This window comes from Dendropsophus ebraccatus, chromosome 7, assembly GCF_027789765.1.
Source record: "Dendropsophus ebraccatus isolate aDenEbr1 chromosome 7, aDenEbr1.pat, whole genome shotgun sequence".
Classification (NCBI taxonomy): domain Eukaryota; kingdom Metazoa; phylum Chordata; class Amphibia; order Anura; family Hylidae; genus Dendropsophus; species Dendropsophus ebraccatus.
In genome coordinates, this window is record NC_091460.1 from 111,681,257 (window position 1) to 111,753,345 (window position 72,089).

General features: G+C 41.7%; 1 protein-coding gene and 1 long non-coding RNA gene across 3 annotated transcripts in view; one reads left to right on the forward strand and one right to left on the reverse strand.

Annotated features, from left to right (window-relative positions):
* Positions 1-288: 288 nt before the first annotated feature.
* On the reverse strand, positions 289-43,460 carry LOC138797689 (uncharacterized). Of its 2 annotated transcripts, XR_011363978.1 has the most exons (4): positions 43,378-43,460; positions 36,722-36,848; positions 35,211-36,036; positions 289-426 (listed from the first exon to the last, which is right to left on the reverse strand). It is a non-coding gene; the product is annotated as an uncharacterized lncRNA (long non-coding RNA). The 2 variants fall into 2 exon arrangements; XR_011363977.1 differs by lacking the exon at positions 289-426 and having other exon boundaries at positions 35,145-36,036.
* A 16,806-nt stretch (positions 43,461-60,266) lies between these two features.
* The window catches only part of CCDC158 (coiled-coil domain containing 158), a 46,064-nt gene continuing 34,241 nt past the window's right edge, over positions 60,267-72,089 (forward strand). Inside the window, exons 1-9 of the mRNA XM_069976201.1 lie at positions 60,267-60,372; positions 61,558-61,600; positions 62,239-62,387; positions 62,508-62,713; positions 63,835-63,944; positions 65,719-66,028; positions 70,665-70,738; positions 71,062-71,172; positions 71,969-72,071. Coding sequence (XP_069832302.1) covers positions 60,267-60,372; positions 61,558-61,600; positions 62,239-62,387; positions 62,508-62,713; positions 63,835-63,944; positions 65,719-66,028; positions 70,665-70,738; positions 71,062-71,172; positions 71,969-72,071 — 1,212 coding nt within the window. The remainder of the gene's footprint in view (positions 60,373-61,557; positions 61,601-62,238; positions 62,388-62,507; positions 62,714-63,834; positions 63,945-65,718; positions 66,029-70,664; positions 70,739-71,061; positions 71,173-71,968; positions 72,072-72,089) is intronic.

Genomic DNA, 72,089 nt, shown 5'->3' on the forward strand with positions numbered 1-72,089 from the left:
AACAGTACCAATCACATTGTGCCGCAAAACAGTAACATCAGCTACAGAATGGCACCCAAACAATAATTCCAATATACAGGTGCTCCAGGCATAAAATACTGTCCATTAGGCACAAATTTTTAATTTTACTCCTTACAAATAAGAAATGTATTGGTACGTACTTTAGGTAACTTCATTATAATGTTAATGAATGAAGCAAATTAATTGACTTAGTCATAAATTTACCTTCAAATCAGAATAAAATTTAAGTGAAGCTGTATGGGCTTTTTACCTTTTTACAACCAGCTGGAGGTTTTTGTAGGATCCTTTAACAAGTGAGATCGCTTCTCTTCTTGAACTAGTCAGCTCTACACCATTGATCATCACCACTTCATCCCCTGCTTGAAGATGGGACTCCAACATCTCGACTTTCCCACCCTCCTCAACCTGCAGAAGTACAAAGGTTATCAGTGTATGTGCACTATGCATTTTATTATTTCTGCTGATTTAGAGAAGTTTTTGGAAACAGAAAAATATGGAGCTCATAAAAAAAGAGAGTCCCTATTTTACACTTTCTAGAGATTTAAAGGGTACCTGCCATTTAAAATAACTTTTAACATGTCATCAGGCAAGCTTACCAAAGACCAGCATTTCTTTGTATTTGGATATGGAATAAAGCCTTCATACTTTGATCTATCTTGGATGCTGTTTGACTTTCCTAATTTTGCGTACCACTGACAGTTAGTGGGAACAACCTGCAACACAGCATGCATCCTAGTCAGCCACACTAAGGTACCTTTGGTGCTACTGGACTCCCTACTTTTGTTATGTCCTCAGGTATGTCAAAAGTTATTGATCACAACGGGTGTCAGTGCAGAGACCTGCTGTGATCAGGAGATATAGCGATGGAGAGAGCACGGCAGCAACGCGATCCACTCTCTGTAATGGCTTATTCTGGCATTGTAAGTCTATGAGGCTATTTAGTTCCTATAAAGTGAACACTATATTCTCTATATCATATATAGTATTGAGGCTATTTAGTATTCGTATTTATATAGTATTTGAGGCCATAGTAAACACTATAGTCTTCATATAATATATAGTATATACACTGAAATGTTATATTAACTAAGTCCACACAGCATTCACTGCACCACTGTGGTCACTATGAGAAACAGAGACATAAATGTACATGTACATGAACATATACTTCAGCTAGGTTTCTATGGTACATAGAAGCTTGTTCATATTGCAGATTATTACGATTTACAGGTAGGTATAAGCACCACTTGTAGTTCTTCAAATAAAATCATAGCTTTTTTTAAGTTATGATTTTGGTGCCACCTCTTTGTGAACCATTTCTTATTGTTGTTTGTTTCTTCAGCTTCGGCTAGGTTCACAGAGCGTTTTTGCAATCCGTTTTTCTTTCATCCATTTTTTGCAGAAAACGGTTGGAAAAAAAAACGGATGCATTTGTGTGCATCTGTTTTGATCCGTTTTTCCATTGACTTCCATTTTAAAAAAACGGATCAAAACGTATCCGTTTTTTTTAACATACACAAAAACGCTGACCCTACTTTTGTGTCCGTTAAAAAAAAGGATCCGTTTTGTTTTTTTTTTACAATGGAAGTCAATAGAAAAACGGATCAAAACGGATGCACACAAATGCATCCATTTTTTTCATCCGTTTATTGCAAAAAACGGATGGAAAAAATGGATTGCAAAAACGTAGTTTGAACCTAGCCTTCTTTATATGTTACAAAGTTCATACCTATACTGTATGATACAATACTCTCCCATGTATGTCCTGTTTACATCTATTAACTACTGAGCTGTCTAGATGAGAGTTTATATCCAAGACACTAATGTACTTATGCCCTTATTATTCATTATAAGATTTATAACATACATTACTATTGCATATTACCATTATGTATCTGTATACCTATTGCGTAAATCTAATGATGTTTGGTTACATGTACCTATCCTATACAATGGAACATCTTGTATTCATGTTGGCACCCATGCAGTTGTATCTGTCTTTTTTGCCAATTTTAACATAGGAACCTTAAGTAAGAAAAATATATTTAGAATAGTAATTCAGTATATGTATTCTATGAAATTAGGAGAATGTGGATAACAGAATGATGTGTACAATGCATGGAATGAATGGCATAGTTATTCTTTAATCTTTTCTTGACAAGCAAGGAATAAAACAAGAATACAGTATAAGGCCACATTCGCACAATATATGTTATCATTAAACAACGTCTGCTTTTGCAGGTTTGCAATAACAGCCATAGTTTAACCCCTTAACGACCAGGGGCGTACATTTACGCTCCCGCAGGCTGGGCCTTAACGCAAAAGGCGTAAATGTGCGCCTTGCCGGGGGTGGGTGGGGTGGGGGGGGGACGGGTTGCGGCACCGCTATGAAGCGCGCTCAGGAGCTGAGCTTGCTTCTTGGCAGGCGGGGATCAGCTTCAATCAGCAGCGGGACTCCCACCGTTAATGACGGCCACCAAGATTGCGCAGCCACCTGCCATTAACTATGCAAAACAAGAGTCCGTGGAGTCTCGGTTGCGAGTCTTAAAATACGGGATAGCCAGATATCTCTAGCCTGTTGCCACGGGGTGCCTCCATGATGGGGGGAGCACCACACCACCCTGATAAATAGCCCCTTAAGTCCCACTCGGTTGCGACAGGGAAATACTAGGGTGGCCTCTTTTTGTCAATGTCTAACTCAAGGTACGAGTATTGCGATCATGACAAGGGCTTGCCAAGGCAGGCCTCCATCCACAGACAGCCGTTTCGGGGTATTTGCCCCTCGTCAGTGTGGAGTACTCTTGATTGAGTACTTCATTGGAGTTTTTTTCACTGTTCTCCTTGAGTTCAGTGATTACTGTGTTTTGTTGGTCCACCTGCCATTAACCCCTTAAATGCAACTGCGGCGTTTAAGTGTAAGTGACAGGAGCATCTCCTGCCACTTACCGATCAGGACCCCCTCAGGGTGTCTGTGGGGGTCCAGATCGTATGACCTGACTGACGGAGGTATACTCCTTACCTCTGTAAAGTTTAATCTTCTGAGAGAGTCCACCACAGGCAGGCTCTATCAGAAGATTGCAGATAACACTGATCACTGCTATGCTATGGCATAGCAGTGACCAGTGTATGAAATCTAATGTAATAATGTAATGTAATGTCCCTAGGGGGACTTAAAAAGTAAAAAAAAAAAAAAAAAGTTTAAAAAAATGCCTCATTGCCCCTCCCATAATAAATTGGAAAATAACCCCCCCCCCTTTCCCATTTTATATATAAAACACATAAAAATAATAAGGTTAATTAACCCTTTCATGACCTGGGGTCATTGATGCCCCAATGCCCAGGTCGTGTTTGGACATCAGCCTATGGGATCATAATGATCCCATAAGCTGATGTCTGTATGTCTGCCAACTCTTCTCTGTTCCCTGTCGCTGTCACAATCTTGTAACAGCGGCAGGGGAGAGAGGGGGCAGAGCTCACGGTTGCATTCCCCATGCACCCCGCCTTCACTCTCTCCCCCCGCCAGCCTCCGTACTTAGGAAACCGGAAACCTGAGGCTTACGGTTTCCATGGCTACCATTGGGGCTCTGCGATCACTTTGCAGAGCCCCGATGGACACCGGCAGAGAATTCTCCCTCTGTACTACTGACTACTGAGAAGATATTGTAGAAAAGCAAAGACCAAAAGATTAGGAAAGAAGAAAGGAGAAACATATAGTGATTGAAAGAGAAATATAGAGAGGGCGAAAGATAGATAGATTAGGCATAGGAGAGCAAAGGGTGCACGGAACAAAAACATGCTGTACAGATAGACAAGTCCTATAGTTGGATCCTTGTGATAGTGTCTATCACGTACGTGTTATCCTGAGAGACAAATATACCTGGTGCATGTGTGTAGCATAAAACTCTAAAACAAAGTGCTATACAGATAGACAATTCCTATAGTTGGACCCTTGTGATAGTGTCTATCACATATGTGTTCTCCTCAGAGACAAATATACCTGGTGCATGTGTGCAGCATAAAACCTTTTTTTCTGCATAGACCCTGTAATGGTGAATATTGAAGTCTAAAAAAAAAAAAAAAAAAAGACTTTGAGATATTGAAAAGAAAACAATGTTACTGACATGAAGAGCCCTAAATTCAACCAAATACACTACCCCCGTATCATATAGGTGCTTCAAACTATGAAATCCGAAGAAATCCGAAATTCGGTCGAACCAAACTTTTCAAAAAAATCCGGAAGTCTTTTGAAGAACTTTTAAATAGTTTGCTCATCTCCAGGGCCAAAACCAAAAAAAAGGAAAGAAGAGGGGGAAACAAACCCACCCCACTAACCAACCATGCAGGACCAAAAATCACAAAGTTTGTATAATCATATATCTTTATTTGTATGTATGAAAAGTATGTTACAAAGCAAAATTTAAAATATTTTTTACATAATAAAGGAACTGACACATGAACAGATCCCCAGAACAATGGTGGTGGTAAATAATATAGAGCAATATATGTACAAAATACAGAGATGATAAATTAATTTACACAGACGGAGCACTGGGAATTGGGCATGTAATAAACTACATTTAAAGCATAGTGCTTGATAAAGTGCATACAAAATACTACCCATATGTCCTTAATGCAACGACCACCATACCACTCACCCGACGCGCGTTTCGCGTACTTGCTTTATCGAGGGTGATGATAAAGCAAGTACGCGAAACGCGCGTCGGGTGAGTGGTATGGTGGTCGTTGCATTAAGGACATATGGGTAGTATTTTGTATGCACTTTATCAAGCACTATGCTTTAAATGTAGTTTATTACATGCCCAATGCCCAGTGCTCCGTCTGTGTAAATTAATTTATCATCTCTGTATTTTGTACATATATTGCTCTATATTATTTACCACCACCATTGTTTTGGGGATCTGTTCATGTGTCAGTTCCTTTATTATGTAAAAAATATTTTAAATTTTGCTTTGTAACATACTTTTCATACATACAAATAAAGATATATGATTATACAAACTTTGTGATTTTTGGTCCTGCATGGTTGGTTAGTGGGGTGGGTTTGTTTCCCCCTCTTCTTTCCTTTTTTTTTTTTTTTGGTTTTGGCATTGCAGTGTGCATAGGGACCCTGGGTTACATACCCATTGGATCATATATAGGTATATGTAGTTCATCTCCAGGGCCGCCATCAGGAATTTCGGGGCCCCATACAACCAAAGTGACTGGGCCCCCCACATTAATAAAAAAAAAAAAATTGTGTGTTCGACCCACGCCTTGCTGGGAGGTATAATTTGGTTTAGATCAATTCTAGAGAACTGGCTCATATACCCCATTTTCCCCAGTGGCTTAAAATGTAACCTCTGTTATACAGTTATAAAATTGTAGAAATTAAATGTGAACAAGGTGCAATTCAAATAGACACTTACTTGTATAGCTGTCTCTTGTGCTCTGTATGCAGTGCATTATATTCACCCTTGCAATGTACAATTTATAGCGTGTCTACAAGCCCAGCGGGGCTCATTATGATGGAGACTACAACTTATACAAGAGTGGGGTAGGGGTTCCCCTGTATTCAGAATGCTGTTGAGTACTAGGCAATGCCCCGTTTGGGGTTATTGAATTTCGAGGGTCTGGGGGGGCTGTTTGATTTGTATATGTTCACCAATATCCCCCACCCCCCCGGTATGCTCACTAACATAGAATATGTTGGTAAGGCTAATATAATGAGGCTGTTCCATGTTAGTGAGCATATACAAATCCCACACCCCCGCAGGCAGACTAGTTTAGCTCACCCAAGCCAGTGATAGCGAATACATGGCGGTGAGAACGCTTTCTAGGAGATCCTGTTTCTGCAGCAGAGGTGTCTTTATCCTGCTCTGCATAGACCCTCGAAATTCAATAACCCCAGACGGGGCATTGCCTAGCACTCAACAGCATTCTGAATACAGGGGAACCCCTACCCCACTCTTGTATAAGTTTTAGTCTCCATCATAATGAGCCCCACTGGGCTTGTAGACACGCTATAAATTGTACGTTGCAAGGGTGAATATAATGCACTGCATACAGAGCCCAAGAGACAGCTATACAAGTAAGTGTCTATTTGAATTGCACCTTGTTCACATTTAGGTTCTACAATTTTATAACTGTATAACAGAGGTTACATTTTAAGCCACTGGGGAAAATGGGGTATATGAGCCAGTTCTCTAGAATTGATCTCACACACAGACACCAGCACACATGTATACAGACACCAGCACACATGTATACAGACATACAGACACCAGCACACATGTATACAGACATACAGACACCAGCACACCAGGGCACGATAAAGTTTGAACTTCTGCAACCTGGAGAAATCACCTGATATCACCTGCGGTCCTATGTAACACCACATAACACAGTGGTATCTCTGAGTACAGATAATGTAGTAGATTTCACCTGCAGTCCTATGTAACAGCACAGATAACACAGTGATATCTCTGAGTATAGATCATGTAGTAGATGTCACCTGCAGTCCTATGTAACAGCACAGATAACACAGTGATATCCCTCTGAGTACAGATAATGTAGATGTCACCTGCAGTCCTATGTAACACCACAGATAACACAGTGATATCTCTGAGTACAGATAATGTAGTAGTCACCTGCAGTCCTATGTAACACAACAGATAACACAGTGATATCTCTGAGTACAGATAATGTAGTAGCTGTCACCTCGGGGCACCCCTACTAAATGATGTTCTACAAAATAAGAAAAGTGTCATACAGAGACTCACAGATGACGTCTTCTTTGATCTGAGGTGTCACTTTCCCTTTTCCTCTCCATCCGGCCCAGTCCTCCATGATGAGTCCTTCCAGATACGTTTCATCCCCTTAGAACCTGCGAGACAAACAATTTAGGCTCCGCACATTTCTAGCAACTTCCTTTCCTTTCTCCCCCCTGTAGGCTCCCATAGTAACTGCGCTGTTTGGTGTTATGTGCTGTAAAGCGAGTAGGAATGTGAGATGCCCCCTGTATGTAGGATCCCCTGCTGTGCCCCCTGTATGTAGGATTCCCTGCTGTGCCCCCTTGAGCTAATAATGCCCCTAGAGGTGGCCCCCATGAACTAATAATGCCCCCAGAGGTACCCCCATGCACTTATAATGCCCCCAGAGATGCCCCATGAGTTAATAATGCCCCCAGAGGTGCCCCCATGAACTAATAATGCCCCCAGAGGTGCCCCCATATACTAATAATGCCCCCAGAGGTGCGCCCATGGGCTAATAATGCCCCTAGAGGTGCCCCCATATACTAATAATGCCCCCAGAGGTGCCCCCATATACTAATAATGCCCCCAGAGGGGCCTCCATATACTAATAATGCCCCCAGAGGTGCCCCCATACACTAATAATGCCCCCAGAGGTGCCCCCATGAACTAATAATGCCCCCAGAGGTGCCCCCATGAACTAATAATGCCCCCAGAGGTGCCCCCCATATACTAATAATGCCCCCAGAGGTGCGCTCATACACTAATAATGCCCCCAGAGGTGCCCCCATATACTAATAATGCCCCCAGAGGTGCCCCCATATACTAATAATGCCCCCAGAGGTGCCCCCATATACTAATAATGCCCCCAGAGGTGCCCCCATACACTAATAACGCCCCCAGAGGTGCCCCTAAAAAAAACAAACATCCTACTCACCTAATCCACGCTGTGCAGGCAGCAGCTCTTCCTCCTCCTCTTCGGGCTCCATCTTGCGAGCCGCAGGGACGGGACTTCCGGCAGACGTGATGACGTCACATCATCACGCCTGCCGGAGGGGCACATGATCACGGCCCGGCCTCCCATAGGCTGCTGGTATGAAGTGCCGGCAGCCTATGGGAGAGAATACAGGAGGAGGACGCTGACAGGTCCTTCTCCTGTATTCTGACCGCTTAAATGTTCCGCCCGCTGTGCGGGCGGAACATTGAAGCGATCAGTGCATCCCGAGAAGCTGCGGCAAGGGGGGCCGTGCGGACCCCCCTAGCGTAGCGGTCGCCGGGCCCCCCCCCCCCCCCGTGTCTCTTAGGGTCCGGGCCCCATACGGCAGTACCACTTGTACTGCCCTATCGGCGGCCCTGCTCATCTCTATCCATAAAGCCCGACCCTTCTCCACCGACATCATCTTTCGATGGTAACTCAGGCGGCTACAGATAAGCGGACATGGTCTTAATGACTTCTTATTAATGAAAGGTAGAAAGCTTCAGTATATCAAACATTTGCCTGCAAAATCAGCTGATATAAATGGCATGTTGCTTAATTTCACAGCCATAGGAATTACAGATATAGGCTATGTTAACACGTTTTTTTCAGCTCCATTTAAAATGACGTCTGTTAATTTGAGTCTAAAATAACAGACGTTTTTCGAAGCCTGGCATCCCCTTAGTGCAATGACGGGTGTTTGCACATTATCTTAGTTTGGGGTTACTAATTGGCCTTTGGTTGTGGCTTAATTGAAAAATCCATTGAATTTAATAGTAAAAACGAAGAAAGAACGGTGACAAAAGAAGAACTGTGTGTGAACAACTAATAAAAAACGTCCGCTATTTGCAAAAAAGTCCGAAAATAATGTTCATGTTCATTATTTTGACGTCCGAGGCAAAAACGTCCGTTTTTTAATGCATTGTGTGCATAGGACGTCCGTCTTCCCATTGACTTCAATGCAATTGCATTGAAGTCAGTTAAATTGCTGCAAAAACTGACGTTTTTTAAATTAGCGAAATCAGACGTTTTTTCTCCATTTTTGACGTTGTGTGAACATAGCCATAAAATGAATATGTGAATAAGCTGTCAATTTTAATTCTGAGTTCTAGAGGATTTTTTTTTCTGTTTTCCAAACATAGAAATACCATTTTATTTGCCTTTTTTGGGCCCAAAAATGGGGGGCAAAACTATGTATAAACATAGGCTGAAGGTGCTTCTACGCAGTGTAGTATCCCAAAATTGCAAAAAAGTATGAGTTGTCTAATATTAAATTTTGTGCAAAGGTCATAAACAACTTAGTGTCATATACTGTATAAAAGCCAGACATTGGAGGGCTGCAGTACATATTTTTAAATCAGTGAGTGCTACATTATAATAATAGGCACAACTTCAATGGATATTATTAAGTAGCATCATCATTTGCCACATGACCAGTATTACTATGTTACAGCATCTTCCAGAACCTCCCACTTGAATTCTTCTCCAACTTTGGGTTTAGTGGTCACCCTTCACAAACAATCCATTCCAAAGTTTCCTCAATCATGATTACCAACAGTACTGAACACAATGACTGAGTACAGTGCTCTGCTCCTGTTTCGACAACTGTGGTTAATAGTAACTATCACCTGGTGCGTTGTTACATTTCAAAAATTTTGTTTTTCCATTGCATAATAAAGATATAGCAAACAGCAAAATGAGTCACTCTGATACTATGCAGTGACTTGTCCATCATAATGAGGTCCCATTTTTACTCTGTGTTTAACCTCTTGTTTACAGTTTAGTTTGGTGAGCTGCCATTTCATATATATTTTACAATGTAACCATAAGGTGCGGAGAAGCCCTGTCTGGTTTAACCACCATAGGCCTTTAAATGTTGCGATGTTCTGTATAATACGTTATATGCTCCTATGTTGTTTTTAAAGCGACTCTGTACCCACAATCTGACACCCCCCAAAACCACTTGTACCTTCGGATAGCTGCTTTTAATCCAAGATCTGTCCTGCGGTCCGTTTGGCAGGTGATGCAGTTATTGTCCAAAAAACAACTGTTAAAGTTACAACCCCGTGCCCTACGGGAGTATCTGTGCCCTAACTTTACACCACCCCCTCCGCACCCTCTTCATAATTAGGAATGCCACTGGAACATTTTCTCCATGCTGAACACTGCACAGGTCCTTAACGATCCAGCCCATGTTCCGGACTAAACAGGTGGGGAATAGGAGACAATCTGCCTGGAGCATTCCTAATGATGAAGAGGAGGAGGAGGAGGTTGTGCCAGCCTAATGCATACACAATCCAGGCCACTCCCGTAGGGCACGGGGCTGCCAGTTTAAAAGTAAATTTTTATCACAATAATGCATCACCTGCCGAACGGACCCCAGGACAGATCTTGGATTAAAAGCAGCTATCCGAAGGTACAAGCGGTTTTGGGGGGGGGGGGGGGGTCAGATTGTGGGTACAGAGTCGCTTTAATAATTTGACAAACTCTGTTTATACAATGTTATATTGCTTTTCAGAAAATAGTGAACACAGTTTACATTGGCTTTAACCCTTTGAGGACCAAGCCCAAAATGAACCAGTGGACCGCGCAAATTTTTATTTTTGTTGTTTTCGTTTTTTCCTCATCCTGTTTAAGAGCTCTAGTACTTTCAGTTTTCTATCTACAGGGCCATGTGGTGGGCTTGTTTTTTACAGGAATAGTTGTACTTTGTAATGGCGTCCTTCATTCTACCATAACATGTATGCTGGAACCCCAAAAATATTATTTATAAAGATATAAATTGGTGAAATCGTAAAAAAGAATGCCATATGGTAACTTTTGGGGGGTTTGATTAGAATCTGTATAGTCTGGAGGAAAGAAGGGAAAGGGGGGACATGATTGAAACCTTTAAGTATGTTAAGGGACTAAACAAAGTTCAAGAGGGGAGTGTTTTTAGTAAAAAACTGAGCTCAAGAACAAGAGGACACAGTGAGAGGTTAGTTGGGGGAAAGATCAAAAGCAATGTGAGAAAATATTATTTTACTGAAAGAGTAGTAGATGCCTGGAACAAACTTCCAGCAGAGGTGGTTGGTAAATCTACAATAACAGAATTTAAACACACCTGGGATAAACATACATCTATCCTAAGATAATAAGAAAGAAAATACTAAAATGGCAGACTAGATGAACCCAGTGGTCTTTTTCTGCCGACAATCTTCTATGTTTCTATGGTTCCTGTGTCTACTTAATGTACTATATGGTAAAAGCGACATGATACCATTATTCTATAGGTCAGCCCAAACACAACCACATGCAGGTTTACGCAAATTCTCTTATGTTATATATTTTTTCTTATTAAATCCTTTTTTTGTGCAATTAATTATTAATAAAGTGGCCCTATTGTGACGCTTATAACGGTTTTAGTTTTTTACCTAAAGGGCTGTATGGGGTGTCATTTTTTGCACCTAGTATTTATTTATACCATATTTGTGTAGCTCGGATGTTTTGATCACTTTTAACACTTTTTTTATATAAATAATGTAACAATTATGCCTCTTTGTTTACTTACATCGTTCGCAATGACGATTGTTATATTTTAATAGATCGGACAATTACGAAAGCTATGGTATATAATATGTTTATTTATTTTTATATGTTTTATTCATATAATGGGAAAGGGGGGTGATTTTAACTTTTATTGGGGAAGGGGCTTTGGGGTACTTATAAAAACATTTTTTTTTTCTTTTACACATTTTAAGTCCCCCTGGAGGACTTTTACCAGCAATCCTCAGATTGCATACACCGTAGAATGCTATGCCATAGGCATAGCATGGATCAATGTAATTGGCATCCTGCTCATTGAGCCTGCCTGTGGCAGACTCAATGAGCAGAAAGCCGATTGGACCGCACGGAGGAAGGTAAGAGACCTTCAGCGGTCCGATACAGCGATTGTTAGGGATGTCCCTCGCCCTCCCAACATGTAAGATGCCCAGCTCCAACAAAGCGCAATTATGCAAAGTGCTAAATATACCTGAATGACCAGTGGTCTATGGCTCCTCTGTTCCCAATGCACGTTTTGCGTGGCAGCTATAGTTATAGTTAGTTAAGTATATTTAACACTTTGCATACTTGCACTTTATTGGAGCTTGGCATATTATATGTTGGGAAGGTTAGAGGGACATCCCTAACAATGTGACAAACTGCCATAGGAGATGATGCTAGTCGTACTATTATAGTATTTGCACTTGCACCTTATTTGCACATCACTCCGTGCTGTAGCGTGTGTTCTCCTAATACATTCTAATCACTAGGTGTAGTCTGGGGTCTATTAATGCCATTTCTGCATGTCTAATAATTTTTAATGTATTTTGTCATTTATAAATATTTGTTCAATTAAGGAATCATTGTTCAATATTTTTGTATAGAAATTCTTCTTTTGGTGGATGCTATTGTTTGTAGGATATATATGTTGCTGGTAAGCTACACCAAGTGTATTTAGTGTTGTAAATTGGTCTATATAGGATTTATAATCTTCGGTCCAGGCCTGAACATTTCTGTAACGTGCTTGCCTGGCAGTGACAGCCTACTCAGTCAATTGGGCACCATCCCATCTGAGTCAGTGACTGGCTGAGTGGGCTGTCAATGCAAGACAAGTTTGTCTCGGAAGTGGAGGCAGAATCATAAAGATCACTTAGGAGGACACCAGGAGATAGTGAAGAGGTAAAAATAGGTTGTTTATTATGTTCTATACCTGGGCATGAACATATTAAAAATTAATTTTGAGCGGAATACCCCTTTCATTTAATGTGTCCTATGGTGGAATGTACATATACCCAGGATCAACAATTGGATCCTCTTATATATGAGCAGTAGGTGATTCCTGCTTTTATGTAGGCCATTGGCCAAGAGTCAGCACACTAGAAGCAGCATTTTCTTACAATTACTGGGCAGATGTGGTGCATAGTGGTGCACTACAGTAAGTACATAACTGCAATAGGTAGCTAAAGGGCACTACTTTCAAATTATTTGTATTGAAAAACAGTTGTTTTCCCTGCTCTAACAGCTAAATGAAGTGTAAATAGTATTTAATGGGTTGACGACCATTTATAAAATTTTACAAATCTCAATGGCCTATTGTGTTCTATACAATCCAAGCGTATTTATATAAATGTAAGACAACATAAAGTAAGTTCCTAGGGGAAGAGGATTAAAGTAATCAACTATGTTCTCTTTATAGCCGTGCACAAAATGTCCTCACATTAATACCTGTTACATAACTTGTATTTCCTAGCAAAAACTTTTTCACTAAAAAAGAAGAAAGAACAGTGCTAAAGGAGACAGCTTGCCGTGGCCCTGTTTGTGCATGCAACGATTGTAATCATGGGTCAGTGCATTCAACAGGCTGATCCATCTAGGAGTCGGCAGTCCCATGGGATCTTTAGAAAACATTCTTGCAAGAACCCCATGCAGAGCAATCCAGGAGGTGTAGAGCTCCCTCCATAGCAACTACAGATACAGATCATTAGTTCTTGTTTTGTATCATCTTATTTTCCACAAATATTATAATGCTCAGTTTTAGACTGGTCTAATAAATATTAATAAATTGCATCACCTTCTGAATGAGCTAGTTAAAAAAAAACACGCGTACATTTAAAATGATGCTTTATAATTAAGCCATTTACTTGATTTAAAGAGTACAAAGCATTTAATAAATATATCTTTTTATAATAAATGTAAAAGCACAAGGCTGCCACTAGGGGGAGTTGGTATGTCTAGTGGCAGTCTTGCAGAAATGTATGTAGGTCACAGCTCATTATGTCTTTATGTTGTATTCAATCACACAGTATAAGCCGGGGCACTCATTTGTATACTGATGAAAAATTATTCAGAGTGATTAAATCTGTAAATAAAATATCATTAACGCATGTTTAACGTGTAAGCTAAACATGTAGCGCTTTGGTTGTTTCAAATCTCTCCCCTTTAAGAATTATGGAGGCCAGTATGTTTTTAGAAATTTTCTGTGCAGCTGAAATGTTTTGGAACCATTCTCCAGATCTGTGCCTCCATATAATCCGGTCTCTAAGCTCTACAGGCAGTTGTTTCCTCCTCATGATTTGGTTTTGCTCTGATATGCATTGTCAGCTGTCAGACGTTGTGTAGGCGGGGCTGTGTGTTTCCAAATCCTGACCAATCATTTACCATAGGTGACTCCAATCATGGTGCAGACACATCTTTGAAGTATACCTAAAGTTTTTGTTTTTCTTTTTAATGAATTTGGAAAAAAAAATAAAAATCTAATATTGTATTTTCAAAAATGGGAGAAAACTTGTTTTTTTTTTTATTTTAGCAAAAGTCCATAATATAAAAAAAAGTGAAAAGGACTGAAGACTTTCTGGATGCACTTAGTGATGAACGAATTAAGAACGCTCAGGTTTGTCCGAACCCAAACACTCTGCATTTGATTACCGGTGGCTGAAGAGGTTAGATGCAGCCCTAGGGAGTCTTGGGAAAGGTAAATACGTCCTATGGTTATATCCATGTTTTCTTAGCAGCAACAGGGCTGCATCCAACTTTTTTAGTCACGATAATGAAATGTAGAGCATTTGGGTTCGGACAAACCTGAGCGTGTTCGAGATTCGCTTATGTTTAGATGCAATGTATATTAACAACCCCTTCTTCTACCATATAACTGCCAAGAAAGGAGGCTCCACCCCAGTACCGTTAATGCTATTAACCTCTACAGTTTCTTAGACCTCCAGGGAAGTATGAATTGCTTTTTTTCTTGTTTTCTATTGTCTAAAACCTGGATATGTCTTTTAGTCAGGTACATCTTATAGTTCAAAAGTATGGTGTACATTGCTTTATCTCCCATAATAGTCCTAAGATTTAAGATTGTAAAGACTTTAAGAAAAACTGTGTGTGTGTGTGTGTGGTTTTAATGCAAAACCTATATATTACAGCATGGACTCTAGTGATGTAAATGTTAAGCCCCTGTATTACTCTCAGCATTCATGTAGCAACAAGACTCTAGAAATCACAATCCTACAGTTTCAATAATTATTATTATGACTACTGTATGTGTGGGCCGAGGAGACTCTGACAAGCAAGTGTCTGCAGGAATTCTCAAAACATACAGGGTAAATAATGTGCAAATATATTGCATTTATACTATAGGGTGTAGCTATTCAATTATTTTGTACCCAGTCAGCATCTCAGAACAAGATAGCAGTTTTATTTCCTTGTTGAAAACAAGTAGCATGAAGTATGAAGTAGTGTAGGATGTGGATCTTCTCATAGTTATACAGTATAAAATAGGTGCTATAGTTTAGAAATCCTATTTTCATGTATTATAGACATATATAAATGAAGAGTGATGCAGCTATATTTGCATCTACATACATAAATGAAGAGAACCTCTGTTTAGAAGATCAGCTGCAGGTTCTGAAAAATCTGTTCTTCCCTGCATGACAAAGCAGTTGTACAGTGGGACCCAGGAGCCTTCAGAATGGACAGAGCAAGTGAATATAAGTTTTCTTTTTCTTTTTATTTCTTTTTTATTCCAGCCTAAGGCTATGTTCACACAACGTGAACAACCGGCGGTTCCGTGACCCCGGCCGTGTCACGGAGCGACTGGTCTCTGCCCGGCCGCAGAGCTCTGATGCGGGCGCATCAGAGCTTCCCATAGCACACAATGAGGCAAGCGGCCGGAGCCGCTCACTTAATTGTGTGAACTGACAGGGTTTCCTACGGCCGCAATTCATTGAAATTGCGGCCACAGAAAACTGACATGTCAGTTATTTGCGGCCCCACACGTTATATGTAAAACAAATAATCAAAAGTGATCAAAACATCCACTCTACACAAATATGATAGTACTTAAAAACTGGGGATCACAGAACAAAAAAATTCCATCCCAAGCAGCCCCATAGATGAAAAACTGCTGTTAACGTCACAATAGAACAATTTTAATAAGAATTATTTGCAAAAAAAAAAAGCATTTAAAAAGCTATATATAATCATGCATATCGTTCAGACTGACATATAAAATAAGGATAAAATCAGTTTTACCATAAAGTACATTATGTAGACACAGGAATCCCCCAAAAGTTACAAAACTGGTACATTAAAAGGCACAATTACAAAGTACAGGCCTTTACATGGTCCAGTAGATGGAAAAAAGGCGCTAGAGCTCTTAGAAGGCAAGGAGAAAAAAAAAAATGCAAAAATGAAAATTGGCGCCTGGTCATTTAGACTACTTTGGGCTGGGTCATGAAGGGGTTAGTAAATACCGGCCACAAATAATGCTCATGAACGTCGTTGAATGTTATTATAAAACGGGCTGTTATTTTGCCTAAAAATATGTTTTGGGAATGTAATAGTAATAGTTTTTAATTGCAATATTTTACTGTACATTTAACCTGAACGGGTGTGTGTGTATGTGTGTGTGTGTGTGGGAACTAAATGCTTTAAATCACAGCAGGTTAGCACTATTGTAGGAGATAAAGGGGGGGGGGTACTTCAGCGGAAAAAAAAATCTTCCAATTCAATGGGTGACAGAAAATTATATAAAATTGTAATTTAGCTCTATTTAACAATCTTGAGTCTTCCAGTACTTATCTTCTGTATGTCCTGCAGGAAGTGGTGTATTCTTTCCAGTCTGACACGGTGCCACCTCTGTCTGTGTCAGGAACTGTTAAGAGCAGGAGAAATTTTCTATGTAGATTTGCTACTGCTCTGGAGAGTTCATGTCACAGACAGAGGTGGCAGCATAGAGCATTGTGTCAGACTGGAAAGAGTACACCACATCTTGCAGGACATACATCAGCTGATAAGTACTGGAAGACTTGAGAATTTAAAACAGAAGTAAATTACAAATCTATATTACTTTCTGACACCTGTTGATTTGGCAAAAAAAAAAAAAAACATTTAGTCAGAGTTTCCCTTTAAAGAAGGAATGGCTTTTAATTCTGTTAATCTTTTCTGCTTGGCAAAGCAAAAACTCAAGATAAAGATCTGGCTATATTGTGATGGCTTGTTTCCCAGTAGTTTAATGAGTGACCTCTTATAGCGGTAACTCTCATAAACAATTACAAGGCATGATCGTTTCTGAGGATGAACCTAATAATTGCTGAGTATCTGTTACATGCAATCAATTAAATGACAGGTTTCCTGCAACACAAGTTATATTTTTGAATTGTATAATTTCTGGGTATCTACTCTTATGAAAGGTGTATTCGGGAGAAACAAACTGTTTGCAAATCGACTAGTGCCATAATGTAACATAGATTTGTATTTTACTTATTCTATGGATCATCATGTTTCTGCCAATCCCAGATATGTTGTTAGTAGTAAAATTACAGGAATATAATGGCTTTTTATTACAGTTCTTATTTTTAAGATATATGATTGGAAGCAGAGCATGAGTTCAAATAAAAATACATTTGTATTTTTTGTTGGAAACTACAAAATCTTGCTAAAACAAGTTGGAGCACTCACAGATTGAAGTTTTGTAAGAGCTCTGGGGTGGATGCTACTTGAAATAATATTATTAATAATCAAGCCTTGCTATGCCAAAACATAGCATTGCTACGGAATCAATCCTTTTAATGCGGGAAGCATCACACACAAACTATAAAATTATTAGCTTATCAATAGGCGCAGCTGACGGGAGACAATGAAATTACAGAAGTAATTTTAGCGGGCTGGGCGGTCATTAGAAAATGTGTTATAAATGAGTGATGGCGGGAGACATACTTTAAGCTCTCACACTCAGCATTATATGGATTCAATATTCTTGCTTCACTGTCCTTCCCTGATAGAATTACTGAATGTCCTAAATGTCACTCCCCCGTCACTAACCTGAGGCATGGAGTATGGACTTGTCCTTCCACGGTCTCCTATTGGACCATGATCATCTCATACATTCATACCAATTACAAGGTTAAACTTAAATTGGCCCCAAAGGTACTCCTATTTCACCAATTGAGTCCCCCCGAATCGGCATCTGATGTCAGGGCAATACCCCAGCTGGTGCACATCACCTTGCTGATTGCCTTACGGTGTTTGTTCAACAATTGGTTATCGCCTACTGTACCAGACATTGCTATGGTAGTAGCGCAGAAAAAACTCTTTTTTGGAGTTGATAAGATAGATACGGAGAGGCATAAAGACTCAGGTACAAATAAGTTTTTTTGGAGACCCTTTATTTTGAAATACTATGATTTGCAAGCAATTCATGACATTGTTAGACCATTCCAGTTCACAAAATGATACTGTACGGAGTCACTAAAGGGAAACTTGGGAGCTTTGCAGCTTCCACGATAATCTTTACCTTTTGCCTATCTGTTTGTCTTTTATTTAATTCCTCTGTTGTGTGGTGAAGCAGGTATCTTTTCCTGTATGTCGTAATGCCCGCTCTGTACTCTTATGGGCCTCACCATATGTCTCGTTCTTTTTAGTTACGGTCCCGCTGTCGTCAGCTGTTTTTCATAACTTTGTTTATATGTGATACAATGCTTGTGCCTTGCATGGTACTTTGTGGTTCTATGTTTTATTATTTCTGAAACTCCAATAAAAATATTTGAAAGAAAAAAATTATAAGCTTATGTCTCTATAAAGATACATATAGTTAAAGTGTTTTTAAGAAATCAACAGGGGTTGTGATCGCAAGCAGTTTTACAATATACTTTTTTTTTTTTTAAGCTTTAGCTTTCTGTTTAAATCAGCATTATACATATGGCCATGCTGCTTACAATGCCAATGTTTGGTCTTTTCTCTGTTAAAAAAAGAGACCAAACACAAGAAGTCCTAGTCCTTTACACGCTCACATGTAGGGAGACACCTAAAGGCCATATGTATAACATTGAAAACCTTAAAAAAAAGAAAAGAAAGAAAGAAAGAAAAAAAAAAAAGAAAGTACTGTATATTACAAAACTGCTTACCTTCCATTTGTTTAAAAAAAAATCACGACAGTGCCTCTTTAATGACAGATGTTTCAGAAATGTAACTAATCAGCAGTCAGTTTATTACTGTAAATAAAAATTATCAGCTATAATGAAACAATAATTAAATATTAGAACCATTCTAGGGCTGTCATATAGATGTAGCCAGTTAAATCTCAATAATTCCTGGAAAAAATAAAAATAAACAAGCAACAACAGCCATTTAATTGGACTAAAATACAAAAGCAAATGTGCGCTGTGTTGACGTAATAAGTCATTGGCCCCAGTTCAGAATGACAATTATTTTAATGAGTCGGCAGCCATAGCCAACTGGTGCATGTTCTTTAAAACTGGTTATTATTCCAAGGGAAATTTCCTTTATCATAAAACTTCAACAAAAATTATTTACTCATAATGTTAATTTAAAGAATGTGCCAATCCCAAAGTGATTCTCTTCTCTTTCCAACATACTTAAATAGTGTTGTCTTCTTTCCATTAGGCCTCATGTATGTATGGCTGTACATGAAGTCCCTGAAGGACCATATTACTGTGGTCCCTATTTCTAATTGACATGTCAGAGCTAGAAAAGCACTAAACTTTTACAAGATCATAGTGAATAGATCCCTTGAGTGTTATATAAGAAGCATTTAATGATAAGATGCACCTAGGTTTTAGAGGAGCTAGATGGGTAAAAGCTGTTTGGCTAATTGTGTAGTGGTAATGATGTGTAATTGCAGCTCAGCTGCCATTCAAGTGAATAGGAGCTGAGCTGCAGTCAAAGCTATGTAGTGCTATTGGCAAAATGTATCAGGTTGCTCAGGTTGTCATGAACGCAGTGATGCCAGGCAGTTAACCCTCAATGAGCTGAAGCTGAGCGACCTGATACAAAGGGCCAATTGTGCTAGATAGCTTGTTGGAAGGTGGTGATGGGAGAGGAAGAGGGACTCCATAGTGCTGTGTCACCATGGGGATAGGTTTTCAGTAAAAAAAAAAAATTAGATTAGATTAGATTGGCGAGAGGAGAGTGAGTGAAGTGTCAGCACACATAGGCCCCGTTCACACTGAGCAAGAAATGACATGTCACTTCTTTGAGCGGAGAGCGGCGGCTGCGGAGGAGTGCGCGCCCTCTCATTCACTCAAAGCAGCACACTGAGCATGGCGGGATTTCGCGGCAAAATTCCGACGTTCTTGCTCAGTGTGAACGGGGACATATATTGGAGAAGAAATGTGACAACTGACAGCAGCCGACAAATCACCCGTTCCACTGACATTCACTCAACCGCTTTTGTAGTTGCTGCAGAGATCTGTCAGTGGCTGCTGCTTTAGTTAACATTTATCTTCTGCAATATTTGTGCACTGTAAGTGTTCTGGAAGCCGGTGGTGGCAGGGGATGTTGTTACTGGAAGGTTTGCACCTAGGAGGGCTACAAACTGTATAAGTAGCTTAAAGGGGAGGGTTCTTCAGGGTTTCATACCATTAAAAAAAGGGGAAAAAAATAAAACCTGAGGCTACTAAAATATCTAAATCCAAACTTAACGTTTTGGGACTGACCACACGTCCTCTTTAAGTGCCTTCTTCTGTACTGTATTTATACAGGAAAATACAATGACAAATGAATAGGCTTTCGTCTCCAAATTTGAAAAGAATTTTGGTAGCGCTTATATCATACAAACTTATCCTACAAAAAAAGAAAAGCAAGCCCACATATGTCAATAGAAAAGTAAAAAGGCTATGGTTCTTGGAATGTGCTCTTCTGACGGATAAACATTACCTCTTTGGTCCCACACCCATAGACCTCTCAAAAGCCAGCCACCACCCTGCTCTAAACTGATGAAGGGCCATAATACCAAAACAGCTATCTACAGATGGGTATTTTTTCCTTCTGGACAAATTTGTGACTTGCCATTTATTCTTAGTCATGTTCTAAGGCCTGTTTCACGCGTCCCTAGCTATAGACAGCCCTATGGATCTGCATCCATAGCCATTCACAATTGCTCTGTACTGAGTAAAACACTGACCTTGAGGGAAAAACTACAATAAAAAAGGTGGTATAAGAAAGCTGCTTAAATTATCATTTCTTCCCGGAATATGGGAATAAAAAAACAAACCATAGCAGAAAAAGAGCACATGGGTAGGTGTAAAAGATAAAAAAAGAAACATGATTAACAACTGTTTATGTTAATAACCTAAATAATATACAAATGAAAAAACTACTATTACTACTTTCTTGAAAATGTACCTGTCGTTATATCTTTCAAAACCTAAATCAACAGTAGATTAGAAATAAAACAGGTTTGCACTTTACATTCATTATTACTTTATTTTTTTGTAGTTATCATGGAAAACACAGCACTTCCTGTGTTCTGACTTTTTTTCCCCAATGACTCTAAACACAGCAAGTCCAGTCTTTCCCAGGTCATCTGCACACGCAGAGAGAATGCAGTCATTTGATTGATGGACACATTGAGCTCCCTGTACAGGTCAGACTTCATGTGTTTAGTCTCTTTTTTCAACCAGCACCAGAGTTGGATTTTAGATAAGTATAGCTTTATTTTACAGAATAATAATAATAATAATAATACTTAATGTGTATTGCAAACTTGCTTTATTTCACAAATACTGTTAATTTAGACTTTGGAAGTTATACAAGATATACTACATGGGACACCTGCAAAGTCTACCCAAATGTTAATTCTAGCCCTAAATATAAGATGGGAAAGCATTGAATATTTTCGGTATACTATTCTAAAAATGTCAAAACCACCCGTCCATTAATATAAAACTCAACTGAAATGTGTAATTTTTTTTTACTGTGTCATAACAAGAATCAATAAAATACAAGCTTATTGGATGCACTGTAAACTGCACATTCCTACTGCAGTCATGTGCATAATTCAGCCAGAGATGCTGGCTTGGCATTACATCTAGACCTCATTAGCACACTCACGCATCGGACAGCTTAACCTTATTTCGATTGTTCTAATAACCAATCTCTCTTGATGACAAAAAAAGAGGATAACGGAAAGGCTGTACAGTTACATGGTCATGATGCAGATGTCCTCACGCAACCCTAGGAATGTCCCACATAGTATGCCTGCTAACAACAGGAAAGAAATTCCATTCCTGTAGTTAATTAATGAGAAGCCAGGAGATTGCAGGCATAAAAATGAAAACATGTGCAAGCTAACTTGCAAGAATTAGAGACATCACTGTCAGTTCATTTGAATGAGCCTGATATTTCATTGCCAACCCAGAAGCAGCAGCACGCCACTTCTTCAAATCTACTGCTGGGCTCTTGATTTATGAAAACATGTGGTAGCGGCAACATGTCATTAATGCTTGAAAAGAATAGTCACTGAGCAGGAAAATTCAAAAGTCTGTATGGGTGCACAGAACGTATTCACTCAAGGAACATTAAGATCATTATGATAAGCGGCATGCAGAGAATTCTGGTAGGATTCTGCTAAATGTGTGTCATAAGAAGAAACAATAACTGATCTTGAGTTTCTGCAGTTCTCTTTGACTCGTTAACTTAACGTTATACTTTAAATTCTCCTGTTGCTCAACTCAAGTAATGACTCCCCATTGAAATCAATGGGAGGCTCAAGCATTTAACTAGGTGCCCCTTGTTTGGCAGGAGTGGAGGGTGCCTGGTTAACCAATTAAATTTTCTTGTTCTAATTTTTGTATATTTTGTACCTTCAGGCTGGGTTCACACTACGTATATTTCAGTCAGTATTGTGGTCCTCATATTGCAACCAAAACCAGGAGTGGATTAAAAACACAGAAAGGCTCTGTCCACACAATGTTGAAATTGAGTGGATGGCCGCCATATAACAGTAAATAACGGCCATTATTTCAATATAACAGCCGTTGTTTTAAAATAACAGCAAATATTTGCCATTAAATGGCGGCCATCCACTCAATTTCAACATTGTGTGAACAGAGCCTTTCTGTGTTTTTAATCCACTCCTGGTTTTGGTTGCAATATGAGGACCACAGGTACAAAATATACAAAAATTTTAACAAAACAATGTAATTGGTTTCTGTAGCGGGCAGGAGATATAACTGACAGACGAACAATTGTTAATGGTGTATGGACATTTTTCCCAAGCATCACAATGTACTTGGTCAAGCATCGAGCTCGATCAAGCACTCCGATGCTGAGCTGAGCACTATGTTTGACTGAGCATGCCAGCTCACCACCACATTTGCTCCCAGTGTACTGGAAAACATATTATAATACAATTTTTAAGAATTTATGTCACTTAATTTTTTGAATTTGGCATAGGTTTTTGTGCATGACAGACCTGAAGATTATTGTTAGTTCTCTAGATGAGAGACAGCATTGTTCTCCTTACAATCTTGCCATAAACACCATTTTAGTTCAGTATCATCCTGATGGTGAACCTTATCATTATTTAATGTGTAAAAGGCCTTTTGTTGCCTAGAGGTTATCTTGATTTTCTTTGTGACCTTACAGACTCACGTTGCTCTTTGCATGAAGTCTGTTGGTTGAATCCTCCTGGGAAGGTACTGGTTTTGATTACCACCATTTGTACGCAATCTGTCTGAATGTGGATTATTGAAGTCCAAAGTTTTTAGAGATGATTTTGAACAGACTTGAGGAAACTGTTCGGGTTTGGCAACTTCTCCGAACCCAAACGCTCGGCATTTAATTCAGAGGAAATTAGGACTCCCATGGGTGACATTCAACTTCTCCAGCCGCTGGGAGTCAAATTGGAAATATTGTGGTTCAGATAAGTTGCCGAAAACGGATAGTTTCTTCAAGAGTGCTCAACACTATTTACAAACTTTTCTACCCTGAGGAGCATCAACAGCTCTTGTTCTGAGATTCTCAGAAATCTCCGTTGTTTGTGCCATGACAAACCTCAACAAACATATTATAAAAATAAAACTTTGATAGTTGTTTTTTAAATAAACAGGACGCTTACTCACACCTGATTGCCATCCCATTGATTGAAAACACCTCTAATTTTACCTACAAATTTAATCTACAAATCCTAAGGGCGCCTTCCCACATCTATGATAATGAATTCAGCCCAAACCACAGCCCCATTTCTTTACCAAAAGCCACGCGAAGTTGCCAATAATCCTGTCAACATTGTGCGGCTATTGATGAAGAAAAAGAGGCTGTGGTTTTGACTTGAAATATCAAAAATTCTAAGGCGTTATGAACTCTACAGATCTTCCAGAATGAAAAAAAGTATACTAATAGTAAAAATACAAACTACATGCTAAAATGTACCTCAAAACTAAAGTGACCTTGTTATTAAGGGGTTAATATGGACTGAACAATGTATGATTGTTAATAGTAAAACAAAGCTGAACATATGCATCAAGTATGGGCTACTTGGTACAATTCCAAAATGTCATTTGCTTTTAGCAAATCAAAAGTAGAAAGTAAATTTCTAGTTCTGTACATGAGGCTTCGCTTGATAAACTTGGAGACTATGAAACATTTTAATTTACTTAAATGGTTTGTGAAAGGTGATAAGCAAAGATAAGATCAAAAATGGGAATTGCACAGGGTAATGTAACAAAGATAATTAGGAATGCAAAGAGAAAGTAGATTGGGCCCCTTTTTAATAACGTTGTGAAAAGTCTTTGCCTTGGCAATTGTGTGAAATGATATAAGATACGTCAAGTGAAAACCCATTCTGGGTGTTCTAAATGTCCAATCATTGGCCACACGGAAGACCTCGTACAAAAGCATGCAGTGCAGTGTTTGCTTAAAGGAGAAAAAAAAATGCACATGCATAGTATAAATCATGTATAATATAAATTCACATCTTGCTGAATAAACAGCAGTCAAATTTGGGGTCTTTACTTTTGCATCAGGTCGGTATACATAATTACAACTAATAGTCTTTACCCTAGATCTGCAGAACCCATCAATCTGCATATTTAACAACCCAATCCTTAAAGGGGTTATCCAAGAGCAGGAAAGATAACATTGTCTGGCCATTGGCCACTACTTGGTTTCCTTGCGTGTAATGAAACACAAATACAGCCAACAAAATGAGCTCATACATAGGTACACATGCATAAATAAAATACATTAAGGGAAAACTATCAGCAAGTTAGACAACTGTAACCTGCTGATATGTCCTTATTGTGCACAGAGCGCTGGGGATGATGCTAAGTTTCTTACATTCATTCTCTGTGCTGTTTCCATACAGTTTGTAGTTAAATCCCTAGGCTAGTAAGGCAGGTCTGCTCCTCACTACTGATATTCATTAGAATCCATGTGGGGCGAATCAGTGCACTGGGGGGAAGTAGTCCTGCCCCCCAATACACCAAACTGCCTTACTAGCATAGGTTTTTTACTACAAACTGCACAGAAACTGTGTAGAGGATAAGAAACTTACTTCCATCCTCAGCACTCAATGTGCTATAGGGATATGACCATGCAACTTTTTCATGGGGGCCAGAGCTTTTTTTCCCCCCATAGAATTATTTTATTATTATAATTCACTTTTTTTAACAAATTATCATATGAGAGCTTGTTTTTTGCGGGATAAGGTTCCCTTTTTAATGGCACCATTTTGGGTTTCATGTAACATATAGATTAACTTTTAATTCTTTTGGGGAGAAAAATTATATATATATATATATATATATTTTTTTTTTTGTCTTATTAAAGTAATTTTTTTTTACAGTGTAGTAAAAATAACATTTAATTTTTTTTTAATATATAATAAGCTGTACCTTTTTCCAATAACAGTAAAAAAAAGATCGCTACTAGGGATGGTCCGAACCTGCCGAGGTTCGGGTTCGTAGGAACCCGAACGCTTGGCATCAGATTCCCGCTGTCTGCCCACTCCGTGCAGCGGGTGGATACAGCGGGAGGACCGCCTGGAAAACTGGGATACAGCCTATGGTTATGGCTGTATCCCAGTTTTCCAGGCAGTCCTCCCACTGTATCCACCCTCTCCACGGAGAGGGCAGACAGCGGGAATCATTTCCGAGAGTTCGGGTTCATACGAACCCGAACCTCTGCAGGTTCGGACCATCCCTAGTAGCGATCTCGAGAGTTCGGGTAATCGCTTGGTGTGAAAGCTAGTTCTAAAAGGCAATGATCAGCTGACATGCACAATGTCGGTTGATCCTTGTCTTTCAACATTTATACAAAAATTACAAGGATAGCGACGGTCTGCCACTATCTTCTCTGGCTTGCTCCGCCAGATAGGTCTGTGTGGGCCTTCACTTGAAGATGAACCACAAAAATGATGTCCTCTGATGTGTCCCAAGGAACCCCAGTCTGATGCTGGATGTATGTGTGATTTTGTTTCCAAACTATAAAGCCCACTATAAACTTTGTTGCTTGGCGCAAATTGCTAGAGAGTCAACAAATTAAACATTCAGAATCCACACAGATTAAACACAATAAACAAGTTCCAATGAATATCCCCATTGCTCTCAGTCTGTATGGTGGTGGGAAGAAATGACAAAGTTCTATTGTATTTCCTGCTGAAATGACAAGCTCATGCACCCATTACTATGCAGAAAGAGATAGCTTAACTTCAGCATTGTGGATGTTGTGGATTTTTTAACTGTTGAAAAGGCTCTCTAACTGCAAAATGATTATAGATTTGCAGAGTGTGTATCCTTTTGTGACACTACTGATATGGTTTTGTATTATTCAGATTATTTTGCAGCGGGGAATCAAATGTTGAGTGTTTGATTTCGGAAAACGTTGCTGAAACCGAACAGTTTGACAGGTCCGCTCAACACTACTGGCAGCTAAATTTATTCTCCTGTACATGTCAATATGAATACAGCCACATTAAGCTCTAGCTGTGTGAGGACTTATTCTTTGCACTGTGTTCTGTAGTTTTTGCAAAGATAGGACTTTTTGATTGCTTTTTATTTTTTGCTTTTAAGCCAGTGAACATGCAGGATCGGGAATGTTGAAATTAAAAAGGTTTTCCGCTCACGTAAAATACATGTTGAATCATTCCCCCTCCTGGAGACTTACAATTCGTTTCATACTTATTATCTTTTCCTTCACCCAGTTCTGAGCTGTTTTTTGCTGAAACACAGAAAACTGTGTGTGAGCTGTTCACTCTCTCTCCGCTCTGATCTCCCTCTTCCCCTCACCCTTCTAAAATGGTTCATGTAAGCAGTGTCCCTAGGTGACTGTTTCTGCACTCTGTGATGCCGGGAGGGTTAATCTGATGTCAAGTTGCTGGTGACCTCCCTGTAATTAATCCTCCCAGCAGGGACACTGTTTACATGAAGAAGGGAGGGGGGAAAGAAGGGTTCAGAGTGGAGATGGAGTGAACAGCTAACATACAGTTTTTTTTTGTCTTCAGCAGAAAGCAGTAGCTCAGAATTGGGGGAAGGAGACTGAAAAGATAATAGCAAGTATGAAATTAATTGTTAGTTTCCAGGAGAGGGTGATTCAACATGTATTTTACCTTACTAGAATACCCCTTTAATAGTATGGACAATTATGCATGTGGAAATTCTTTTTTTTTTTTTTATTTGAAAATGGGAAAAGGCTGGTGAATTTTTATTCGAGGTGAATTTTTTTTAAATACAATTTTTATGTCTCTCTAGGGGCCTAACATGAACAAGCTTATAACATCTGATCTGTTAGATGGAAAAAAATAATGCAATATGCAATATTTTATCATCATCTCCTCAGCAATATGTGACAGGCTCAATTATAAGTTATTGGGGTCCATAAGTCACTAATTATGCCGATCATGTGACAGAGAGGAGACATTGCAAAGGCTGCATTCACATTATGTTTAGTGGCCCACGTCAGATAATGCATTGGCATCCTGTCAAAAAGAGATGCTGACATACAGCCTGAAGTACATATAGACTTGAATGAGCCAAATGTACCCTAATTTTTGACAGCATGCCAATGTGTAGCTTGATAGAGGGCACAGAACATAATGTGAATGCAACCTTGATAAAATCATGCCCCCGCTGACTGAAAATTTTAAAAAAAGGCGCTGTTGCCGTAATCTGCCTAAAAAATAGTGTGAATGGCTTGGTAAATGCTGCAAAAAACCTGTGTGCAATGCACAAAAACACCTTTTTGCCAAAATAATGCCCCCAAGAGGATGATACATATGCACCAGGCAGACCACTGTTTTAGAGCAGAGTAGTGGTCGGTTACCTAGACAATGAGCTGTAATCAAGAGGCGAGGAAAAGCAGCATATCAGGAGGAGACAATCTTTCTAAATGAATGTATTTGCAACAATTTTTAACTCCTACAAGTCTAACTATATAAGCTGAGATAAGAATACCCCTTTAAAGGGCATGTATCACCTAAAAATTCTTTAACTGAAACTTCTTCTTGTTTTCCTAATCTTTTTTTTTCTGATTGTATTTTTATTTTTTTGAACAGCATTTAGTGACATGCTTTACTGGAAATGGACATAGACTACAATAGACAGGACTTGTCCCAATTAAATGAGTGTAAAACATTACTGAGTGTGCTCTGTGAGGGTCGAAGATGTCATTCCACAGGGAGCTGCTGTTGTCTTACACTGATGCTATCTATCTACTAGTGTCACATGTCGCAGCAATGCTGTACAGATAACTTTACAGAAGCCTCCTCTTAGGACCACATAGACAACAGGAAGTCTCAGCTTCATTTAATGCAAAAGAACACTGCAGAGACACCATCACATGTCTCGACGTCAGTGAACTAGCCAGACCTTCCCACCGGGAAGGAACAACCAAGCCAAAGGCGTTCTCCAGTCAAGGAAACCACCTCAGCAAGGTATCCATCCACAGACAGCTGTTTCAGGGGTTTTGCCCCTCATCAGTGTGGAGTAGGTTTCTGGCTAGTGGGAGCAATGACTAGTAAGTGCATGCAAAAGGACGCTGGTTGACCGCAGGGAGATCAGCCAAAACACCGCAGAGACACCCATCATGTGTCTCAACGTCAGTGTATTCTAGAACATTGCCCCCTGGGAAATCAAATATGCAAAAGAACACTGCAGAGACACCATCACATGTCTCGACGTCAGTGAGGTGGTTTCCTTGACTGGAGAACGCCTTTGGCTTGGTTGTTCCTTCCCGGAGGGAAGGTCTGGCTAGTTCACTGACGTTGAGACATGTGATGTTGTCTCTGCAGTGTTCTTTTGCATATTTGATTTCCCAGGGGGCAATGTTCTAGAATACACTGACGTTGAGACACGTGATGGTGTCTCTGCGGTGTTTTGGTTGATCTCCCTGAGGTCAACCAGCGTCCTTTTGCATGCACTTACTAGTCATTGCTCCCACTAGCAAGAAACCTCCACACTGATGAGGGGCAAAAACCCCGAAACAGCTGTCTGTGGATGGATACCTTGCTGAGGTGGTTTCCTTGACTGGAGAACACCTTTGGCTTGGTTGTTCCTTCCCGGAGGGAAGGTCTGGCTAGTTCACTGACGTCGAGACATGTGATGGTGTCTCTGCAGTGTTCTTTTGCATATTTGATTTCCCAGGGGGCAATGTTCTAGAATACACTGACGTTGAGACACGTGATGGTGTCTCTGCGGTGTTTTGGTTGATCTCCCTGAGGTCAACCAGCGTCCTTTTGCATGCACTTACTAGTCATTTTTCCCACTAGCCAGAAACCTACTCCACACTGATGAGGGGCAAAAACCCCGAAAGAGCTGTCTGTGGATGAATACCTTGCTGAGGTGGTTTCCTTGACTGGAGAACACCTTTGGCTTGGTTGTTCCTTCCCGGAGGGAAGGTCTGGCTAGTTCACTGATGTCGAGACATGTGATGGTGTCTCTGCAGTGTTCTTTTGCATATTTGATTTCCCAGGGGGCAATGTTCTAGAATACACTGACGTTGAGACACGTGATGGTGTCTCTGCGGTGTTTTGGTTGATCTCCCTGAGGTCAACCAGCGTCCTTTTGCATGCACTTACTAGTCATTGCTCCCACTAGCCAGCAACCTACTCCACACTGATGAGGGGCAAAAACCCCGAAACAGCTGTCTGTGGATGGATACCTTGCTGGGTCAGTTTCTTTGACTGGAGAACGCCTTTGGCTTGGTTGTTCCTTCCCGGAGGGAAGGTCTGGCTAGTTCACTGACGTTGAGACATGTGATGGTGTCTCTGCAGTGTTCTTTTGCATATTTGATTTCCCAGGGGGCAATGTTCTAGAATACACTGACGTTGAGACATGTGATGGTGTCTCTGCGGTGTTTTGGTTGATCTCCCTGAGGTCAACCAGCGTCCTTTTGTATGCACTTACTAGTCATTGCTCCCACTAGCCAGAAACCTACTCCACACTGATGAGGGGCAAAAACCCCGAAACAGCTGTCTGTGGATGGATGTCTTGCTGAGGTGGTTTCCTTGACTGGAGAACGCCTTTGGCTTGGTTGTTCCTTCCCGGAGGGAAGGTCTGGCTAGTTCACTGACGTCGAGACATGTGATGGTGTCTCTGCAGTGTTCTTTTGCATATTTGATTTCCCAGGGGGCAATGTTCTAGAATACACTGACGTTGAGACACGTGATGGTGTCTCTGTGGTGATTTGGTTGATCTCCCTGAGGTCAACCAGCGTCCTTTTGCATGCACTTACTAGTCATTGCTCCCACTAGCCAGAAACCTACTCCACACTGATGAGGGGCAAAAACCCCGAAACAGCTGTATGTGGATGGATACCTTGCTGAGGTGTTTTCCTTGACTGGAGAACGCCTTTGGCTTGGTTGTTCCTTCCTGGAGGGAAGGTCTGGCTAGTTCACTGACGTCAAGACATGTGATGTTGTCTCTGCAGTGTTCTTTTGCATATTTGATTTCCCAGGGGGCAATGTTCTAGAATACACTGACGTTGAGACACGTGATGGTGTCTCTGCGGTGTTTTGGTTGATCACCCTGCGGTCAACCAGCGTCCTTTTGCATGCACTTACTAGTCATTGCTCCCACTAGCCAGAAACCTACTCTACACTGATGAGGGGCAAAAACCCCGAAACAGCTGTCTGTGGATGGATACCTTGCTGAGGTTTTCTTGACTGGAGAACGCCTTTGGCTTCTCCAGGTCTGGCTAGATCACTGACGTCGAGACATGTGATGGTGTCTCTGCAGTGTTCTTTTGCATATTTGATTTCCCGGGGGGCAATGTTCTAGAATATACTGACGTTGAGACACGTGATGGTGTCTGTTCGGTGTTTTGGTTGATCTCAGCTTCATTTTAGACCTAGTGGTAAGAATGAAATCTACAAGATCTCAGGATTATTTTATAATAAAGATGGTAAAATGGTGGAAAAAAAAAATATCACCAAAAAATTGTTTAAAATATATTTCACAAGAAAACTTGATTTAAAACAGTAGGTCACATTCCCTTTAAATGGAACATTTTCACTTTTGGGTCCTTTTGTAAGGGAAGGGATTTTTTAATTGTTCTAACAGTTCAACTGCAAGTGTGCAAGGAAACGAGGCCCAAGTAAAAAAAAAAGTTTTTTTGTGTTCTGAAAACCTTTCCTTTTGGGCCTGTCATGTAGCGAGACATAAAATTGAAGTCACAGTTATTTCTGAACAAACGAGAAATAGGGCGATACTGTAAGGGAACCCAGGTCCTGGATGGGGACAGGGACAGACAGATAGACAGTGTGAGCCCTAGTGCCAGGTTTCCCAAGACTGTCCCTGCATACTTGACAGCACCAACTGGACAATATTGCCTTCACTCGAGACAAGACAGAAAAACACAATGAAGAATAGTCAGGCAGATACAGGTCAAACCAGAGATAGCAGAGCAGTATAAAAACAGCAGGCTAAAGCAGAGGTCAGAAGAACATAAGAACAGGGTCAGAATTCAAAGCAATACAATAAAAAACTACAGCTATAGCTAAGAGATTATTACAAACATAGCAGAGTCCTGGTCCAGGTCATGATTGGACAAGACCTCTGACATCCAGACCACACAGAACATAGACTGACAGGGAAGGGAGATGTGTGGGAAAGGGAACTGTCCATCTCTACTCAATCTAAACTGTCTACAGCACTAGGGCTAGCACAAGAAACCAGATGGGTGTGGTGGAACCTGTCAATTTTTTTTTTGTTTCTTCTCTTTATTAATTTTCCATAGTACAAAATCATGTTAAAACCTCAATTATCCACATCCTACCCCATACAATCTTCATTTGCTAAATATACCCGGTCTAGTTCATTACCATCCATTATAAAACATAACCAAACAGCATTATGGTCCGGAGGGGATTTCACCAGGGGGCTCAATCCATCCCTTTACCAGGTATTATCTAAAATCTAAAATCTTCCCCTTACCATCAGTATATCCCAGTTTACTAACACCATTACTATATCTTACCACTATACTAACCGCAGAATCCAGACACCACAGGGAGAGCACAACAAACTAACTTAATTGAAAAATTATAAAGTCAAGTTTTAGCCAGCAGACTCGGTTGTCCCTTAGCAGAGCTCCGCTCCCCTTGCATACATTTCACCCCCCGAAGAAGGGGAAAGAAAAAGAGGAGGAAAAAAAAAAACACAAACAAAAGGGAAAGAAAACAAAAAAAAAGAGACAAAATTACAAGATTACAGAGATACACTTCTGTTCTTTATCCACCTGGTAATTTCATCCATTCAGGGAACCTTCTTTGGCCGAACCGCCCCATCTCTGGAGCCGTTCTGTCCAGCAGAGCCCTTCCCACCAACCATTCCTTCCTGGAGCACAGGAAAGCCCACTCAGGTAGACCACCCGTGCTCCATACACTCAACTAAGCTCCCGGAAGGGCCTCATCCACCATTTATCATGATAAATTATGGTCCTCCATCAGCTTCCATTCCAAATCATCCCTCCACACCTCAGGTGTTATAAAAATAAATAAATAAATAAGTGAAATAAAATAATAATTAAAACTTAAATAATAATAATAATAGTAAAGAATACTAAGTAAAAAAAAAAAAAAACACTAAGGGCCACATGTATCATCCGGCGAACGGATGATTTTCGGCGGAAAGTGCCGATTTGCGTATTTTTTTATACGCAAATGGCCGATCTGCGAATAAAATATTTGCAAATCGGCACTTTCCGCCGAGTACGCCGGGGGGCGGAAAGGGGGCTTGTAGTGGGCGGAACGGAGGGCGCGGACTCAGAGTCCGCGCGATTTACCATCCGTTCCGCCCAAATGTACGCCGAAAACCTACTCCAGTCCTCAGCTGGCGTAGGTTTTCGGCGGTGCGAAGCTGCGGGGGCATTTATAAGTCCGGCGTAAAAAACGCCGGACTTAATAAATGCCCCCCTAAATGAATAAAAATATATAATAAATAAAAATTAATTAAATAAATATTTATAGTTTTGCTACTGAGACTTAAAGAAGAGCAGAGCCGACCTTAAAAACAACTTCAAATCTTATAATCAGTCGTTTACCTTCACATCTCTCCCGATTGTGTCCAGACCCACGGCCCCATCTACAACCCATCCTTTCAACCTGGAACCTGTCAATTACCACACAGCAAGTACTAGAATCACAGTTCAGACTAGTGTAAGGGCCATGTATTACACCTAGTATAAACGATAACTGAACCTATTACATAATAAATGTGCAGTAAGGTATATATATTGTTAGTGATTACTGTGCAGCGCTTGCCTAAAGTGTAAAATAATAAAATTTATACATACCTGTCCTCCCTCCCGATGTTCTTCTTGCTTCTGCTTACTGTCTGCAGCTGCCGCCGTTCTTTAAAGTGACAGGCCACTCAGTCAATCATTGGCCGCAACATTGTCCCGTCTCAGCCAGTGATTGGCTGAGCAGCCCCTCACTTCAGAGACCAGCTCTGAAGATCCAGCAGTGGCTGCAGGGAGTGGGGAGAAGCAAGAAAAACACCGGGAGTGTGGACAGGTATGTATAAACTTTATTTATTTTTTTATTTTTTTACACAGTCATCAGCAAACACTATTACACGTAGTGATGCACAGTCAGTGGCCGATAATTTCTCAAAAGGTTGAAAGACAACGATCAACCGATAATTGTTTCTTCGGCTGATCTTTGTCTGTATTATACAAAGCCATAATCTGCCGAATCGGCCTAATCGGGCAGATTAAAGTATCTCTCTCTGTATAAACAGGGCCTTTAGGAAAACATGTAATTCAGCCCCTGAATCATGGGCAGAGGACACACTGAGGTCTGAACAGGCACGGACATAAGAGGTATATTTGGGATTTCATTGCTTGATTTTCATGTGTGCTGTCTTTAAAATGAGCTACCGTATTTTCCGGTGTATAAACCTGAAAAATCTTCTAAGAAGCCGGGGGTCGTTTTATACGCCAGGTATGGTCGCCCCAATACAGTGGGGGAGCTAAAAAATGGCCGCATCTCCACCGTATGGGGCAACCACTATAAAAAAAAAAAGTTAACTCACCTGGGGCCAGTCTGGCGCGCATCTCCTGTCCCGTTCCCAGTGCAGGCAGTGTGACGTACACCGCCTGCACCAGGGATCCCCGAAGCTCTCCCAGGCAGGCAAGCGTCTCAACGGAGCTCGGCTGCCGGGAGAGCTTCGGGAGACTGACAGAGGCTCTGGAAGTACCCGAAGCCTCTGTCATTCTTCCAAAGCTCTCCCTGCAGCCGAGCGTCTCCGAGCTTCTCCAATAAAACGCTTGGCTGCTCTGGAGAGCTTCGGGGATCCCCGGCGCAGGTAGTGTACGTCACAGTGGTGAGTTAACAGTTCCTTTTTTTTTCTTAATTTAGCTGCGGGTAACCCCTTCCTGACCTCAGCCCTGCAGGCAGGGGTTAACATTTTCCGGGGTATAAGGCAAACCTCTAACAATCTTCTTGAAAGTCAGGGGTCGTCTTATATGCCCAGTCGCCTTATACGATAGAAAATATGGTACATTTTTTTCACTTGCTCTGCATTAATAAATAAAACAACTGTGAGATGAAAATACTCACTGCACCTCTAGACAAATACCTTTAGGGGTCTATATGTAGAGATGCAAGGTATGTAATCTATTTTTATCTAAACATGAAATGGAGTTAAGTTGTAAATCACATATTAAATTCACTAAGATGTATTCTACTTCATTTTTTAAACATCATCTATTACATATTTCTAGTAAGAACATGTTAGGAAAACTATGTCAAAAAGCTGGATCCCCTGTGACTATAGGGATGATTATGTATTTAGTAGTAAAAATAATGTAACACTGGAATACTGTACTGTTTAGTAATGGAGGATTCAATACTTTATAGCACATTTACCAATAAAGGAAGAATTCACAAAGAAGTAGAGCCTAGTGGTAGGTGATGATAACGTGTAGCTTGTGAGATGTTGTGATAGCTCAATTTAAAAAAAAATAACATGTATTGAAGGATCATGTCAATTATTGAGTTAAGTATATGGTACACTTTGTATAGTTTTTCTTGTGAATCATTATTTATTTTCCAATATTTTCTGTTTAGTATATTCCCTAATATAGAAATTTTGGTCTTTTTGTCCAAGTCACTTTTTTAGCCAATTTATTTAATTTCACACACATAAACACATTTCATACAAGTAAACTCATTGGATGCCCAATATACACTGGGGTAGTCTTATTACCTTGGAGATGATTAGTGGTTGCCCCCGCTCTAGTCCTCCTTTCAGTGAGAAACCCCATGGAGCTCCACCTTCAAGAGTTGCTTGTAGATATAGAGAGGTGACAGATGGCTGTCCAGAGGATGGCCTCTGATCCATGTTCTCTTGCCAATGTCACTATCAATATTGTCAGTCCTCATCTACTCTGCAGATCTACACATTGCGGATAGAAACAGTCAGCAGGACCTCTGTTAGACATTGCATTCTGAATAAATGCAGACCTCAAACATCCAGATCCAATTCAATCCCAGGAGGTGCCTCCTCTGCCCTCCACAGTTAATTAAAAATGATGCTGGTCTGTCTAGTCCTCTTCATTTATTAATGTCTTCATTTCATTGGCACATCCTCAAAAATAACCTATTAGCTCCATACAGGCAAAAACAAGGAACTTTTGAGAGCATGCATGCAGAACGAGTGACATATAAAGTAATGTTTGTTTTTGATTGATGATGCTGCTTCTCCAGCTCCCCCAGACTTACCATTACAATAGCCTATCTTTTCAGTTCATTGCATTCAAAGAATGAGATCTCTCGCTCTCTCTCCTTTCGAGGCTGCATGGGTTTCTTGAGAATGAACTATAACTTTCTCCCTCTGCTCTCAACTCAACTTGGAATTTCCACTTGTGCTTAGAATGTGCAGTAAAATCTTATCAGTCGGAAATAAACTCTTGCAGGATGTTTGGACAAATCAGGAGAACAGGTGGATTTTCTCCTGGCATAGGAAGTGAAAGACTTTAACAAATCACTACATTTCTTTTCTTTCTCCAGTACTTCTGTAGATTAGACTGTAACTACATAGGGAGAAGGAGGGGGAGAGAAAGAGAGAGAGAGGCAGGGGGTGTGAGCAAAGGATTAGAACAAGTCATGCTGATTTTACACAGCAAGTACCCAAATGATATGCAGCTAAGAATAGAAAGGGTTGAGAAAATAATAAGCATATCAACACTTCCCCTGTATCAGAAAGCCTGACACTATGATGCCACTTTATCATTCACAGGACTTTCAGATGTCATTGAAATCTTGAGAGCAAAGTGAACAGTAGAAATAGAATTACATTAAATATTACTTGGTCTAAATTAGCTGCTGTATGTCCTGCAGGAAATGTTGTTTTATTTTCAGTCTGACACAGTGCTCTCTGCTGACATCTCTGGCTGAGACAGGAACTGTCCAGAGCAGGAGAGATTTTCTATGTGGATTCATAGAAAACTGAGACAGAGTTCCTGTCTCGGCCAGAGATGTCAGCAGAGAGCAGTGTCAGACGGAAAATAAAACATTTTCTGCATGACATACAGCAGGTATGGGAAGTATGGGAAGACAAGATTTTTTAATAGACTTAAATTACAAATCTATATAATGTTCTGATATCAGTTGATTTGAAAGAAAAAGATTTACGCCTGGCAACCCCTTTAACTCTCAGACCCGTACCAATTAAAACTTTTGACATGACTCTATGACATGGAGCTTTGGTCACATTACCTTTTCTCAGGCAGCTTCTGCTAGAAGTATGTTCTGTGGGAGAAGTCTCCCAGGTTTAACTTTTTTTTCCAGGATAGAATCAATCCTTGCAAACCAAACCAAGGAAAAAGCCAGCAATGCAGCCATCCTGTAGAAAAAGACTTTTATTCAATATCGGATAAAAAACAAATGTCCATATAGATAGTATATGCAACGCGTTTCGACCTAAAACTTCTTAATCACTGCAGATTTGAGATGAGTTTTTCATTTATTATTATTAATATTATTATTATTATTTTCTTTTTACTTTGTTTTTGTTTTTTTACTTTACTTTTTTTATTGCAGGAAGAATACCTGGATTACTTCATATCAAAAACAAAGATAAAGAAAGAAATGCGACTCTTCAGCTGTTGCAAATCTACAACTCCCTTCATGTCTGAGCCCACTTTATTTCCTCCCTATATTACCAGCCAGACACAAAACCAAGCAATTTAATTTTGGTATTTCCATGGTGGCAAGGGCGATTGTTTTGCATGTCTTCAGCCTAGTGTTACCAGCCTGCTACCGCCTAGTGCTGGACCATAATTTTTTGATGCTCTGGGCTTGACGGTACCTGGCTCCTTACAATATCCCTGGTACCAGTGAGTACTGGTGTAATAATGAAGGATCACTGTTAGCCATTTTAAAGGTTTCGTTGTCAAGAATGGCAGGTGAAGACAAAACACTAGACAGTGGGCCCTGAATCTGACCCCACCCACTGTCACCTGCCTACTTGCCTTGGTCGACCCTAAGCGGTCGCGGACAACCACAAAGACAATCCCTATACTGTATACGTGCACAACATAAAACGCAGACAGACAGACAAACACAATGCGGGAAGTAAACTAGCCGAGTCAGAAACCGAACGAGCAACACAGTACAAAAACAGAACCAAACGGAGAGTCAGGGGACAGGCAAAAGGTCAGAATCCAGGCAAGACAATAGAGAAAGGATAGGGCAGAATGCAGGGAACTGGGGAGCTGGGATCAGAGACAACTAATAGCCAGCGAAGTGAGCTGGTAAGTGAATCATACTTATACTGGGTCAGGGGGCCGGACCAGAACACCATTGGCCCGACCCCCTGATCCCAAACACACAGCAGCTGTCATGCTACGGACTGAGTGGGGAAGTGATCCGCCCCTCAGCCTGAGCATGATGCCGTTCAGCTGTAGCGTCTGGGCGGCCGCCGCGAGTGACTCGGAGCCGCGGCGTCCCTGGTAACCAGGGATGCCGTCGGGTTTCCGTGACGTCACCCGGCTGGCGCGCCCGCATCGGCGCTGAGTCCTAGCGCCGACCGACGGAGCCAGGAGAGAAGATGACGCCGCAGGAGCCCTGGCAGGTGAGTTCTTAACATTACCCCTCCCTTTATGAGGGGCCTCAGGACCCTTATCAAAAGGACCCGGCTTGAAAGGGTTACATGAATGATATTGCTGAACAAGGCGAGGCGCATGCATGTCCATACTTGCGACCCAAGTGCGTTCTTCAGGGCCAAATCCTCTCCAATGAACCAGATACTGCAAGGACCTCTGGACCCAACGGGAATCCAGAATTCTCTCCACCTCGTACTCCAGCTCCCCCTGGATGACCAAGGGAGCAGGGAGAACAGATGGCAACACCGGATTAACATATCTTTTTAACAGTGATTTATGGAACACATCATGGATCTTCATACTCTTAGGCAATTGTAACTTAAAAGAGACAGGATTAATGATCTTAAGAATTACATAGGGACCGATGAATTTCGGCGACAGTTTACTAGATGGGGTTCTTAATTTTAGATTTCTGGTAGAGAGCCATACCTTATCCCCCACCTTGTATTCTGGGCCAGATATGCGTCTTTTGTCTGATTGTTTTTTTAACTTTCTTGGGCTTTACCCAGGTTCTGCAGAGCCTGGGCCCAGACTGTGCACAGTCTTTTGTAAATGCATTCGGCGGATGGGTTAATTGACTCAGCGGCATGAATGGAAGAGCACCTAGGATTAAATCCGAAGTTGCAAAAAAATGGCGACATCTTGAAAGATTGATTCTCTCGATTATTTAGGGCAAACTCAGCTAAAGGTAAATATTCCTTCCATTTGTCTTGAGAACCTGCAACAAAACATCTCAAAAATTGTTCCAATGACTGGTTTACTCTCTCAGTTTGTCCATTAGACTGAGGATGAAAAGCGGATGAAAAAGACAAAGATATACCTAGACGACTACAGAATTCTCTCCAGAATTTAGATACAAACTGTACCCCCCTATCAAAAACAATATTTTCGGGAACCCCATGCAGGCGCAGAATATGATTAATAAACAGGAAAGCCAAGCTACGTGCAGTAGGGAGTTTACTAAGAGAAGTAAGGTGACACATTTTTGAAAATCTATCGATGACCACCCAAATCACTGTCTTACCCTTGGAGAGTGGTAGGTCAGTAATGAAGTCCATAGAGATATGGGTCCAGGGTCGAGTAGGCACTGGCAAAGGTCGAAGGAGTCCCTCTGGCAATCTACGAGACACCTTCGACATAGCACAAGTCTCACATGCTTCCACAAATAATTTAGTATCTCTGGCCTAAGATGGCCACCAATAATGACGAGCTAAAAGATACTTTGTTCCAGCAATGCCTGGATGACCCGCTAACACAGAGCAATGAATCTCTTCCAAAACTTTAAGACGAAGATTGGGGGGAACAAAGAGTTTGTCTTCTGGGGTGTCCCTAGGAGCCATAGCTTGTGAGTTTACTACTTGGGCAGCCAGATCGGGCTGCAATATGGCTACCACCACCCCGGGGGATAAGATGGTTTCAGTATTCTTTGTGGGAGTGCTACTGATGTCAAAACTACGTGATAAAGTGTCTGCTTTTACATTCTTGGAGCCAGGCCTGAAGGTTATCTCAAAATCAAATTGTGTGAAAAAGAGAGCCCATCTGGCCTGCCGGGGAGTAAGACGTTTAGCTTTATCTAGATAAACAAGATTCTTGTGATCAGTCAAAACCTTAATCTTGTGTCTAGCTCCTTCCAAAAAATGCCTCCATTCGTCAAAAGCCCATTTTATGGCAAGAAGTTCTCTATTGCCTATATCATAGTTACATTCAGCTCTAGAGAACTTCCGAGAAAAATAGGCTATGGGTTTGAGATTAGTGAGCGTCTCCGATCCCTGTGAGAGAACAGCTCCCACTCCCACCTCTGAGGCATCCACCTCAACAATGAACGGTTGTTCGAAATCTGGTTGAGTCAACATCGGAGCGACAGAAAAACATTTTTTAAGTTTGTCGAATGCCAGAACAGCTTCAGGAGTCCAGTTTACCAAATCAGCTCCTTGCCTGGTCATGTCAGTAAGGGGTTTGGCAATTACGGAAAAACCTTTAATAAACTTTCTATAATAATTAGCGAACCCCAAAAATCTTTGTAACGCTTTAAGACTGTTGGGGCGCTCCCATTTTTCAATGGCCGTTACTTTAAGAGGATCCATCTCAAAAGAATTGGAGGTGACTTTGTATCCCAAAAATGAAACCTCCTGAACACCGAACTGGCACTTCGACAATTTAGCAAACAATCGATTCAACCGCAACAGTTCCATAACCTTACGAACATGGTATACGTGTGAGGACCAATCAGGGGAGAAAATTAATATATCATCCAAGTATACCACCAAGAAATGACCCAGATATTCACAAAAAATATCATTGACGAAATGTTGGAATACTGCAGGCGCATTGCATAGCCCAAAGGGCATCACAAGATATTCGAAGTGTCCCTCAGGGGTATTAAAGGCGGTCTTCCACTCATTCCCTTCCTTTATCCTGATCAGATTATAGGCTCCACGCAGATCAATCTTAGAGAACCATTGAGCCCCTACAATCTGATTAAATAAATCTGGAATTAACGGAAGAGGATGTTGGTTTTTTATAGTGATTTTATTTAATTCTCGATAGTCTATGCACGGACGTAGACCGCCATCTTTTTTACCAACAAAGAAAAACCCTGCCCCTAGTGGAGAGCAGGAAGGACGAATGTGACCTTTACGTAAACTATCTTTGATATATTCACGCATAGCCTCCCTTAAAGGCCTAGACAAATTAAATATCCGACCTTTAGGATATTTAGACTCCGGAATTAAATCAATGGCACAATCGTATGGACGATGAGGAGGTAACTCGTCCACTGATTTTTCGTCAAATACATCAACAAAATCCCATAAGAATTCGGGGACCTCCTCTTCCAAGGAGGAACATTCAGTAAGATGCAAAGAAATACAATGAGAAGCACATCCCGGTCCCCACTGAATGAGTTCCCTGTTTGGCCAATCAAACACTGGGTTATGCTGGGCCAACCAGGGCAACCCCAAAATAATGTCGGATGACAAATTATCCATAATCAAAAAATCAAGAAACTCAGAATGAATAGAGCCTATGTTTACCTTGAGGTGAGGAGTAATATACCTCACCTTAACTTGCGCCAGTGGCGTAAAATCCGCCCCAGTGATACTCAGTGGCCACTTAAGCTGAAGTGGGCATACCTCCAGACTGGACCAGAAACCAGAATTAATAAAATTAGCGGATGCCCCAGAATCAATATGGGCTGATCCAGAAATACTCTTTTCCCCTAAAGAAAGTGCAATAGGCACCATCAATTTATTCTTTTTATCGAGCGGTACCTGTGCGCCTGAGTGACCCCCTCGATAGTAACTCAGGCGCTGGAGTTTTCCGGCGGTGATCCAATTCTGGAGGTACACTCCCGAATTCGATGTCCCGATTTGCCACAGTATAGACACAGATTATGCTGCAATCGATAGGCGCGTCTTGTCTTAGCATCAGTGGCTCCAATCTGCATAGGTTCTTCTTGTGGAAATGACAGAGAAGAAGAAGGTTTAGGAGGAGAGAAAACAAAGGGTGAGGACTTATAAGGACCAGTGGTTGCGCTCTCTCTCTCCGTCTCTCCCGCATGCGTCTATCTACCCTTATCGCTAAGGTCATAATCTCTTCTAAAGACTCAGGAGGTGGGTAAGCCACTAATAAATCTTTTAATTGATCGGAAAGACCTACACGGAACTGATACCGTAGTGCAGAGTCATTCCAACCGGATGGAATACACCACTGGCGAAATTCAGCGCAATAGTCCTCTACTGGTCTCTTTCCCTGTTGTAACGAGGTCAGTTGGCGCTCAGCCACTGCGGTCTTATCAGGATCGTCATACAACAGGCCAAGAGCTGAAAAAAAATAGTCCACAGAACTTAACTCAATGGCGTTGGGAGGTAGGGAAAATGCCCATTCTTGTGGGGGACCTTGCAGAAGGGACATTATAATTCCCACCTTTTGACTTTCGTCCCCAGAAGAGCGTGGACGCAACCGAAAAATTAATTTACACCCCTCCATGAAGGCCCGAAAATCCTTTCTATCTCCGGGAGCTGTACTGGTGGTTCGGGAGGGGAGAGGGTTGTCATAGTCACCTGACGTGGAGCAGCCTCCTGTTCCTGAACACGTTCCGCAAGACCCTGTACCAACGTGTTCAGGTTTTGCATCTGCTCCACCAATGTCTTAATGGGATCCATAGTAATCCTCGGGAGACGTATAAAAATTATGTGGCTGGCTATTCTGTCAAGAATGGCAGGTGAAGATAAGACACTAGACAGTGGGCCCTGAATCTGACCCCACCCACTGTCACCTGCCTACTTGCCTCGGTCGACCCTAAGCGGTCGCGGACAACCACCAAGACAATCCCTATACTGTATACGTGCACAACATAAAACGCAGACAGACAGACAAACACAATGCGGGAAGTAAACTAGCCGAGTCAGAAACCGAACGAGCAACGCAGTACAAAAACAGAACCAAACGGAGAGTCAGGGGACAGGCAAAAGGTCAGAATCCAGGCAAGACAATAGAGAAAGGATAGGGCAGAATGCAGGGAACTGGGGAGCTGGGATCAGAGACAACTAATAGCCAGCGAAGTGAGCTGGTAAGTGAATCATACTTATACTGGGTCAGGGGGCCGGACCAGAAGACCATTGGCCCGACCCCCTGATCCCAAACACACAGCAGCTGTCATGCTACGGACTGAGTGGAGAAGCGATCCGCCCCTCAGCCCGAGCATGATGCCGTTCAGCTGTAGCGTCTGGGCGGCCGTCACCGTGACGTCACCCGGCTGGCGCGGCCGCGTCGGCGCTGAGTCCTAGCGCCGACCGACGGAGCCGGGAGAGAAGATGACGCCGCAGGAGCCCTGGCAGGTGAGTTCTTAACATTCGTCCTATCAAATAGCTTTTGACTAATAAGAGTTAAAAAAAAAAAAAAAAAAAAAAACTTTATTGAAATAAAAAATACCTTTTTATCCCTTTTTATTATGTAAAAACAGAGATTTTTTTCGTTCACGTCTTCTTTCTGTAAAAAAATAAAAATAGTAAACAAAATAAACAAGTAAATAAACACCATACTTAGGACCCTTTTACAGGGCCTGAGATCGAAGCTTGTTTGCAGTGCCTTTAAATGTCACAGCTGATAGCCAAATATTTTAAACAACTTTACTAGCCATACACATATAAATACAAATGTTCAACAGAGGTGAATTATAAGATTTGTTTTTAGAGCATTTTAGGTAAGCTGAAGCCCACGAGTATATGTATTAAATTGACATATTAAATATATATGTTACATATTTACATTTCATAAGCATTAAGATTTCTTCTGAAGTTTCTGAATTCATCTGTATAGCAGCCACAGGGTGAATGTGTACTAACACTGGAATGTGTTTTCATGGAGTTCTAAAGATTATTGCACTCATATTAGTCACTGTGGGGACGTAAAGTGAAACTGGCTCAGTTGCCCCTAGCAACCAATCAGATTCCACCTTTCATTTTCCAAAGAATCTGTGAGGAATGAAAAGTGGAATCTGATAGGCTGCTAGGGGCAACTGAGCCAGTTTCACTTTACACCATGGTTGATAAATCTTCCCCATACACTGTATTTTTTCTTTTTGCTATATAAGAGTACTTGACAATAAGACGCACCCCTGGTTTAGACAACTGGAAAAATAGCTCTCTCATCAAAGTGCACACATTTTAATACAGATTATACGACATGGAGAGAAAGGAGCTGCTGCACCTCACACCTATGGCTGACACTAATGCCACTTGGCTATATTTAAAAACCAATGCCAGGATGTTGGTATATAATTTGATCAAACCATGTTGCCCCATGTACCACATGCCGGTCTCCTGGTTCACATGGGTCCCTACACTAACTCCACACTGTGTCGGTCAGGGACCGCCAACCCCGCAAAGCGTGCACAAAAAGGGAAGGGAGGCCATGGAATGGCCCTGCAACCCCAATGTCACAGTACCAAACCCAAAGTGCCCCCCCCCCCAACCCAGCAGGCACCACCTTACTATTAAATTCAATGGACTTTTCAATTAAGCTGCACCCAAAGGGCAATTAGTAACCCCACACTAAAATAATGTACCAACAGCCATCATTGTACTAAGCGGAGGCCAGATAGCTAAATAATGTCCGTTATTTTAGACTCAAGATGACTTGATGAATTTTAAACTGAGATAAAAAACCGTTGTGTAAACATAACCTTACATAGAATTGCCATATATTCCGATCACTATAACTGTTTATTTTTCTATCTGCAGAGTGGTGTGAGGGGTACGAGTGCGAGTGGGTACCAGCACTACCTTACTACCTCTGCACCCTTTTTAGCAGGGAAGTCTCATACAGCATGGTTTGTGAGGGCAGTCTGGACCTACATGAATTAAAAGTGGAGTGGGAGTCAGGAATAAATCTTTGCATCTTTTCAGTCTGAGTGGTTCAGGTTCACAAAAGTATCCAATACAAATAAGTAAAGTAAAATGGTGTCTTAAAGGGAATGTGTCATCAGAAAATAACTTATTGTTTAAATAAATGTTTTTATGTCTGTGGTGATAAGAGGAGGCTAGTGTAAAGTGATCTATACAGAATTATAGCGACAGGTGTCTGTCCCTCCCGCCACTGACCTCCCCACCCCAATCCTCATTCTGAAGGGAGAAACTTGCCGTCCCTATCCCCAATTCCCCATTGCACCAGATGCCATGCTGAACTTAATCCTGCTTCCTGCATCTTTCAGTGCTAAATGTAAGAATGATTTGCGATCTGTACCCTAAAAACTGACAGTGAAAGCATCATCTAGTATACTTGATTGCAACCAAAGCAATAATAGTTCTAGTGCACCACCTAGTGGTTTTATTAGAGATGAAAAAGGAAACAAAATCGTTTTCGTACTACTGTCTTTTCTTCTTTGTTTTCTTTCCCATCACTTGATTGTTGCATTTTATTGCCTTCTCTTTACAGTGTTATGGCCGCTATAAGCTCAAGTTTTTTTTTTTTTTTTTTTTAAATATATACATCAATATACAGTACACCCCTACAATATTCATCTCGATGGTGTCAAACTAAAACTAAAGCTTTGGCTGTCCAAGCATGAAGGGAATTGTAGTTTTGTAACAGCTGAAGGGCCTGCATTTGACTCCTGTGATCTAGAAGTATACGGTGCAATTTTAACCCATGAGCCTAATTTTATATTGTCATAATTGGAGTCTTGGGGGGTGAGTAGCAGAAGTTGGGTCATTATAATGGAGGCTTCAAGCCATTCCCTGATCATTAAAGAAAAAGTAAAAGTTTTGTCACCCCAGGGTACAGGTACAAAATGCCAGAGTCAGTTACTGTTCAGTTGTCTGGAAGTGCACGTAACAAACTCCTTGCAGGGCAGATACACACAGCAACACCTAAGAAAATGACTGGACTTCTGCATTTGCCATAATTTTCAAGATTTTTTGTAGATCCAGATGTCTTGTTACAGAGCAGATGATACAATAAAACACTCCAATGCGTTTTGGACAGGTATTGTCCTTGGTCAACCCTGAGCTGTAAAGGTGGGTGTTATATAAAACATCAGGGACCAATAAGCCTCAGAATTGCAGAGCTCCACCAGGTCTTTGATGGCCCAGTTTTGCCCTTAGGGTGAGGTTTACGTTTGGGTGCGAGGCAAGTAACTGCTGTGCATAGAGATTGGTCTGACAGATCTTCTAATCAATATATTCAACAGAGAATAGACTGAAAATTTTTAGGGACCCTCAATGTGTCCACTTGGACCCCTGAAGAAACTGTAAAGCTGTGCAGGGAGAAAGACGGATCGACGGACCACATGGAGGTCAACACAAGATTACAGCACAGAAAAATGGTGAATGACAGGAGAAAACAGGGACAATCCAGTTATGGCAGGACTCCAGATTGTTCAGGAGGGATAAGGGTATTTTTTTGGAACACTTTTGAAGAAGACCTACCAACACAGAGGAAGCAGCAATCTCTGATATGAACCAGGAGGCAGTTGCCAGGAAGTAGGTGATTGGTTGAAGGTTTTCTTAGGACACTCTGTTGGGTAATTGATGTGTAATCGCTTCTGGGAAGTTTTTTTATAATGCAGTTCAACCATCTCTGAGAAGCTCTGAGGCTCCCAGTGCTAAAAAACAGTGCAAAACAGTGCATTGACCTTAGTTGTTTGGGACAGCTATAGTCACAGAAATATTACTGTCAAATGGACATAACTGTAGTAGGCCCATTTGCAGGAACTAATAAATGGACGTACAGTTACACCCATACGCGAAAACAGACAATGTGCTATGGAATGGACTTCAGAACTCCCGACATCATCATTCATAATGATGCTGGGAGGTGGGAGTGTTGGTACAGCAGCACGAAGATTTCAACAGTTTCAGAGCACATTGTCTGTGCATGGACCATAATTGCAAAATGTGTGAATGTCACCTAAAATTAGGGCTACATAGTGATTTGGGGCATGAAAAATCACATTGTTGCACTGCAGTGATTGTGCTGTATTTCAACTAAGATCAATAAATGGGGATCTACAAACGATTGTGATCTGAGAGTTGGGGAAAAAAATCCATCTCAAATTGATTTTTGCGACCGTTGAGTTCCCGGCCCCTTATGGATTTCAACACCACTCCATTTACTTTGCTTAGTATTGGGGCATGATCCATGCAGAGCAACACAATGATTTCTGGTCAAGAGACTTCTATAGCAGCCAAAATTGCCCTATAGCCCTTGCCCCTTAAGAACCATTGCACCCTTAGAGGGGTTCAGAGAGGGATCACACCGAGACCCTGCTCTGAACCACTACGCTTGTGAAGGGGCGATCCATGCTTCTGCAATGACACTGATCCTAGTTCGGCACTACAGCAGCCCATAGTAATCAAGCACTCAAAGCACTCATTGATCTCAATGCATTAGATGTGTACTGCTTTAATCCCTATGAGAAATCAGTGCTGTGATTAACCCTTAGGCGACCCTGGATGTACCCATACGTCCAGGGTCTCTTAAAGAGCTACTTATGTAACTCCCCTTACACAGCGACTTGGTTACCGTCCCTTTAAGAGTGGCTTTGGTACCGTTCCTTTAAGAGCTGCTAGGGTACTGCCCCTTTAAGAGCAGCTTGGGTACCGTCCCTTTAAGAGTGGCTTGGGTACCGTCCCTTTAAGAGTGGCTTTGGTACCGTCCCTTTAAGAGCGGCTTGGGTACCGTCTCTTTAAGAGCGGCTTGGGTACCGTCCCTTTAAGAGCGGCTTATGTACCATCCCTTTAAGAGCAGATTCTGTACCGTCCCTTTAAGAGCAGATTCTGTACCGTCCCTTTAAGAGCAGCTTGGGTACCGTCCCTGCTACATGGCTGCCTCAGCTCTGGTTTTTTACTGACTGAACTCTGCTACTTATAATGGTAAAGATCATTGCTTGGTTACCATGACAATCTTACTCATGTCAGGGAGACAAAATCGTTAAGGACCTTCCATATATTACATCTTCTATTGGCCAATAGTGGACATGTGACTATAGTTGTTGTGATACATGCCTGACAAGACCTTAGAATTCCTATTGGCTGCTATATTTCAGCTATTTGCATATGTGCTGTGATTGGCTGTTAGCGGTTAGAGTGTGGCCATTATTTCCAATGGGCCATTATTTTCTATGGGAAATTAGGGGTCTTTAAAAAATTTCTTAGAAACGACAAATCCGATCGAAACGAAAAACAGATAGCACACCTCACACCGGCTTCGAAACGCAGCATGAACGGAGTCTGTGCGCAAAGCGATTCGGGCTGTATTACGCGCAGAAAAATGGCTGGAAGAAGAAACGGAAGAAACGGAAGAAGAATACGGATTACAATATAGTGCTTTTTAAGCACTATAATTAGTGGCGCAAAAAATAAGGGCTCATGTGGGTTTCTAGGTCAAAAAATTTAACTGCTACGGCCTTTTAAGCACAAGGAGGAAAAAACGAAACTGCAAAAATTTAAATTGGCCCGGTCCTCTAAGGGTTAAAAAAGTCCCCCAGGGGGACTTCAAATTACTGTGTGTGTAAAAAAAATCCTATCCCATAGCACCCCCGCTTGCTGAGCAGGGCCAAGATGGAAATATGTGTAAAAGTGTGTGGATCTTGAAGGTTTTCGGTGAACAATGTTCGTGGGGTAATTGTAATTGCATGTGCTTCTGGATTTTACCTATGAATGCAGGAATAAATCTTTGCATCTTTTCAGTCCAAATCTTAAAGGGAATGTGTCATCAGAGCTCTACTATACAGAATTATAGCGAGGTACTGAACCCCAATCCTCATTCTGAAGGGAGAAACTTGCAAATTCCCCATTGCAGATGCCATGCTGAACTTAATCCTGCTAGTGCTAAATGTAAGAATGATTTGCGATCTGTAGACAGTGAAAGCATCATCTAGTATACATTGCAACTAATAGTTCTAGTGCTAGTCAAAATCACAATCACTTGATTGTTGCAGCCTTCTCTTTACAGTGTTATGGCCGCTATAAGCTTGTACACCCCTGATGGTGTCAAACTAAAACTAAAGCTGGAAGCATGCAGCTTGCACTCCTGTGATCTAGAAGTATACGGTGCAGAGCGTCATAATTTCAGTAGCAGCATTATAATGGAGGCTTCAAGCCATTCCCTGATCATTAAAGAAAAAGTAAAAGTTTGTCACCCCAGGGTACAGGTACAAAATGCCAGAGTCAGTTACTGTTCAGTTGTCTGGAAGTGCACGTAACAAACTCCTTGCAGGGCAGATACACACAGCAACACCTAAGAAAATGACTGGACTTCTGCATTTGCCATAATTTTCAAGATTTTTTGTAGATCCAGATGTCTTGTTACAGAGCAGATGATACAATAAAACACTCCAATGCGTTTGGACAGGTATTGTCCTTGGTCAACCCTGAGCTGTAAAGGTGGGTGTTATATAAAACATCAGGGACCAATAAGCCTCAGAATTGCAGAGCTCCACCAGGTCTTTGATGGCCCAGTTTTGCCCTTAGGGTGAGGTTTACGTTTGGGTGCGAGGCAAGTAACTGCTGTGCATAGAGATTGGTCTGACAGATCTTCTAATCAATATATTCAACAGAGAATAGACTGAAAATTTTTAGGGACCCTCAATGTGTCCACTTGGACCCCTGAAGAAACTGTAAAGCTGTGCAGGGAGAAAGACGGATCGACGGACCACATGGAGGTCAACACAAGATTACAGCACAGAAAAATGGTGAATGACAGGAGAAAACAGGGACAATCCAGTTATGGCAGGACTCCAGATTGTTCAGGAGGGATAAGGGTATTTTTTTGGAACACTTTTGAAGAAGACCTACCAACACAGAGGAAGCAGCAATCTCTGATATGAACCAGGAGGCAGTTGCCAGGAAGTAGGTGATTGGTTGAAGGTTTTCTTAGGACACTCTGTTGGGTAATTGATGTGTAATCGCTTCTGGGAAGTTTTTTTATAATGCAGTTCAACCATCTCTGAGAAGCTCTGAGGCTCCCAGTGCTAAAAAACAGTGCAAAACAGTGCATTGACCTTAGTTGTTTGGGACAGCTATAGTCACAGAAATATTACTGTCAAATGGACATAACTGTAGTAGGCCCATTTGCAGGAACTAATAAATGGACGTACAGTTACACCCATACGCGAAAACAGACAATGTGCTATGGAATGGACTTCAGAACTCCCGACATCATCATTCATAATGATGCTGGGAGGTGGGAGTGTTGGTACAGCAGCACGAAGATTTCAACAGTTTCAGAGCACATTGTCTGTGCATGGACCATAATTGCAAAATGTGTGAATGTCACCTAAAATTAGGGCTACATAGTGATTTGGGGCATGAAAAATCACATTGTTGCACTGCAGTGATTGTGCTGTATTTCAACTAAGATCAATAAATGGGGATCTACAAACGATTGTGATCTGAGAGTTGGGGAAAAAAATCCATCTCAAATTGATTTTTGCGACCGTTGAGTTCCCGGCCCCTTATGGATTTCAACACCACTCCATTTACTTTGCTTAGTATTGGGGCATGATCCATGCAGAGCAACACAATGATTTCTGGTCAAGAGACTTCTATAGCAGCCAAAATTGCCCTATAGCCCTTGCCCCTTAAGAACCATTGCACCCTTAGAGGGGTTCAGAGAGGGATCACACCGAGACCCTGCTCTGAACCACTACGCTTGTGAAGGGGCGATCCATGCTTCTGCAATGACACTGATCCTAGTTCGGCACTACAGCAGCCCATAGTAATCAAGCACTCAAAGCACTCATTGATCTCAATGCATTAGATGTGTACTGCTTTAATCCCTATGAGAAATCAGTGCTGTGATTAACCCTTAGGCGACCCTGGATGTACCCATACGTCCAGGGTCTCTTAAAGAGCTACTTATGTAACTCCCCTTACACAGCGACTTGGTTACCGTCCCTTTAAGAGTGGCTTTGGTTACCGTTCCTTTAAGAGCTGCTAGGGTACTGCCCCTTTAAGAGCAGCTTGGGTACCGTCCCTTTAAGAGTGGCTTGGGTACCGTCCCTTTAAGAGTGGCTTTGGTACCGTCCCTTTAAGAGCGGCTTGGGTACCGTCTCTTTAAGAGCGGCTTGGGTACCGTCCCTTTAAGAGCGGCTTATGTACCATCCCTTTAAGAGCAGATTCTGTACCGTCCCCTTTAAGAGCAGATTCTGTACCGTCCCTTTAAGAGCAGCTTGGGTACCGTCCCTGCTACATGGCTGCCTCAGCTCTGGTTTTTTACTGACTGAACTCTGCTACTTATAATGGTAAAGATCATTGCTTGGTTACCATGACAATCTTACTCATGTCAGGGAGACAAAATCGTTAAGGACCTTCCATATATTACATCTTCTATTGGCCAATAGTGGACATGTGACTATAGTTGTTGTGATACATGCCTGACAAGACCTTAGAATTCCTATTGGCTGCTATATTTCAGCTATTTGCATATGTGCTGTGATTGGCTGTTAGCGGTTAGAGTGTGGCCATTATTTCCAATGGGCCATTATTTTCTATGGGAAATTAGGGGTCTTTAAAAAATTTCTTAGAAACGACAAATCCGATCGAAACGAAAAACAGATAGCACACCTCACACCGGCTTCGAAACGCAGCATGAACGGAGTCTGTGCGCAAAGCGATTCGGGCTGTATTACGCGCAGAAAAATGGCTGGAAGAAGAAACGGAAGAAACGGAAGAAGAATACGGATTACAATATAGTGCTTTTTAAGCACTATAATTAGTGGCGCAAAAAATAAGGGCTCATGTGGGTTTCTAGGTCAAAAAATTTAACTGCTACGGCCTTTTAAGCACAAGGAGGAAAAAACGAAACTGCAAAAATTTAAATTGGCCCGGTCCTCTAAGGGTTAAAAAAGTCCCCCAGGGGGACTTCAAATTACTGTGTGTGTAAAAAAAATATAAGTTTTTTCATTGATAAAAAAAAATCCTATCCCATAGTAAGAGTTTAAATCACCCCCGCTTTCCCATTTTATAAATCAGAATACATAAATAAATCGACCTATTAAATGATCACATTACTGATCAACGCACAAATAATTTTGTTCCGGTTTCACTGCGTATTTTATGGAAAAATACAGTCTGTTATTGCAAAGTACAATTAGAGGTGCAAAAAATTAGGGCTTAAGTGGGTTTGTAGGTGAAAAATGCAAGTGCTATGGCCTTTTAAATATGAAGAAGAAAAAACAAAAGTGTAAAAGTGAAAACAGCACACCATGTGGATAAATGATGCGAGAGGATTACTCAGTGAGAATTTTTATATGTTTATGTGAAGGAATTTCGCAAATCTTTCAGTGTGTGTTAACATCGTTTGTTCACAATCAAATTTGTTCGTGTACTTGGGTAAACGAACGATTGTAATTGCGATCGTAACTAACAGCCATTGTTCCCTGTATTATGATGAACGATTTTGGCTCGTTCCCAAAAGCGCCCGTTTACACTTGTTTATTGTTAATTGGTGGAAGCGAATGATCGCATTGTCTAATTGTCCAGTCCTGCAGACGTCTAGAATGCAAACACTGTACAGAGGGACAGAGCCGCACACAAGGGGGCAGTAGAAAGGATAAGTATACATCCAGGAGTAGATTTAACCCCTTAACGACATTGGGCGTAAATTTACGCCCCCGCGCCCTGGTACTTCGCGCAAATGGACGTAAATTTACGCCCGATGTTTCCCCGATCACTGCGATCGGGGAAGATGGCCTGCTATAATGTATAGCAGGCCATCTCTGCTCGTTGGCATGGGGGGTGATTAACACCCCCCCCCCCCCCGTGCCGACGATCGCTGCTATCGGCTGATCAATACAGATCAGCCGATAGCAGCTGAATACAGCTTTCCGGGTCATCGGTGACCTGAGACAGCACCAATCGCCATTAGTGTGCTCCGGGAAGATGACGCCGGTGCCACCCCCACGATCGCCGGCCCATCACGGCGATCATACTGTAAAAAAACAGTGTTGCTGGGTTCTGGTATCTGAGGGGTGCAGAACAGGTGTGTGTGGTGTAGGTGCACCATACTCACCTGATCCCGGCGTCCGGAGCGGCAATCGGCGGTCGGCGCGTCCCCTTCTCCTCGTCGGCGCGACTTCCGGGTTCGGTTGGTCGGGCCTCGGCAATCTCTGGCAGCTTCGCTCTACTGCCCCCCTAGTTGCTTTGGGTTAAAAAGATTTTTATTTTTTTATAAATTTTTTTTTCCTTTTTATGCGCCCCTATGCACCGCTAAGTGCTGATCAGCATCGCACGGAAGTGCGCCGCTGATCAGCAACTCCTCCTTTTTGGCGTAGGGGCGTTTTTCCCCCCTATATCCTACCGCCACAGTCTGCTGATAAGTGTCGCACATAAGTGCGGCATTTATCAGCAGCTCCTTTCTTGGCGTAGGTATATTTTTTCTTACTGTAAAAAAAAAACGTAAAAAATACTACACTGCACTACACAAAATAAAGTTTTACACTACACCACTACACATTTACATACCCCATATACCAATCCCTATATAAAAATGGCTCCCAAGGCGTTTTCGGTGGCGGATGCATACGCTATTATTGCCTCCGACACAGAAACAGCCAGTGAGGATGAATGGGGGGATCCTTCTTTCCTCCATTCATCCTCATCATCCAGTGACGTGTCTGGGGGTAGCGTAGCGTACGCTGCCCCCCAGACACGTCTTTTCCGCCAGTACCGTCCCAATAAGAGATAACGGTATGGCGTGAAATTCTACAAACTCTGTGAGAGTACCTCAGGGTACACTTACAGATGGGGGCTAGGTTCACACTATGTAACTGTGCGGCTGTATTTTTTATGCGGCTGTAAATGTGCGGATGAAACTCCGGCCGTGGGAAAAAATAGACATGCGGCTCAAAACATACGGTCATTTACTTTGAAATCTGGTTGAACTAAAAATAACAAATAAAATCTTAATAAAGTGATGCAAACACCTCTGGATGCATCTGGGAAAGCAGGGAACACAGTTTACATAGGGGGGACCCTATGCGTTTTTTTTTTTTAAATAAATAAATAATAAAAAAAACGCATAGGGTCCCCCCTATTTTTATAACCAGCCGGGTTAAAAACCAAACGACAGCAGCCTGGTAACACCAGGGTGGGAAGAGCCATTGGTTTAGGCCCTCCCCAGCCTAAATCTTACCAGCCTGCTGCCGCCCGGTCCAGGAGCGCCAATTTTGACGCTCCGGGACCACTGGCACCCGGCTCTTCCCAGTACCCCTGGTGGCATTGGGTACTGGGGTAATAATAGGGGGTTAGTGTTAGCCATTTTATACTGGCTAACACTAGGCCCCAACTTAGTAATGGATTCCGTCTATTAGACGGCTTCCACTACTAAGTCTATAAAGTAAAGAAATAAAGACAAGACACAAGTTAAATTTTTTTTTTATTCAGATAAAAACACCCCCACACCCCTCATTGACCATTTTATTAAATAAAAACATAAAAAAAACGCTGGTCATCGACGTAGTCCACGGAATCCGACGTAATCCCCAGGATACCGATATCTGAAAAACAAAAAGGGAGAAACACACAAAAAACACACAAACAGGAGCACAACAACCATCATTGTGAGCGGTGTTGTGCTCCTTACAGTATGCAGCATCTTTACAGATCGCTGCTTACAGTCTGGCCCCCAAGGGGTTAAGGGAGGATGTATTGCATCCCCCTTAACCCCTTGGGGGCCAGACTGATGTCACACTGCACCCATCCCAGCAAGAAAGGGGTTAACCGACCCCCCCTTCCTTGCTGGGAGGGGTGCATTGCTGGGGAGGGGGTGGGGAGAGCTCTATACTCACCCCGATGTGTCCTCTTCGCTGGTCCGCAGCACAATGAAGTCACTGTGCTGCGGACCGGCTCATTATATGTGCGCTGAGCAAATAAGCCAATCAGCTGAGCGCACATATAATTCTAAATGTTTCTTCTAATAATGCTATTGTCATAACATAATTAGAAGAAACATTTGATGTTTTCATTAAAGTAAAGTGATGATTAGTACAGAATGCTCTTTTGCCGGCAATATGAATTAACGGCTTATGGAGCTTTCTGTACTAATTAATATTTAATTAATAAAACACAATTTCGTTGAAATAAATTCAGTTTCGTTGGTCAATAATTTAATTCTAACGAATCCATCATTGTGCAATTAAATATACTGTCAAAAAATAAATATATATATATAAATATACATTTATTTATATATCTATTTTTTTTAACAGTATATTTAATTGCAAAATGATGGATTCGTTAGAATTAAATTATTGACCAACGAAAGGGACTTTATTACAAAGAGAATGTGTTTTATTAATTTAATATATTAACTATTAGAGGCATCGGCATTCGGCATCATTGCCGGCTATTTTTGAAGTACTCCGTACGGGCCGCCTGTCAATCCTCGGCCGCATCTCCAGCCGCAAACAATGGTCTTGTTCATTTTTTACGGGTCCGTTTACGATCGGGCCGTAGATTCATACTTAGTGTGCACTGTGCAGCCGTATATCCTATACTTTCCAGCGTACGCATGAACCACCAAAAATACCGCCGCACAATTACAGCCGCAAATACAGCCGCACAGTTACATAGTCTGAACCTGGCCTTAGGGTACGTGCACACTGCAGAATGGCGAAGGATAACCCTTTGTGCATTCCGCAGCTGGCACCCGCTGGCGGACTGATGCGGGCGCCTGTCTCCACCTGTGTCATAGACTCCCTTCTATGCACGGGCGGATTCCGTCGTCCGTCCAAAGAATGAACACGTTCATTCTTTGGACAGAGGGCGGAATGCGCCGTGCATAGAATGGAGTGTGACACGAGCGGAGACGTGCGCCTGCATCAGTCCGCCAGCGGGTGCCAGCTGCGGAATGCACAAAGGGTTATCCTTCGCCATTTCGCAGTGTGCATGTACCCTTAGAGTGTATGAAGGAAAGGACACCCGAATCCAGCCCCCAGATGCGCCCCCCCCCCATCCTCCGAGTTAGTGGGAAGATCGTTTGGGAACTGATATTCCCACTGCTGGATAAAGGTTACCACCTGTACGGGGATAACTTTTATACCAGCGCCCCCTCTTCCGGTCCCTCGCTGCCCGAGCTACTGTAGCTTGTGGCGCAATCCAAAAATATCAGAAGCAGTAATTAGGGCCCTAATATTTAGCAGCCATGGAGCGGACCCAGCGCTTCTGGATATGAAGGACCCCGTATCGCACCAGGACAACATTTTCCAGGTGACGTCCCTTGAATTTGATGGACACCTGTCATTTTCAACCTTATAAACTAATAATTGGCCTAATACCCCCAAATAAATAAAAAATTGTCCCTTTTCCCTAGCTAAATAGGTATGGCCGCCATTCCCATTAGAGGAGGCCATGTTGCAATTACAAGGCCTCTGTGTGGCCAGGACAGTGGGAACCCCCCACAAGTGACCCCATTCTAGAAACTACACCCCATAAGGAATCTAACAAGGGGGGCAGCGGGGATATGGCCCCCTGGTGACGGGCACATTTGTGTCGTGAAAATGAAAAAAATTGTATTTTTTATTTTCACGGCACATGTTCTACATATGTGCCCGTCACCAGTGGGGTCCATATCCTCACTGCACCCCTTGTTAGATTCCTTATGGGGTGTAGTTTCCAGAATGGGGTCACTTGTGAAGGGTTTCTACTGTCCTGGCAGCACAGGAGCTTTGTAATTGCCACATGGCCTCCGTCCTCCATTCCAGCCTCTAAATGGCGCTCTGTCCCTTTGGTGGCTTGCCCTGTGCCCATATGGCACATTATGTCCACATGTGGGGTATTTTCGTACTCAGGGGAAATTACCCTACACGTTTTGTGTTCATTTTCTTTTTTAACCCCTTGTGGAAATGGAAAAAAAATCAACATTTAGTGGAAAAAATGTTTAATTTTTACACTAAATCATTGATCATTGAATTTTTTCATTTTCACAAGGGGTTAAAAGATTAAAAAAAAACTCAATGTGTAGAGCAATTTCCTCTGAGTATGGAAATACCCCACATGTGGACATAAAGCGCCATGCGGGTGCAGGGTAAGCCTCCAAAGGGAAGGAGCGCCATTTTGCTTTTGGAGGCTGAATTTGACTGGAATGGATTTTGAGGGCCATGTTGTGTTTAAAAGGCCTCTGTGTTGCCAAGACAGTTGAAACCCCCCACAAGTGACCCCATTATGGAAACTACACCCCTCAGGGAATGTAACAAGGGGTGTAGTGAGCATATTGACCCCACTGGTGACGGGCACAAATGTGGAACAATGTGGCGTGAAAATGAAATATTACATTTTTTACACTATAATGTTGGTTTAGCCTTAAATTTTTCATTTTCACAAGGGGTTAAATGAGAAAAAAACACACAAAATGTGTAGAGCAATTTCCCCCGAGTCCGTAAATACCCCACATGTGGACATAAAGCGCCTTGTGGGCGCAGGGCAAGCCTCCGAAGGGAAGGAGCGCCATTTGGATTTTGGAGGCTGGATTTGGCCAGAATGGATGATGAACGCCATGTCGCATTTACAGAGCCCTAGTGCTGCCAAGACAGTGGAAACCCCCCACAAGTGACCCCATTATGGAAATTACACCCCTCAAGGAATCTAACAAGGGGTGCAATGAGTATATGGACCCCTTGTTGACGGGTACCGTGAAAGTGAAAAAATGAAAATTTTCCCTTTCATGTCACATTGTTCCACATTTGTGCCCATCAGCAGTGGGGTCCATATGCTCAATGCACCCCTTGTTAGATTCCTTGAGGGGTGTAGTTTCCAGAATGGGGTCACTTGTGGGGGGTTTCCAGTGTTTTGGCAGCACGAGGGCTCTGTAAATGCGACATGGCCCTTGAAATCCATTCCAATGAAATCCAGCTTCCAAAAGCCAATTTGCGCTCCTTCCCTTTGGAGAATCGTCCTGCGCCCGCTTGGCACTTCATGTCCACATGTGAGGTATTTCCGTACTCAGTAGAAACTGCCCTACACGTTTGGTGTTTTTTTTTTCTTTTATCCCCTTGTAAAAATGAAAATTGAAGGCTAGAACAACATTTTAGTGTAAAAACTTGATTTTTTTCCTTTTTTACACCACATTGTTCTGAAAATCTGTGAAGCACCTGTGGGGTCCAGGTGCTCACCGCACCCCTTGTTACATTCCTTGAGGGGTGTAGTTTCCAGTGTTTTGGCACCCCAGAGCCTCTGCCAAGCTGAAGTGGTACAGTCAAAAATGACCAAGTATAACGGAGGCATTGAAATTCACTAGGCGCTCCTTTATATATGAGGCTTGTGGTTGCGTCAAATAGCGCAATAGGGCCACATATGGGGTATTTCTATAAACTGCAGAAACGGGGCAATCAATATTGGGGTGTATTTCTCTGGGAATAGGTTTATAATTATGAAAAATATTGGATTACAATAAAATCTCTGCACAGAAAATTAAGATTTTCAAATTTCTTACACACTTAGCTTTTATTTTTGTGACTCTCCTAAAGGGTTAATAAACTTTCTGGATGTGCTTTTGCAGAGTTTGGGGGGTGCAGTTTCTGAAATGGGGTGCTTTGTGGGGCTTTCTAACATACAGTCCCCTCAAATACACTTTAAACCTGAACAGGTCCCTAAAAATATCTGATTTTGACATTTTACTGAAAATTTGGAAATTTGCTGCTAATGTTTTAAGCTTCCTATTGTCTAAAAAAAATGAAATATAGTTTAATAAATGCCGCCCCCATAAAGTAGACATGTTGATAATGCTATTTAATATATAATTTATGTGGTATAACCATTTTCTGTATAATCAAAAAAGTTTCAAAGTTGGAAAAATGCATTTTTTTCACAATTTTTCACGTTATTTTGGATTTTCTCATAAAGATTCGTTATAAGTATCTGCTCCAATTTACCAGAAATGTAAAGTACCATATGTTACGAGAAAACAATCTCAGAATCAACCGGATAGGTAAAAGCATCCCGAAGTTATTAATGAATAAAGTGACACAGGTCATATTCATAAAATTTGTCTGTGTCCTTAAGGCCATTTCAGGCTCTGTCCTTAAGGGGTTAAAAGCTGGATAAAATTTGATGTGCCTGTTTACCCCTCTCCTGCCCCATACAGACAGGAGCCTGATACTTTTCCAACTACCCAGTCAATAGAAAAGCTCTGGAGATGGGCGGGTTCCAGCCTGCAGGCTTGGGAAGTCTCCATAGAAACAATGCAGCGTCCTAGCCCAGCCAACGGCAGGATGCAGGGTGGGGGATTGTATTGTCATACAGTGTACAACATAGAATTCTGGATTGTTGCTGGCTACAGGTGATGTTTCTTCCTCTGCTGCTCCTTATGGATGGTGCTGACTGTATTATACATAGCGAGGCATCTGCTGGAGAAGTGCAGTGAAGTTGACAGGAGATTTGCCCTCTATTGTTTGATGCACCTGTTCCTTGTGCTTATTGTGGTAGGCGACAATCCCATGTTTTCTATGGCCGCCCTGCATTTCAGTTATTGCATCTACACACTGTAGGCTTAGACTTCAGTTCAGACTTTGCTTTGTGCTGGGGATTTTAAAACAGAATCTAGGTGTGTAAATGACATATATAAAGGGGTGGTCCGGACAGGGGAGTTTTATATATTTATGGCCAAGGATGGGGGGGGGGGGGGGGGGTGATTGAATATAATAAACTGCACTTAACAGCTTCAAATCCACAGCAGATTTTATGCAGAGAAACACATGGATTTCCTTGAGTGAAACTTGCAGCATATATACTATGTGTGAACTTTAAAGTCGTTTTTTTTTTTTTATTTTATTTTATTTTTTTTACTTATGGCACTTTTAATCCTACACTTTAATATAAGTGTAGGATTTCCAAGTTTCTTTAATGAAAGTCACAAGTGGCACTTTTCAAAAATAAATAATAATAATAATAATTATTATTATTATTAATAATAATAATAATAATAATAATAATAATAATAATAATAATAGAAATAAACTATATCTGCATGTACTAAAAAAATATTGTGTCTGACACTGTGTAAAGAATCCTACATTTATAGGATGGACTGCCACATCTTACGTTATAGTTTCATAGTCATGAATCAGTCTGTTTCTCCCTGACACTGAGAGAGTGTAATATGTTATTATGTTACATCCGCTCTCTTACTAGCCTCCCTATGTGTCAGTTTGTAACCTGCAATAAACCCATCTATTTACATGTAAGCAGGTAGGCAGTACAGCAACCTGTTGTTTTCTTGTAAGGACACCCCCTTCCCTTGAAGCCTGATACTTTACCTATTCAATTTAAGAACATTGGAGATGGGCGGGTTCTATTGACCATCACCATAGAGACAAGGAAGCATTCTAGTCAAACCAATGGCACACAATAGAGTGGGGGCTGGGGGAATATCATGTGTCACCGTACAATGCATAGAATCCTGTATGTGAGCTGTTACCGGTTGGCCCCAGCACAGGTGATGTTCTGTTCTCTGCTCCTTATGACGATATTAATCATGGATGTGTGCAGTAAATCCGGCAGCAGATCTGCCCTCTTTCACCCCTGTCTGTGCACCTGCATCTATTTTGTTGTGGAAGGAGGAGTAAACTTTTTTCTATTCCAGCAATGCACTAGAAGGCTATGTTCACACATAGTATTTCCGTCAGTCTTTTGGTCAGTGAGTGGAACTGAAAGGGCAAAATGATATTGGAAAGATTTGCACAGTTCCTGTGTATTCAACCCACTCCTGGTTTTGGTGGAAAAAAGACCAAAGACCAAATGACTGACGGAAATATTATGTGTGAACGTAAGGCTGGGTTCACACTGCGTTTTTACAGTTGTTTATTCATTCATTTAGATTAGTGTTTCTCAGCTGCGAACTGACAGCACTGTGAGGGTGCACTCATACACACTTTTTGCCTGGAGTTTATTAGGTAAAAAAAAAAAACACCAATGCGGTACATGGTGTTTTTTTTTGTTTTTGTTTTCCTTCTGGCGTTTTTGACTTTATATGTGAATGATCTTTTTTTGTGGTTTAGGCGTTTTTGTGTGCTGAGCTTTTTTTTCCCTTTGCCATCACAAGCTGCTGGACCACACAAGGTGACAAAAACACCAGAGAAAAAAAAACGACATGTGTATTTTTGAGACAACCAGAACAATCCCATTAAAGTCTACAGTAGAAAAAACGCCATTGTTCTCCAAACAAAAAAAAAACACCCCACCCCCAGCATGCTGCATTTTTGAAAAAAATGCCACAGAACCTCAAAAATACCAGAGAGGAGAGAAAAACACCACAAAAAAATCTAATATCTGTCTGCTGGCGTTTCTATTGCTGTTTTTTTTTTTTTTCAGGATTCTGTTCTAACATTAAAGGGGTACTTCCAGTACTTATTAGCTGCTATATGTCCTGCAGGAAGTGGTGTATTCTTTCCAGTTTGACACAATGCTCTCTGCTGCCACCTCTGTCTGTGACAAGAACTGTCCAGAGCAGCAGCAAATCCTCATAGAGAACCTTTCCTTTGCAGGCTGGAAAAAAATACATCGCTTCCTGCAGGAAATACAGTCAGTAACTAATAAGTAGTGGAAGAAACAGACCTCTATCGTTGTGAAACTGACGGAGGCTAACCATATACATCTGGAGAGATGTCAAATGTTTTTTATCAGTTAAGGGTCTGTGTGTTGTAAAATAAGCAGGGAGAAGTGCACAGTTATATGCTTCACTCTCTGGCTCACTGCAGTTTCCATCTCACTGCATGAAATGGACTCCATTGTAAGTCTAGTAAGACCGAGATCCAAACAAGCCAGGAAGAAAGGTGCTAAGCTATGTGTTTCTTCCAGCTATATCCAGAAATCATTGGCTTTTTTTCTGTGAAAATGACAGAAGAGAATAGAGGAAAAAGTGTCAGTGTTGTTATGCTTGCTATATGTCATCCATAGTTGGTGTAGCCTATTATCAGGTTTTATTGTGCATGTTTATTCTATTCTCTTTCAGGTATTACCAAGGCAATGGCCAGCAAAAATCTCCTAGCATTAAGGTATGGTTTTACAATGTAAAAATATTCAAACACAATTATTATTATTTCCACAAAACCTATAGATGTTACTAATAATATTGATACAAATGTCATCTTATTGTTTGACATTCAAACAATTCAATTCTTTGAGAGGAGGAATCCCATTAAAACAATGGGGCAGGTGGAATTTCAAGTGACGTCCGCGGTGCGAGCTCTGTTTGAAATCCTGCCACTTTTGCTTAGGCTGGGTCCACACTACGTTTTTGCAATCCGTTTTTGCAAAAAAACGGATGCAAAATGGATAGAAAAAACGGATGCATTTGTGTGCATTCATTTTGATCCGTTTTTCCAATGACTTCCATCACAAAAAAAAAGCATCAAAACGCATCAGTTTTTTTTAACGTACACAAAAAAGTAGTTGACCTTACTTTTGTGTCCGTTAAAAAAAACGGATGTGTTTTAATGTTTTAATTCGTTTTTTTTTTTTTTTTAAATAGAAGTCAATGAAAAAACGAATCAAAACACATGCACACAAATGCATCCGTTTTCACCATGTGTTTTTGCAAAAAAGCGGATGAAAAAACGGATTGCAAAAACGTAGTGTGAACCCAGCCTTAGTGTGAACAGGCCTACAGTTGCCATATTTTTTAATTCCTTAGGTCAGAGTTGGAGGAGCAAACAAAAGAGATCCAGAAACTACAAAAAGAAGTTGAAAAGGCTACACAGAACACTATAAATCAGCTATCAATATCCTATCGGGAGCAATGCTACAAGTCTAGCACTACAAATAACAATAATGCGACTAGAGGTTGGTAATGGATCTATGCTAAAAAGCTAGTTTATTTCAGAAATAAGCATGGAGCGTTACCTACAAAAATGAGATCTCTGTCCCATAATACAAATTAAATTATATTTTTTCTTTATTCAGAATCATCTACTTTAGTAACAAGCAATCCAGTCTCCCTTTCATCAGTCCCACTTCATAATTTAATATCACAAAAAACTCCATACACCGGACTAACAGTGGACCCAGAGGACACCTGGTTATCCAGACAATCAAACCTAATGCAAAATACCTTGGCTGGCGCTCCCTGTTCTTCGTTGTTTAGGGATTTACAAAGAAGGTTTGAACAAGTAAGTCTTCGGCAGCTCCAATCACTGTTCTCTAAATTTAGGATCATCATGGATTTTAAAATAGACCATGAAAATTTTTAAGGGGTACTCCGGAGGAAAAATTGTTTTCAAATCAATTTGGGCCAGAAGGTTATACAGACAGGTCAGCTGCTGTATGCCTTCACATTTTTATAATACTTCCAGGAAGTGAGAGATGCATGGAGGTCAATAATTAATCAAGTCTATGGGACTTCCGTTAATTTCCATATTGCTTCAGCACCACTTACTAAGGGTCCATTTACACAGAAAGATTATTTGACAGATTAAGCCGGGAACAGACTATAAACAGAGATCGGGTCATAAAGGAAAGCCTGAAATTTTTAAACTTTTTAAATTCATTCCTGGCTTTGGCTTCAAATCTTTGGCAGATAATCTGTCAGATAATCTTTCTGTGTAAATGGACCCTTAGGGCCCTATTCCACCGGACGATTATCGTTCGCATAATCATTAAGAATTAACGATCTCAAACGACCTCTATTGTGAAAGACCTGAAAACGTTCACTCATTTCCATGGAACGATAGTCGTTACTTATGATCGTATTTGCAATAGTTTTTTCTTCGCTATTTCTTCGCTATTGCGTTCGTATCTACTGCGAACGACTGAACGACATCTTATTCAATGCGAACGATTTGCGAACGAGCAACTATAAAAATAGGTCCAGGCCTTATAAGGCGATCAACGATTTCTCGTTCGGTCGTTAATCATTAACTGCATTTCAACCGAACGATTATCGTTTAGATTGGAACAATTTAACGATAATCTGAATGATAACCGTCCGGTGGAATAGGGCCCTTAGGCAGCAGGCTATAGAGTTGCCAGGAAGCTTGAATGTGTATCATGCCACCCTAAAAAAGAAAGAATGATAGTTACTAGTGCTGAGTGGAGAGGCCAAAATGTTCGGGTTCGGCAAGGTCTTAGAACTTCTTAGTCAATCTGGCCATGGAAAAGAGGGTGGGGCCTAATTTAAGACAAGCATACAAGTATGGCGGTCTTCATAAATCCCCCCCCCCCCCCCCCATAATGTTAGGAGTCTGTGGAGTCGGACTAGTCTCATACAAAACATTTTCTGTATTTCTCTTAGAGCAATCATTTTGAAGGCCTACAACAACCTCAAATAAGGCAGTCCACTGGTGGGATACATCTGAAAATTCAGGAATTGATGAGAGAGAGAGCAGCAGAGGTTGACACAAGGTAAGGAATTAGTGATAGGGTATGTACACACTATGGAATAAAGTGAGGAATTTCAAGCAGAGTCAATTCTTTGGGCAGATCATGGATTGCGCTTGAGAAATCACACTGAGCCAATAGACAGGCAGAACTTCAAGCAGAATCCGTCATGTGGTCTCTGCTTGAAATTCCTAGCTTAAAGGGGTTATTTAGCACTACAAAAACATGGCCAATTTCCCCCTACTGTTGTCTCCAGTTTGGGTGGGGTTTTGAAACTCAGTTCCATTGAAGTAAATGGAGCTTAATTGCAAACCACACCTGAACTGTAGACAACAGTAGGGGGAAAAGTGGCCATGTTTTTGTAGCGCTGGATAACCCCTTTAATTCCGTAGTGCACATACCCTAACTGCAAAATCTATATCCTGGCATGTACAAATTATAAATCAATCTAATGAGGTTTTCTGATACACCTAGGCTACTGGATGCATTAACCCCTAGACTACCCTGGACGTAAATGTATGTCCTGGAAGTCTGTTACCAGACGACCCTCGACATACATTTATGTCCTGGGTCTCTAGGGAGCTATGAAGTGCTCTCCGGAACGGAGCGCTCTTAATAGCAGGTGGGGGCCGGCTGCAGTGAGAAGCCGGGCCCTCACCGTTAATACCAGACAGCAGCGATCACGCTGCAGCCTGTCATTAACCTCTTAGATAAAAATATGAAAGTTCTAGAGCTCTTAGAATGGGAGGAGGAAAAAACGAAAATGCAAAAATGAAAATTGGTGCAGTTCCATGGGTCATTTTGGGCCTGGTCCTCAAAGGGTTAACAGTCTCTTTAGAGCATCCAAACTCCTGATAAGGGTTGAGAGGTAAACAGGTAGTTTCCTCCAGAAGTAATGTTATTTGCAAGGGTATGCCATCACTTTTTGATTACTTCAACCAGGGTCTTTCTGGGGCTTCAACTAGGGTCAACTAAGTGCTGATGTGCCTTCACATTTTCCTGCACATCATTGATCATGCATACCCATCATGCAGACAGCTACAGCATAGGCCAATTCTTTAAATGATCAGGGTCAGGGGGCTAATGGTACTTTTACACGATTAACGATTTTGAATGAACATTGTTTTTTTTAAAACGATCAGCGTTTAGACAGAACGATACATCGTACGGAAAATTCACTATGCGATCGTTTAAGCCCATCTCACACATAGGGGAAATCGTTGAAAGACTGTTTACACTGAACGATCTGTGAATTTTTTGCGAATGATCAACGATGATTTGTGAACATGTTGAAAGATCAAAATGAACGATTTTTTGCTCGTCGTTTGATCGTTCGCTGCGTTTACACGTACGATTATCATTCGAATTCGACCGTTATCGTGCAAAAACGAACGATCAATCGTTCCGTGTAAAAGTACCATAAAACTCCCACCAATCATTAACTATTAATCATTAAAGGGGAACTCCAGGTAGAGGTTAAAAAAAAAAATAATCTGCTCCAGAAGCATATAGCATTGCTTACCTGTCTAACATACAGCAGATGATAAGTAGTGGAAGACTGGTGATTTTTAAACAGAAGTAGATTACAAATCTGTATAACTTTCTGACATCAGTTTATTAGAAAGATTTTTTTTTTGCTGGAGTATCCTTTTAGCTAGTCATTTCTATTTCAAAAGACATCTCTATTTCAAAATGAATGTCCTTGAAGGGAAAGTATCATTTTCTGTACTGGCAAGTAAATGATGGGGATTAGATCATTGTAGAAATTGTTTGTTTAATTTACAAATCTTTTACACAGACCAAAAAGTTCAATTAGCCAAGAACAAGGAAATAAACTAGATGTCAAAATGCAAGAACTAGAGACCACTAATGTGATTCAGGAGGAGATGCTGAAACAGGCCCGGGTTTACACTGAACTACTGAAAGAGAAATTACAGAAACAGGATCAAATACTGCAGGACACCCACAAAGCCTTGTTACTCTACAATGAGCAGTCTAACAAGAAGCCAGACATCAACCTAGACCTTAGCAACCTTGGGATAATTGTGATCCAAACCCTCCAGGAGCTTTCTGAGGAAGTATCTTTTCTCAAAGGAAAAGTGCAACCTGTAAGTAAACATTTTTTTTTTTTTTAAGTTTTCCTTGAATTGTAGGTTATGTCTCTCATAAACTAAGAGAAAAGGCACAGTGCAAAGTGAAGACCAGGAGTCTCCAACACAGCCGCTGTATTCAGCAGCAAACTACGGCCGCTGTATTACAAGTTCCTGCGGCTGCAAGAAAACAATTTTTTCCCATTTGGGTGTGCCCGCAATCCAATTAAAGTGACTCTGTACCCACAATCTGACCCCCCCAAACCCCTTGTACCTTCGGATAGCTGCTTTTAATCCAAGATCTGTCCTGGGGTCTGTTTGGCAGGTGATGCAGGTATTGTCATAAAAAAAAATACTTTTAAAATTGCAGCTCCGTACCCTACAGGCGTATCTGTGCCCTAACTTTGCACCACCCCTCCATTCCTCCTCCCCGCCCTCCTCATCATTAGGAATGCCCCAGGCAGATTGCCTATTAGTCACCACCTGTGTTACCACAGCACATGGGCTGGATCTTTAAGACACCTGTGCAATGTTCAAACAGAAGTAAATGTTCCAGTGGCATTCCTAATGATGAAAATGGGGGGGAGGGACGGAGGGGTGGTGCAGAGCAAGGGCACAGATACGCCCGTAGGGCACCGGGTTGTAAGTTTAAAATTTTATCACAATAACTGCATCACCTGCAGAACGGACCGCAGGACAGATCTTGGATGAAAAGCAGCTATCCGAAGGTATAAGTGGTTTGGGGGGGGGGGGGGGGGGGGGTCAGACTGTGGGTAGAGTCGCTTTAAGCATTACACACAATGTAAAGTATGGCTGGCACCCGTACTATACATAGTGTGCGCAACTATTTTCTACGGTTGCTTTTCGCGGAACTGCGGCCGTAGAAAATAGACATACTTGTTATTATCTGCGGCCGCAGTACAATAACGCCCATAGTGTATACTGTGTATATACACTATGGCAGTTGTTACATTGATTTAATTACCAACGGACATTCTTTTCACTGAAAAGAACGGTCGTTGTTAATTAAATGAATATGTTGTGTAAACATTGCCTAATAGTTCCTAATCACAGGTGCCCTCACTCCACCATGTTTTAACCCCTTAAGGACCTGTACGTCATGGAGTCCGGATGCGCTTTAAAGTGAGCTCAGGAGCTGAGCTCACCTTAAAGCCTGTAGGGACCAGCTGCTATTTGCAGCCAGGTCCTCTCTGTTAATGACGGGCCACCGCAGCTGTGCCCTTGTCACTGACTGATCGGGACCCCCGCAGTGTGACTGCGGGGGTTCCGATCCTTCTATCTGACTACCAGAGGTCCCTTACCTTCCTCCCAGCAGTCAGATCGGCGATCCATGTATAGAGTCTGCACAGGCAGGCTCTATGCAATGATCGCAGATTACACTGTTCAATGCTACACTATGGCATAGCAATGATCAGTGTATGTAATGTAATGCAAAAATGTTAAAGTCCCCTAAGGGGACATAAAAAGTGTAAAAAAATAAAATTTAAAAAGTTAAAAAAAAGGTGACATAGCCCCTCCCCCAATAAAAGTTTAAGTCACCCTATTTCCCATTTTATAAATAAAACATATAAAAATAAACATATTATACACCATATCGTGCATAATTGTCCGATCTATTAAAATAAATCAAAATTGTTCTTGCACGATTAACGGCGTAAACAAAAAGTGGTAATAAAACACCAGGATTTTATTACATTTTATTTAAAATAAAATTAATAAAAATTGATCAGTTATGTCTCATCTACACAAATATGGTATTAATAAAAACTAGAGATCATGGCGCACAAAAAATGACCCCCCATACAGCCCTGTATGTGAAAAAATAGAAACGCTATAAGAGTCAAAAAAGGGCCATTGTAATCACACTTATTTGCAAAAATAATAATAAAAATAGTATAACATTAGAAAAGCTATATAAACTGCATATCACTGTATTCAGACTGACCTATAGAATAAAGATATCATGTCAGTTTTACTGTAAAGTGCATTACATAACCCCTCCCCCCATACACATCCCATACACATTTTGCAGAATTTAATTTTTTTCCCCAATTTCACCCCATAAATGATATTTTGGGAGTTCCATCATACATGGTACGGTAGATCAAAAGGCACCTTTACAAAGTACCTGTTCCTGAAAAAAATACAAGCCCTTACATGGCCCAGTAACTTGAAAATGTTATATAGCTCTTAGACAGTGAGGAGGAAAAAAACGAAACCGCTAAACTGAAAATTGTCCTGGTCCTTAAAGGGGTATTCCCCCCAAGAGCAAAAAAAATGAAATGCTCCCAAACCTAGCTGGTCTTACTCACCAAGCCCCCCTGAGTATTTTGAGCCGTCCCCTGTCTTTCTAGCTGCTGCCGTTCCAGAGTTACAAGTTTTTCTAAAAGATGGTCTATTATCAAGATAGGAAACTACATTTCCCATCATGCAATGCTTATGTCTGATGATTGTGTAGTAGAGCTGAGATGCTGTTGAGGATGTAGCAGAGCTGAGATGCTGTTGAGGATGTAGGAGAGCTAAGATGGTGATACGGATATAGCAGAGCTGAGATGCTGTTGAGTATGTAGCAGAGCTGAGATGGTGATACGGATATAGCAGAGCTGAGATGGTGATACGGATATAGCAGAGCTGAGATGGTGATACGGATATAGCAGAGCTGAGATGGTGATACGGATATAGCAGAGCTGAGATGGTGATACGGATATAGCAGAGCTGAGATGGTGTTGAGGATGTAGCAGAGCTGAGATGGTCATACGGATATAGCAGAGCTGAGATGGTGTTGAGGATGTAGCAGAGCTGAGTTGGTGTTGGGGATATAGCAGAGCTGAGTTGGTGTTGAAGATGTAGCAGAGCTGAGTTGGTGTTGAAGATGTAGCAGAGCTGAGTTGGTGTTGAAGATGCAGCAGAGCTGAGTTGGTGTTGAGAATGTAGCAGAGCTGAGTTGGTGTTGAGGATGTAGCAGAGCTGAGTTGGTGTTGGGGATGTAGCAGAGCTAAGTTGGTGTTGAAGATGTAGCAGAGCTGAGTTGGTGTTGAAGATGTAGCAGTGCTGAGTTGGTGTTGAAGATGTAGCAGGGCTGAGTTGGTGTTGGGGATGTAGCAGAGCAGAGTTGGTGTTGGGGATGTAGCAGAGCAGAGTTGGTGTTGGGGATGTAGCAGAGCAGAGTTGGTGTTGGGGATGTAGCAGAGCAGAGTTGGTGTTGGGGATGTAGCAGAACTGAGTTGGTGTTGGGGATGTAGCAGAGCTGAGTTGGTGTTGAAGATGTAGCAGAGCTGAGTTGGTGTTGGGGATGTAGCAGAGCTGAGTTGGTGTTCAAGATGTAGCAGAGCTGAGTTGGTGTTGGGGATGTAGCAGAGCTGAGTTGGTGTTTTGGATGTAGCAGAGCTGAGTTGGTGTTGGGAAGGTAGCAGAGCTGAGTTGGGGATTTAGCAGAGTTGAGTTGGTGTTGAAGATGTAGCAGAGCTGAGTTGATGTTGGGGATGTAGCAGAGCTGAGTTGGTGTTCAAGATGTAGCCTGCGACATTGCCCGACCCCCAACCTCCCCCCCCACCTGCGGCCATTACCATCCCGGTCTCACCCGTGGCAGCATGTTACTCCCCCCGCCCCCGGTCTCACCCGCGGGACGTTCCTTCCCCCCGTCTCACCCGCGGCAGCACCCGACCCAGCACCCCGTCTCACCTGCGACCATCACCACCCCTGTCTCACCCATGGTCCCCTCCCCCCCCTCACCCGCGGCAGCACCCGACCCCCCCCACCCCGTCTCACGGGCGGCCATCGCCACCCCGGCCTCACCCATGGCACACGTTACCCCCCCCCCTCACCCGCGGTAGCACCATCCCAGTCTCCCTGCTCTTCCGAGGCCTCCCGCAGCTCAGTGATGCTGCCGCGGGTGAGAGGGGGACCATGGGTGAGACAGGGGTGGTGATGGCCGCAGGTGAGACGGGGTGGGGGGTCGGGTGCTGCCGCGGGTGAGACGGGGTGGGGGGTGGGGGGTCGGGTGCTGCCGCGGGTGCATGATGAGATCGGGCGGTGGGGAATGCCCGCGGATGAGGAGGGGGGGTTGCCGCGGGTGAGCGCTGTCAGTGTGAGCGCAGTCAGGGGGAACAGTGCAGGGGAGCACTGGAGGGCACAGAGTGCTCCGGGGCTGGGGGGGCACACGGTATGGGTGACGGGGGTGGCTGCTGTTAGAGAGGGAGACGGTGAAAGCTGCACTGATCACTATCTCCCTCTCTAACATCAGCCATCCCCGTCAGTGTCCTCCTTCTCTTCAGATTGGCTGGGTTAGAAGTGCTAACCCGGCCCATTGAAGAGAGGGAGGACACGTGATGCCGTCTCGGAGGGTGCGGGCCAGGAGCAGGGAGCGTGTCAGAGTGGACTTAGATTTGATGACTCTATCTGTTTGGTGGGGGTGAATGCATTTGGATAACAGCAAAACTGTGCAGAATTCGTAATAAATTGATATTGGAAAGATGGAAAGCTACGGGTGGGCAATGTATTAATGCAAAAATAATTTTGGGGGGAATACCCCTTTAAGGCCATTTTGGGCTCTGTCCTTAAAGGGTTAAGCCAAATCTGTTCGATTGAACAAATATTTTCATTTCATAAAATACAACTTTTCTGTATGTTACAGGCAGAAGATCAACTTCATTTTCTGAAAGGAGAATTAAGAGAGAAGGAGGCCTACCTGAAGCAGTTTCAAGAAAGGTGCGTTCCCAACTCCAAAGCTATCCCCTATGCTCGGGATAGAGGGTAACAAGATTATGAGTGATCCCCAGTGATCTTGAAAACAGTGGAAAATAGTCCCCAAAATAGGTGGAGTTCGCCCTATGCCTATGGTCAATGTGCCATTTGTTCTGCTCATAAGGAGGGCACCTATAAATCCTAATCACTTATAAATGCTCATAGTTCACTAGTTCACCTTTCTTTCACACACTTACCGATGAAAAATGGTAGATGTACAATTTGCATTCAGATCTGATTGGTCTAATTTAAATTTATATAGGTTTTTTTTTCTTCTCTTTAATCAGATATGACAATCTAGTGAATGAACATGAACAGGAGAGGGCGCTGTTGGCTGCTGAACTGAATGCTGTCAGAAGTCATGCAGAGAGCATCCAGACTCAGTTGGAAACATCTCAGTAAGGCCAGGTTTTCACTTGTATAAATGTAACTGGATTTCCTTAACATTTTGTTCTCTAAGACCTTATTCACACGTTCTGTGATTTTTCAGGTCCGCATAAAGGTTCATTATTTTTACTCCGGGATCTGTGAAATCACATGTGAATAAGGCCTAAGTGGAGAGTGTGGCATAAAGTTTGCTTATTTGTTCAGTGGCCATTATTCAATGTCCAAAGCCACGGCCCTTATTTTGAGTATTAAATAACGGACGTCATTTAACCTACTTTGGCAGCCATCATTGCAATGACAGCCGTTGGTACATTTTTTAAGTTTATGTTCGCCATGGCCGCCTTTTGAGTGTTGCTATTTTAAAGTCCCATTAAATATAGTGATAAATTATGGTGAAAGGACAGTGAAAACAAAAATGTGTGTGAACACCTTAAAATAACGGCCACTGCTCGTGCAATAACAGCCACGAATAATGACTAATAATACGAATAGCAATAATTAATTTGACGGCCAATGTGAACAGTGGCCCTTATTTTATACATTGTGTGAACCAACAGCTGTTGTTTCTATAGACTTTAATGTTTATGATTGAAGAATTAACCCAACGGCCTTTATTTTAACATCAAATGACGGCCATTATTATAAGATGTATTGGGAAATAAGTGCAGAATTTTCAACCTGTTTAGATAAAACAATGACAATAAACAGAGACAGGGAGAGGACATTTACTTTAATGTTCTGTTATTGGCTGCACATAATTTACCTGACAGGACTTTTCAAATAACTTTTTACTGTTTCTTTTATCAGTGATCAGAATGTGAAGCATGAGGAACATATAGCCAGTCTGGAATCAAGTGTGTCCCAGTTGCAGTGTGACCTGAGAAGTAATAAGAAAGCTTATAAAGACAAGGTAAGAGAATATAATAAT